This window comes from Loxodonta africana, chromosome 12, assembly GCF_030014295.1.
Source record: "Loxodonta africana isolate mLoxAfr1 chromosome 12, mLoxAfr1.hap2, whole genome shotgun sequence".
NCBI classification, from domain to species: domain Eukaryota; kingdom Metazoa; phylum Chordata; class Mammalia; order Proboscidea; family Elephantidae; genus Loxodonta; species Loxodonta africana.
This window is the reverse complement of record NC_087353.1, coordinates 63287476-63359564: the sequence shown is the minus strand read 5'-3', so window position 1 is coordinate 63359564 and position 72089 is coordinate 63287476. Positions and strand designations below refer to the sequence as shown.

The window sequence follows — 72089 nt, the reverse complement described above, 5'->3', positions numbered from 1 at the left end:
AGAAATTTAGAAGACAGCCAGCTGGCCAACCTGGAAGAGATCCATATTTGTGCCTATTCCAAAGAAAGGTGATCCAACTGAATTCGGAAATTACTGAATAATATCACATGCAAATAAAATTCTGCTGAAGATAATTCAAAAACGGTTGCAGCAGTACATCAACAAGGAACTGCCAGAAATTCAAGCCAGATTCAGAAGAAGATGTAGAATGAGGGATATCATTGCTGATGTCAGATGGATCCTGGCTGAAACCAAGCAATACCAGAAAGATGTTTGCCTGTGTTTTATTGACTATGCAAAGGCATTTGACTGTGTGGATCATAACAAATTATGGATAACATTGCAAAGAATGGGAATTCCTAAACACTTAATTGCCCTTATAAGGAACCTGTACACAGACTAAGAGGCAGTCATTCAAATAGAACAAGGGGATACTGCATGATTTAAAATCAGGAAAGGTGTGCATCAAGGTTGTATCCCTCCACCTTATTTATTCAACCTGTATGCTGAGCAAATAATCCCAGAACCTCGACCATATGAAGAAGAGCGCGGCATGAGGACTGGAGGAAGACTTATTAACAACCTGATTAGGCAGATGACACAACCTTGCTTGTTGAAAGTGAAGAGAATTTGAAACACTTTCTGATGAAGATCAAAGACCACAGTCTTCAGTATGAATTACCTCTCAACATAAAGAAAACAAAAATCTTCACAACTAGGCCAATAGGCAGCATCATGATAAACAGAGAAAACACTGAAGTTGTCAGGGCTTTTATTTTACTTGGATCCATAGTCAAGGCCCAAGGAAGCAGCAGTCAAGAAATCAAACAGTATGTTATACTGGGCAAATCTGCTGCAAAAGACTTCTTTAAAGTGTTAAAAAGCAAAAATGTCACCTTGAGAACTAAGGTGCGCCTGACACAAGCCATGGTATTTTCAATCACCCCTTATGCATCCAAAAGCTGGACAATGAATGAGGAAGGCCGAAAAAGAATGGATGCCTTTGAATTATGGTGTTGGCGAAGAATATTGAATATACCATGGACTTCCAGAAGAAAGAACAAGTCTGTCCTAAAAGAAGTATAGCCAAAGTGTTCGTTGGAACTAAGGATGGTGAGATTTTGCCTCACGTACTTTGGACGTGTTATCAGGAAGGACCAGTCCCTGGAAAAGAACATCATGCTTGGGAAAGTAGACAGTTGGTGAAATAGAGGAAGAACGTCAACAAAATGGATTGGAACAATGGCTGCAACAATGGGCTAAAACATAGCAATGATTGTGAGGATGGCACAGAACCGGGCAGTGTTTTGCTCTATCTTGCATAGGGTCACTACGAGTCAGAACCGACTCGATGGCACCTAACAACAATAAAACAAGTGAAATAAATCAGATAAAAGGACAAATATTGTATGACTCCACTTATATGAAATGTCTAGAGTAGACAAATGCATAGAGACAAAAGTAAATTAGAGTATACCAAAAGTTGAGGAGAATGGGAAATTATCACTTAATGGGTGCTGAGTTTCTGTTTAAGGTGATGGAAAAATTTTGGAAAATAGATAATGGTGATGGTTGCGCTACATCATGAATGTAGTTAATGTTACTGAACTATGTACATTTAAAAAAGTGGTTAAAATGCACATTTTATTGCATACATATTTTACAACTATAGAATTTTTTTAAAGAAAAAAAATTGAGCAATAGTGGTTGATACAGAAGACAGAAAACCAGGACATGTGGTCTTGGAAGCCTAGAGAAAAAAACTGTTTCCAGAAGGAAAGGGTGATCAACGGTGTCAAATGTTGCTGTCCTGGGAGAGGAAGACAAGAAATTGACCACTGTCTTCACCAAGGGGGAGGCCCATCTCAGGAAAGTCTGAAGAGGCTGGAGTGAGTGGAAGAGTGAAGAAAGCCAAACTACTGAAGAGCCATACTATATGAAGTTCAAGAGCAAGGTGGTGGTGATAGAAGTCAGAATGGTGGTTAGTCCTAAAGAAGAGAGTATTGGCTGGGAAGAAACTCAAGAGAGCTTTCTGGGGAGCTGGAAATATCCCCTATCTTGATCTGGGTGGTGATTAAACCGGTATATGGTGTTGTTGTTAGTTGCTGTCAAGTCGATTTCAACTCATGACAACCCCAGGTGTTACAGAGTAGAGCGGCTCCACTGGATTTTCTTGGCCATAATCTTTATGAAAGCAGATCACCAGGCACTTCTTCTGCAGTACTGCTGGGTGGATTCTAACCACCAATCTTTACGTTAGCAGTAGGGCACAAACCATTTGCTTCACCATATGTTAAAATTCATCAAGCTCCATGCTAAGATTTTCTCACTTTCCAACTTCACTGCATGTATACAAAAACCAAACCAAACCCAGTGCTGTCAAGTCGATTCCGACTCATAGCAACCTTATAGGACAGAGTAGAACTGCCTCACAGAGTTTCCAAGGAACGCCTGGCAGATTCAAACTGCATCCCTCAAATATACATGATGATGAGATGAGATGAGAGATGAGAAATACGTCCCAGGCAACAAGGTCAGAGAAAGGCTAAATGATGAGAAAGAGTCTAGTACATTCTTTCTTTGGAGTCATGTCCAGAAAAGTCATGTCATCACAGATCCAAATTCTGGATTTCTCTGTAGCTTTTACACAGAAAGTCCTGTAACAAACAAGTGTCCAGCCTCTGAGAGCTGCCAGCCAAAAAGGGCCATTGATGCTGTCCCCTGGAGATGTCTATCCATCAAAGCACAGAAGGAAATGATGTCAAGATGGAGGGTCAGATAAATAAATTACGGTATATTCACACAATGGAATACTAGGCAATGATAAAGAACAATGATGAATCTGGGAAACATCTCACAACATGGATGAATCTGGAAGGCATTATGCTGAGTGAGATTAGTCAGTTGCAAAAGGACGAAGATTGTTTCAGACCACTACTATAAGAACTCAAGAAAAGATTTAAACACTGAAGAAAACATTCTTTGATGGTTCCAGAGGCCGGGGGGAGGGAGTGTGGGAGATGGATATTCACTAATTAGATAGTAGATAAGAGCTACTTTAGGTGACGGGAAAGATAACACACAATACAGGTGAGGTCAGCACAACTGGACTAAACCAAAAGCAAAGAAGCTTCCGGAATAAACTGAATGCTTTGAAGGCCAGCGTAGCAGAGGCAGGGGTTGGGGACCATGGTTTCAGGGGACATCTAAGTCAATTGGCATAATAAAATCTATTAAGAAAACATTCTGCATCCCACCTTGGAGAGAGGCACCTGTGGTCTTAAATGCTAGCAAGCGGCCATCTAAGATGCAACAACTGGTCTCAGCCCACCTGGATCAAAGCAGAATGAAGAACACCAAAGACACAAGGTAATTATGAGCCCAAGAGACAGAAAGGACCACATAAGCCAGAGACTACATCAGCCTGAGACCAGAAGAGCTAGATGGTGCCCAGCTACAACTGATGACTGCCCTGACAGGAAACACAACAGAGAACCCCTGAGGGAGCAGGAGAGCAGTGGGATAAAAATAAAGTGGGATGCAGACCCTAAATTCTCGTAAAAAGACCAGACTTAATGGTCTGACTGAGACTAGAAGGACCCCGGTGGTCATTGTCCCCAGACCTTCTGTTGCCCCAGGACAAGAACCATTCCCAAAGCCAACTCTTCAGACAGGGATTGGACTGGACGATGGGTTGGAGAGGGATGCTGATGAGGAGTGAGCTTCTTGGATCAGGTGCACACTTGAGACTATGTTGGCATCTCCTCCCTGGAGGGGAGATGAGAGGGTAGAGGGGGTTAGAAGTGCCAAAATGGACACGAAAAGACAGAGTGGAGGCGGGGAGCGGGCTGTCTCATTAGGAGGAGAGCAATTGGGAGTATGTAGCAAAGTGTATATAAGTTTTTGTGTGAGAGGCTGATTTGATTTGTAAACTTTCCCTTAAAGCACAATAAAAATTTAAAAAAAATAAAAATAATTAAAAAAAAAAAAAAAGATGGAGGGTCAGTGGCTTGAAGAGAAAAAATTCTGGAGCCTGTGGGAATGGATGGATGAGACAAGGCATCTCCAACATGAGTGCACATTCTGAGCCAAGGGGGTGGGGAGGGAAGATGACCCCATGTGGGAAGGAAAAGGGAGGTCCCACTACACCAGAGCCCTTTTACACGGGGCATAAAACTCCAACTGGGGCCTCCTTGATGGTAACGCTTTCTGCTCAACCTGGCTCATCCTTCAAAACGTTGAAGTGGCAAAGTGGTGTTTTTAATTAACAAGTCATGTCTCTCTCCCAGCGTACATTTATTTAACTGTTCAGTGTACCAACCAGGTGCCTTCAGGGAAAGAGGAGAATTTTAAGAAGGCGGGAAGGGGGGCGAGGGGGAGCTGTTTGAGGGTGTCGAATGAGCAGGTGCAGGCTTGTTAGTCACCGAGAATGTATAAATCTTTGAAATTAATTTCACTGATTGTTCATATTTCATTATGTTTTCCTGGCCATAAATAAGTCATACTCTATGCCCCTGCGTTCCAGGGAACAAGAGCACATTCTCCATTGGAGAGAGGATTAGGCTTAGAGACTACATGTACATTCTCAAAGAAGGACCCCAGGTATTTCAGTTTGGGGCAGGACCCATTGACAAGAGAGGCTGCTGAAGAGCAGAGGAAGACACTGGGCCAGAAGCTGTTGTTGTTGTTGAGTGCTGTCAAGTTGATTCCAACTCATAGCGACCATATGTGACAGAGTAGAACTGCCCCCATAGGGTTTCCTAGGCTGTAATCTTTATGGAAGCAGATCACCAGGTCTTTCTCTCACAGAGCCACTGGGGGATTCAAATCACCAGCCTTTCAGTTTGCAGGAGAGCACTTAATTGTTGTGCCACCAGGGCTCCTGACCAGGAGGTAGGGGTACAGATTTGAGCCCCCATCAGGCCACCGTCTGGTTGAGGAACCAAGAGCAAGTCATGGGCCTGTCTGGTCCTGGGGTTCCTCCTTGTAAAGGAAGCTAAGCAGGGTTGGGTCTGATTAGTACTTGGATGAGAGACCACCTGGGAATACCAGGTGCTGTAGGCTTTTGGAGCCCTACAAAAGGAGCCCAAAAGGTCAGCAGTTCAAATCCAATAGCTCTACTCTCTTCTGTAGGGTTACCATGAGTGGGAGTCAACTTGATGGCAACAGGTTTGGTTGGTTTTTAGATCTGTCTTAGTTTTTTTTTTAGGTATCTAGTCTGCTATAACAAAAATGCCACAAGTGGATGGCTTTAACAAACAGAAATTTATTTTCTCACAGTTTAGGAGGCTAGAAGTCCGAATTCAGTGTGCTGGCTCTAGGAGAAGGCTTTCTCTTTCTGTTGGTTCTAGGGGAAGGTCCTTGTCTCTTCAGCTTGTTTCCTGGTTCCTTGGAGATCTCCCTGTGGCTTGGCATCTATCTTATCCCATCTCTGCTCACTTGCTTGCTTGTTTAATCTCTTTTAGATTGATTCCAGACACATCCTACACTAATCCTGCCTCATTAACATAACAGAGAGAACCCATTCCCAAATGGGATTATAACCACAGGCACCAAAAAACCCATTGTCGTAGAGTCGTTTCCCACTCATAGCAACCCTTAACACATAATTTTGGAGGACACGATTTAGTCCATAACATGATCTGTCCCACTTCACCAGCTTAGAGTACAAAATGAGGCCACAGTCCTTTTTAATATTCAAATTAAATTACTCTGGGAGCATAAACTGGTTCAGCCTTTTTGGAGGGCAATTTGATATTACCTACCAAATTTGAAATATACTTACCTTTCAACTTGGGAATTCCACTTTCAGGAATCTTTCCTATGGAAAACCTTGCACAGATACATAAAGATTTCAGGGTAAAATATGTTCATTGCAGTGTTGCATGGAAAACCCGAATAAGAAATGGGAACAATCTCATTGCCAATTAACAGAAGACCAGTTAGCAAGAGTGAAGTATGTTGTTGTCAGTGGCAGATGAGTTGCCTCTGACTCACGGTGACCCTTTGTATAACAGAATGAAACGTTGTGCAGTCCTCTGCCATCTTTATGATCATTGGTATGTTCGGGTCCATTGTCGTTACTGTGTAGTGCCTTCCAACTTAAGGGGCCAAAAAACAGGGACCAGAGAGAAACAAGAACATCTCAGTCTGGGAAGGTGGTAGTCCACACCCATGACTCCACCATTCCTCAGCTTGAACTCAGACCCAATTCCAGGGAAACAAGCAAACAGGTGATCCCTAGACTGAGGACTACTGCTCAACAGCCAATGGAATGAGGGTTCCGCACAGGCATGAGTTTTGGTGACAGAGACATAAAGTTACTTTTCCTGCACATGGGAGGCTGTGGACTGAGGTCTTCACACTACACAGGGGCATGCACAGACATGCACATGCACACATATTCGTGCACACAAGGCATATACACACATGCGTGCATGCACACACATGTCCGCACACACGCATACACACATGCACACACATATGCATACCAGTGATTAAGATTCGCCAGTGCCTCTGTCTCCAATTAGGTTCTGCCAAAGCAGACCCTGAGACAGAAACTTAAGTGCAAGATGTTAATCTGGGACGTGGTCCCAAGACACACAGGCAAGGGAGAAAGAAGTGAGGCAGGGCAGGCAGCCAGTGCAGGATGTGCCCATCAACAGGTCACCACTCTGGGCAGGTGGAGCCCAATCCTGCTGGGACCGTGGGAGACAATGTATCCCACCTGAAAGGCGAGGGGGAGCTGGGGCGTTGATCCCTCAGCTCCCACCAATCATTGCCGGAAGCCTGCTCTCTGGGGGTGGGAAGGAGTGCAAGTGTTAACCCTCCTCAGCACTCCCACCCATACACAGGCCAGCAGAGAAAGCCTTAGTGCAAAATTCCAGGTGTTCACATGTGTTCACAGCTGCTTCCAGATGCTCTCAGGTGTTCACAGGTACAACCAGGTGCTCACAGGTGTTCCCAGGTGCTGGGAGATGGAATCCCCTGGAACAAAGAGGACATGGGCAGGACACCACCAGCATCTGCTATGGCCTCCAAGCTCTTGAGACCATCTTCTCCTGGCTGCACTTGCCATGCAGAGCAAATCAGTTTCAAGCTGAAAAGGCCATTCACCCGACAAGCATGACTGAAAGATTAAGAGTCGTGCCTTTTACCTTCAAACCCAATGCTAAGTGCTCCCTGAACCACGGCTGTAGCCGCACAGCTGCCATGCGGTGATTGGTGAAGATGAGCTACCTAATACCGGGAAGTGCTCCTAATGGCCCCTCAAATCATTTCATTAAAAGTTGCAGTGATGTCTACAGCCTAAGCCGAGCCGTGCCGGGAAGGCCATTAGGTTAATCAAAAGACGAGGACAGCTCACCATCTACTCTTAATTAACAAATTAGGGCCCACTGCCGACCCAGCAAAATGGAGAGGCAGCCAAAGTCCCTTGGGGTAGTCAAAATGCACAGCCGGACAGCCAGTCTGACTCAGAGGAGGACCTCAGCGCCTGCTGGGAGGATAATTCTCTCTCTGAGCGAGTTGGAAGGCTTCCAGACAGCCCTTTTGCCACCAACATACCTGCCATGCTCCAATGTGTGTTTCTCATGTCCCCTCGGCTATAATGCAAGTACCACAGGGTGACCAACCACCCAGGCTTGCCCAGGGCCAAGAGGTTTTCCAGGACTCAGGACTTTCAGCTCTAAAACAGGAACCAAACCAAAAACCAAACCAGTTGCCATAGGGTCGACTTCAACTCATGGCAACCCCATGTGTGCCAGAGTAGAACTATGTTCCACAGGTTTTCAATGGCTGGTTTGTTGGAAGTAGATGGCCAGGCCTTTCTTCCGAGGTGCCTCTCCAACCTTTTTGGATAGCAGCTAAGTACGTTAACAATTTGCACCACACAGGGAATCCAAAACAGGAACAGCCCCAGGCAAACCAGGGCAACTGGTTATTCTAGGTCTGTGAAAGCAGGGATTTGGTCTGTTTTGTTCACTTCTGTATCCCCAAGACTAGAACGATGCCTGGTACATAGCCGTTACTGTTGTTAGTTGTCGAGTCAGCTCTGACTCATGGTGACCCCATGTACAACAAAACACTGTCCTGTCCTGTGCCATCTTCATGATTGTCAGCACATTTGAGTCCACTATTATGTGTTTTGAGTGTCTTCCAACCTAGGGGGCTCTCTTCCAGCAGTGTGAATCTGACAACATTCTGTTGTGCTCCATAGGGTTTTCATGGGCTGACTTTCAGAAGCAGAGCACTAGGCCTTTCTTCCCAGTCCATCTTAGTCTGGAAGTGCCACTGAAATCTGTCCACCATGAGTCACCCTGCTGCTATTTAAAATACCAGTGGCATATGTTTCAGCATCATGGCAATACATAAGCTACCACAGTACGACAAACTGACAAACAGGTGGTAGAGGCACATAACCCAAACAAAACCAAACCCTTTGCTACAGAGTCAGTTCCAACTCACAGCAACCCCATGTGAAAGAGTAGAACTGCCTTATAGAGTTTCCTAGGCTGCAATCTTTATGGGAGCAGGTTGCCACATCTTTCTCCTGTGGAGCAGTTGGGTGGGTTCGAACTGCTGACCTTTTGGTTAGCAGCTGAATGCTTAACCATTGCTCCACCAGGGCTCCTTAGTGGAGGCACATACCCATTGGCATAGAGTCAATTCCAACTCATAGCAACCCTATAGGGCAGAGTAGAACTGCCCCATAGGGTGTTCAAGGAATGGCTGGTGAATTTGAACCACCAACCTTTTGGTTAGCAGCCGAGTTCTTAACCACTGCATCACCAGGGCTCCAGTGGAGGCACACAGTAGACAATAAATGTTAATCAAATGAATACATGAACGAATAAATGACTAAATGAGTGAGTCCCCCATCTCGCCAATCCCACAGGTACACAATCAGCCTGGATTGTTTTCTTCCATGCTTTTCTTTTTGCCCATACAAACACATTCAAATGAATATACACATAATATAGGGCTCTTTTTACTCAAAAGGGGGGAAAAAAGGAATTATGTCACAGGCATAACTCAGCAATTTGCTTTTTCACTTAACAATATATAGTACACCTCTTTCCAGATGAATAGATACAGATTCATGATGTTCCATAACACTGATGTGCCCCAATTTATTCTATTACCCCCTGTTTCTTCCAGTGTGAACAATGTAGCATGAAATATCTTTGCACACATATCCTAACAGGTTGGCAATTTTGTCTGTATCAGGCAGGATACACCCCTGACGGTCAAGTGAACTGTACATTTTTTAATTTAAACCAAGGACTGGCCTTGGTTAAGACAAGGCAGAGAAAGGTCACTCTAACCCCACTCCAGTCATGCTGGAAGGTAAGAAATCCAGGAGCAAGGGGTTGCTTGTGGCCTGGGGATGCAAAGCAGAACATGACATGGTCCCTGTCCTGGAAAACCCCGCTGTCTAACAGAAAAAAGCAGGGAAAGGGAACTGTCATACTTCTATACATCACTTTCCATCTGCAAACAGCATTGCAAAGGAGGGAAGATTACTCAGAAACTACGGAAAAGGAGCAAAGTCACCCATGGTGGATAGGCTTCAGCAGAGCTTCCAGACTAAGACAGACTAAGAAGAAAGGCCTGACAATCTACTGCTAAAACCATCTAATGAAAACGCTGTGGATCACAACAGTCCAATCTACAATGATCATGGGGAAGGCGCAGGACTGGGCAGCGTTTTTTCCGTTGTGCATGGGGTTGCCGTGAGTCAGGGCCAGCTGCAGCTAACCAGACCCAGTGCTGTCAAGTCGATTCCGACTCATAGTGACCCTATAGGACAGAGTAGAACTGCCCCATAGAGTTTCCAAGGAACTAGCAACAACAGTTATTCTGTAAACGCACATGCGTAGACCAAAAGGAGTGGTACAGAGAATGCACTGAAACTCCAAGACGGCAGCTACCTGCCCGTTCTTGCATTTTCATTTCCTTCCATCTCTGGGCAAAGGGGGATGCTTGAAACACAGCGTTTGTCTGCTGCCAGCTAGCTCCAGGCAGCTTATCCACAAGCTATCCGCAAGCGTTCCCCTGAAAAAAAAAGAGCTGGGAGACAACAGGCAGAAAAGACACCCAGAGGTCATCTCTGGGCTATCTCCCAACATCTCCCATCTCCCACCCAGCTTACAGCTGACAGGCTCCTGGCTGCAGAGACCCCAGAGGAAAGCTATCACCCAGTGCCCCCTGCTGGCCAAGTTGGGAATGGCTGGGATGCCAACGCAGCCAGAAATACAGCAACTTGAAGGTCTTGGGCACTTGCAGCTTCCACCTCTCCTGTCACCACAAATAAGATGCGAATTCCCCTGGAAGGGGTATCAGCCTCCAGGAAACCACCTTGACTATCTACAATATGCCTGTCCATTCACACTGTTGTTGTTAGGCTCCGTCGACTCTATTCCAACTCCTGCCCCATAGGGTTTTCTAGGCTGTAATCTTTATGGGAGCAGACTGCCAGGTCTTTTCTCCCACAGCGTCCTTGGGTGAGTTCAAACCACCAACCTGTCAGTTAGCAGCTGAGCGCTTAACCATTGTGCCTCCGGGCTCTTTGCCCATTCACATAGATATTCTCAACTAATTCCCACAGACATCAGGAAGCTAGATACACGTACAGTCTCTGTCATTCACCAGATGTTCACTGGGGCCTACGAGGAGTTGCGTCTTCCGCAGGGCACTGAGGACCGTGGAAGCAATGCCTGCTTCGGAGACATTCACAGTCTAATGCGGAGGTCAGCCAACTACTGTCTCCAGGCCAAATCTAGTGGTTTTTACACTATAACATGGTTTTTTAAAAATCAAAAGAAGAACATCTTGTGACATATGAATAAATACGTGAAGTTTACCTTTCAGTGTCCATAAATAATGTTTTCTAGCTCACAGCCATGCTCATCATTTACATGCCATCTAGGGCTGCTTTCAACCTACAACGGCAGAGCTGAATACTGCTCCGACAGAGACCACATGGCCCGAAAAGACTAAAATGCTCACTGGCTGGCCCTTTAGAAAGTTTGCCGATTTCTGGCCGACCAGAAAGAAAGATGACAAGAGAGAAGAGACATTAGTTGAGCACTTGTTGGTGTCGTTGTCAGCTGCAGTGGAGGTGGCCCCAACTCATGGCGACCCCATGCACAATGGGACGAAACGCTGCCTGGACCTGCACCAGCCCCATGATGGGGTATGGATCAGACAGTTACGATCCATAGGATTTTCACTGGCTGATTTTCAGAAGTAGACAGCCAGGCTTTTCTTCTTAGTTCATCTCGGTCTAGAAGCTCTGCTGAAACCTGTTCGGCATCCTAGCAACATGCAAGCCTCCGATGACAGAGGGCTGGTGGCTGAGCAGAAGATGCCTTGGGCCATAATCGAACCTACCCTTCCCACGTGGAAGGTGAGAAGCCTACCACTGAGCCACCTAGTACAGCCAGGCCACCCAGTCACTGCTCCAGTCAATTCTATAACACCCCTGCTTTTCTCTGTTCTCTATGTTAAACCGTCAGATAAGGTTTCACTTACAGAAGAAGATTATGTGGCTAAGGAACAAATAAACCAGGTGCTGTCAAGTTGACTCCGACTCCTGTGTGTCAGACAGAACTGTGCTCCATAGGGTTTTCAATGGCTGCTTTTTCCGGAAGTAGATCGCCAGGCCCTTTTTCCAAGTCACCTCTGAGTGAACTCAAACCTCCAACCTTCCGGTGAGCAGACAAGCACACTAACCCTATGCACCACCAGGGACTCCATGGCTAAGGAAATAAAGTGAAAACTATCACCTGGACGGGTGCCAAGTCATTCTGGGCTGGCTCAAGGGCCCAGGAGCAGATTGGGACTGTTAGGATGAACGGCATCACCTGGTTCCTCTCTCTGATGAGGTCCATCTCTCCTACAGGGGTGGAGGAGAAACAGGCCCAGAGAGTTCACTCTGGGGAGGACTGATAACGGATGGGGCAGGGGCCAGCCGCGTCTGTGTCAGCTCCTCGCAGCCAGCCGGGCGCCCAGACTTCAGCGACCAGGATTTATCACGGCAGTAACCAGGGTAATTGGATAGAAGCAGGGAGTTAGGGACAGTTCACAAGGACAGTAATTCAGTAGTGACCCCCCTGCCCACGCCACCTCCATACTCCCACGAGTTATCATGCTGCACCCCAAGCACGCCTCCTGGGCTACGCAGAGGCAAGAATTTGTCTTTAGCAAGGGCTTTTCAAGGTTGCTTGTCTGAGCGGCCTACCCCGTCAGTCTGTCCCAGGCAAGGCCCCTTAGGGGTCAGGGGGAAGAGAAGTGAATAGTGGGCTACAGGGCATTCCTAGGGCCTTGTCATGGTGGACATATGACAGTAAGCATTTGTCAAAACCCACGGGAATCTGCAACACAAAGACTGAACCCCGATGTAAACTCTGGACTTTAAAAAAAAAAGGACTTTAGGTAACAATAATGTGAGGCAGTGGTGATTCAGTGGTAGAATTCTCGCCTTCCATGCGGGTGACCCAGGTTTGATTCCAGCCAAGGCACCCCATGCACAGCCACCATCCCTGTCATCGGAGGCTAGTGAGTTGCTAGGATGCTCAACAGTGTCAGTGGAGCTTTCAGACTAGGACAGACTAGGAAGAAAGGCCTGGCAATGTACTTCCACAAATCAGCCAATGAAAACCCTATGGATCATGACAGTCAGGGATGGCGCAGGACCAGGTGGCATTTTGTTTCATCGTGTATGGGGTCGCCATGAGTCTGGCCCAACTCAACAGCAGCTAACAACGACAACAATAAGGTATCAATATGGGCTTATCAAATGTATCACAGGAATGCAAGATGTTAATAGGAGAAACAGTGCGGGGGAGGGAATCAATGGAAACTCTCCACTTTCTGCACAATTTTCCTGTAAGCCTAAATCTGCTATAAAAGAGAAAGTCCATTTAAAAAATAAAAACAAAAAGTGAGCCTTCTACTGCCATTGAGCTGCTCAGCCCTTCTGTAAATGCCTGGCTGTTTGGTCTGTTACTGTCACTAGCCTGCAGACGCTGCGGCCGTGGAATTTACTTTGAGGATTTTAATAAAAAGAGGCTCTCACATGAGCTCCTTCTGATCTCCCCAAAGCAGGAGGCTGTGGGCAACCTGGGTTACCTCCTTCTCCAGCAAATGACATTTTTAAAATCTAGCATGAAGTTCAGTTGTTGAAAATTCCGTATTCCTGTCCTCTCGGAGAAGGGTTTCCAAGGGAACACAAGGATTTATGCTGGAATAAGGAGCGCACCAAGATGGTGGTTGTTGTGTGTTGTCGAGTCAGCTCCGGCTCACGGCAGCTTGTATGTGACAGAGTAGAGCTGCTCCACAGGGCTTTCTTGGATGTGAGAACTAGTATTAGGAGTCAAGTTGTGTAAAAAACCTCATTGACCATGATAATACAGGCATCAGTTATGCCTGAAGTTATGCCAAAAAGATATGTTGAGTGCTAATCCCTCACTCCCGGAAAACTGAGTTTGTGAATATTAATTCCACAAACACCGAGAGTCTCCTGAAGTCCCATGGTTTGTCTCTGGCCCATGCTTCCCCCCAGGGGGCTGATGTCCAAGTTCTAAGCAAGGAGGCTGACAGTGTTGTCCTAGAAGTCCACGCCCCACCTCTACCAGGTGTGGACACAGGACACAGAGCACTGTGAATTATTTTTACCCAAAGCTCAAAGCAATGGGTCTCATATGAGCCGCAGTATCTGGCGGAGGCCCAAGAACCCAAAGTTTGGTGCCCTGGAGCCTACCCTAGAGGGAAAACTGCCCTGCAAACATCTTGGCCTCCCTCCTCTCACCATCTCCTGGCTCCATCCCCCGTGCCCATCCCGGACCAGCAGAGGAGGCAGGCTACAGTGAGAAGAAGCCTTGTGGGTAACAAGAGGGAGCCTCGGGTTCCCAGCCCTGGGGACAGCTCAGTCCCTCCTTATGGGGTTGTTTGCCAGAGAGAAGGACAATGAGAGACGAGAGACACAGAGAGATGCAGAAGAGGACAGAGCTTGGGGGTGGGGGTGATTGTTACGGGGTAATGTGCCCCCAGGGGACAGTTTGCAATGTTGGCTTAACAACCTTAGCAACAGAGAGGGCTGCTACTGGCACACAGTGGGTGGAGGCTAGGGATGCCGCCGGATAGCCTACAAGGCACAGGGCCGCCCCCTACAACAAAGGGTTGTTGTTGTTAGTTGCTGTGGAATTGGCTCTGACGCCTGGTGACTTTATGTGTAAAAGAGAGTGCATAAGCGTTGCCCGGTCCTGCACCATCCTCGCCACCTTCGGGATGTTTGAGCCCATTGTGGCAGCCACCATGTCAATCCATCTCATGAAGGGTCTCCCTGGTTTTCACTGACCCTCTACTTTACCAAACCTGGTGTCCTTTTCTAGTGATTGGTCTTTCCTGATGACATGTCCAAAGTAGGTGAGATATTAATAGGATGAATGATAAAAATGTTTTATTTAACAATTTTCAAAAACCTTTATTGAATATAAATGCTGATTCGTAAAAGAAATTATCTGAATTGAGTTTAAAAAAAAACAAAGTAAGCGAGACAAAGTCTCGCCATCCTTGCTTCTAAGGAACATTCTGGCTGTACGTTGTACTTCCTCCAAGACAGATTTGTTCCTTCTTCTGGCAGTTCATGGTATGTTCAATATTCTTCACAACAAAGGATTATCTGGCCCCAAACGTAGTGTCAAAGTTGACACAGAGACGGAGATAAGGAGGCAGAGAGATCAAAGCAGAGAGACATGCAGGAACCACCCCCCTCCGCCCCCTGCCCCCCCGCCCCCCGCAGTAACTGGCCTCTGGAAGGAAAGTGGTGACAGGGAAGGAGGTGGAGAGAAAGAACAGGGTCCCACGGCCCCATCTGATTCAAGTTCCAAATTCAAAAGACTAATATTTTAAAGATTTGAATAACAATAAAAATGCCGGCACTTCAAAAGACACATATTATCCACAACCACCTGAAGGCTGGCAGAGTTCTGCCTGGAGGACCCCAGCCGACAAATAAACCAAATTCAGCTGCCAGGGGGGGACGGGAGACAAGAGACCCCAGTGGGCACATGTGGAAACTTCAGTCACTCCTAGGAAAAAAATAAATAAGCCACTGAGTGCTTAAAGGGTGTTTTTGTTCTGCTTCCAAAGGTTTCAGAACACTGCTCATCACGAAGTAGACCCCTATAAACGGCCCCAAAGGAAGCCCACTTGCAAACCCCCAAACTGAGTTGCCGTCAAGTTGATTCTGACTCATGGTGACCCCAGGTGTGTCAGAGCGGAACTGTGCTCCATGGGGTTTTCAATGGCTGATTTTCCAGAAGCAGATTGCCAGGCCTTTCTTCTGAGGTACCTCTGGGCGGACTCAAACCTCCGACCTTTCGGTTAGCAGCTGAGCACATGAACTATTTGTACCACCCAGTGACTCCATCTTTTAGGAAGGGACAGCTAAAACTTTGATGTAGATGAGCCTAAAGAAAAATAATCACGCCCTTCAGCCAAAAAAGTAAGATAAGACAGGCCCATAAAACAAAGCAAAAGGGGCACACCAGCCCAGAGGCAAGGACAAGAAGGCAGGAGGGGACAGGAAAGCTGGTAACGGGGAACCCAAGGCTGAGAAGGGGAGAGAGTTGACATGTCATGGGGGTGGCAACCAATGTCACAAAACAGTATGTGTATTAAATGTTTAATAAGAAACTAATTAGCTTGGTAACCCTTCATCTAAAGTAAAATTTAAAAAAAAAAAATTTTTTCAATATACCTCTAAAGAAAAATAATCAGGCATAAATCAAGAATAAGAGGGAAGAGAAATGGAAAAGTCACTTCACACAAGTTAATTTTAAGAAAAACATGGCTGTTTCAATAAGTGAAGCTAAAGTTTCTCCTGGATCCCAGAATTCAAACCATATTTATAAATGTATAATTCTGCAACTATTTCGTTTAAGAAGGCTTGTTGGGCTAGCCTGGGAAATGTTATTGTATTTACTATTCTGTACAGAGAAAATATTTTCCAATTCATGTATCAAATAACTCAATGGACTTTTAAAATACAACCCATTTTTATGTTGGAGCTATCTGTACATCAGTGTCTCTACAGCAACACATAAAATGAATTCGCTTTACTGTAAAGTTGAGTTAAAACCAAAACCAAACCAAACCCGTTGCCTTCAGGTCGATTCTGACTCACAGCAACCCTATACGACAGCGTAGAACTGCCCCGTAGGGTTTCTAAGCAGCGGCTGGTGGATTCAAACTGCTGACCTTTTTGGTTGGCAGCCGAGCTTTTAACCACTGGGCCACCAGGGCTCCAATAAAGATATTAGTACTCACTGTTTTTAGAAAATTATATTGATGTAATACTAGGAATTATTCCTCCCCCCGCTCAAAGTTCCATCTAATACTGTTAAATGTGTGTGGTTGTTTTTTAAATGTTAGAGATTAACATCTTGATCTTTATCTTCTCTTTCCTTTCATCTGTTGATAATGAACCTTGTGACAATTTTCTTTCTTCGATGCTGCTGTCCTTATTCTTTTTCTCCTGGGATTCCTTAGGAACCTAGGCTTGCCTTCTGAAGACAGGCAATATTTTTCAGAGTCAGAGAACTTGAGAGCTAGGGGGACTCTTAGACTGAAATCATTAACTCAGCAAACATTAATTGGACACAGTAGATATCACTGAATGTTTGATAAATAGACCATCCATGAATTACAAAGCACAAAGTTGAACTGGGGCCACCAAAGCCTGGAAAATACTCAGGCATGTTTTTGAGAACAGAGAAAGCTGAGGAAAAAGATGCAACTCAATTGTTTTGAAAGGCTGGGCTTCAACTGTGGAACAATTGAGCTCTGTGTTTGTAAACACAGCTATTTAAAAGAATGCGTGACTTTTCCTCCAATTAAAATGCCATGCAAATGTGTAAGGCTGAGCTTTGTCAGCTTAAACAGAAGTAGACGGGAGAAAATGAGGAACTTCAAATAAAATCATTTTTAGTTGACTTCGTTGTTTATGATTATAATATTTTCTTTTTTTGTAATTGTGGAAAATAGACTGTTTGGAACAACAACAACAAAAAGTTAACAAAATTTTGAAATTCTTTTCTTTCCAGAAGACTTCATCCGTAGAGTTCTCATTGGGGGTGAAGGGCAGTTGTCTTGGACAGGTGCTAGAGAAGCTAATGATAAAAGCTAACATTTACTGAGAGTATACAACATGCCAGCTCTTGTGATAGACAAGTTACACACACCTCATTTAATCTTCCTGAGAAATCTTTGACATACTACGTTTATCAGGATTAAGTTCAGCTACAGGTAACACACAGACACACACACAGACACACACACCCATTGCTGTCGAGTCAATTCCGACTCCTAGCAACCCTATAGGACAGAGTAGAACTGCCCCATACGGTTTCCAAGGAGCACGTGGTGAATTCAATCTGCTTACCTTTTGTTTAGTAGCCGTAGCTCTTAACCACTATGCCACCAGGATTTCTGCTACAGGTAACAGAGACCCAAAAAATCTGTGGCTCAAATAAAACAGGAAGGGCAGTGGTGAATTCACGCCTTCCATGCAGGAGACCCCGGTTCGATTCTCTGCCATGCACCTCATGTGCAGCCACCACTGTCTGTCAGTGGAAGCTTGTGTGTTGCTGTTGATGCTGAACAGGTTTCAGTGCAGCTTCCAGACTAAGATGGAGCAGGAAGAAAAGCCTGGCAATGTACTTCCAAAAATCAGCCAATGGAAACCCTATCAAACACAGTAGTTTGATCTCCACCCAATCCAATGGCAGCTAGCAACAACAAAATAAAACAGAAATTACTTTTGCTATAACAAAAAAAGCTGGAATTAGGTGGTCCAGGGCTGGTATGGCAGCTCCCAGGAAAGGATTACCCCATAAACAAGGTATGCATGGGCTTACTTGTGCTTACCTACTGATGTTAATAAGTGCATAATATCACCTGTTTTTGAACCATATGAAACTGTGCACTAAAGATTAATGAGTAAACACAATTGACCCCAGCATACCTTGCTTACTGGTTATTCTGCCCATGGCAGCTCCAGTGTTATGGACACAAGTTTCTTCTATTTTATTAGTCCACTACACACGCCCTTCATTCTCCATTCCTAAAACAACCTCGTGTTCAGGATGGTTGCTCCATCTCCAACCATTACGAATGCAATCCAGCACAGTGGAAGGAGGGTAGAGAAGAAGGGCGATACTCTGTAGGAGTTTCACACACTCTATTTGCTTACACCCCATCATTGGCCAGAACTTAGTCACATGGCTACACATATCTGCAAGGGAGGCTGGGAAATGTAGTCATTATTTTGAGTAGCCATATGGGTGGAATGGATCATGGAGGACAATGAGCAGTCTTTGTCACAGTTAGATACTATTGTTAACCTCTTTTATAGATACGAAAACTTACAAGTTACAGAAAAGGCATTCAACTAAGTCCAACGCCGCACTCCTGATAAAAACTCAATAAGATAGGTATAGAAGGGAAATTTCTCAACATAATAAAGGGCATCTATGCAAAACCAAGGGCCAACATCATTCTCAATGGAGAGAGGCTGAAAACATTCTCCTTGAGAACAGGAACAAGACAAGGATGCCCTTTATCACCACTCCTATTTAACATTGTGTTAGAAGTCTTAGCTAGAGCAATAAGGCAAGAAACAGAAATAAAGGGCATCCAAAATGGTAATGAAGAAGTTAAACTGTCCCTATTTGAAGATGATATGATGTTAAGAAAATCCAAAAGACTCCATGAGAAAACTACTGGAACTAATAGATTCAGCGCAGTGACAGGATACAAGATAAATATACAAAAATCAGTTGGATTCCTATACACCAATAAAGAGAATGATGAAAAAAAAAAAAAAAGAATGATGAAAAGGAAGTCCGAAAAACAATACCATTTATAATAGCCCTTACAAAAATAAAATACTTGGGAATAAATCTAACCAGGGATGTAAAAGACCTATACAAAGAAAACTACAAAACACTACTGCAAGAAACCAAAAGAGATCTATGTAAATGGAAAAACATATCACACTCAATAATAGGTAGACTCAACATTGTGAAAATGACAATTCTACCCAAAGCAATTTACAAATACAATGCAATCCCTATCCAAATACCAACAACATTCTTTAAAGAGATGGAAAAACTAATCATTAACTTTATATGGAAAGGGAAGAGGCCCCAGATAAGTAAAGCACTATTGAAGAAGAAGAATAAAGTAGGAGGACTCACACTACCTGACCTCAGAACCTACTATACAGCTACAGTAGTCAAAACAGCCTGGTACTGGTACAAGGACAGATACATGGACCAATGGAACAGAATTGAGAACCCAGATGTAAATCCACCCACTTATGGACACCTGATCTTTGACAAAGTCCCAATGTCCATCAAATGGGGAAAAGACAGTCTTTTTAATAAATGGTGCTGGCAAAATTGGATGTCCACCTGGAAAAAAAAAAAAACAGGACCCATACCTCACACCATATACAAAAACTTACTCAAAATGGATCAAAGACGTAAATATGAAGTCAAAAACTATGAAGTTCATAGAAGAAAAAATACGATCAATGCTAGAGGCCCTAATACACAGCATTATCAGGATACCGATCTCAACAACACACAAGCTCCAGAGGATAAGCTAGATAACTGGGATCTTCTAAAAATTAAACACTTATGCTCATCAGAAGACTTCTCCAAAAGAGTGAAAAGAGAACCTACGGACTGGGAAAAATTTTTTGGCAATTACGAATCAGACAAAGGTCTAATTTCTAAATCTACAAGAAAATCCAACACCCCTACAACAAAAAGACAAATAATCCAATTTAAAAATGGGCAAAGGAAATGAACAGACACTTCACCTAAGAAGACATTCAACCGGCCAACAGACATATGACGAAATGCTCACGATCTCTAGCCATCAGAGAAGTGCAAATCAAAACCACAATGAGATACCATCTCACCCCCAGCATACTGGCAAGAGAAAATAACAAATGTTGGAGAGACTGCAGGGAGATCAGAACTCTTATGTCCTGCTGGTGGGAATGCAAAATGATACAACCATTTTGGAAAACGATACGGCACTTCCTCAGAAAGCTAGAAATAGAAAAACCATATGATCCAGTAATCCCACTCCTAGGAATATATCCTAGAGAAATAAGAGTCATCACATGAATAGATATATGTACACCCACTTTCATTGCAGCATTGTTCACAGTAGCAAAAAGATGGAAACAACCTAGATGCCCATCAACAGATGAATGGATAAACAAACTGTGGTATCTACACACAACAGAGTATTACATGACAATAAAGAAGAACGATGCATCCGTGAAGCATCTCACAACATGGATGAATCTGGAGGGCATTATGCTGAGTGAAATCAGTCAATCACAAAAGGACAAATATTGTATGAGACCACTACTATAAAAACTCATGAAAAGGTTTGCATACAAAAAGAAACAATCTTTGATGGTTACAAGGGAGGGGTGGGGTGGGGATGGAAAAACACTTAATAGATAAGTGGAAATTTTGATGAAGGGTAAGACAGCCCACAATACTAGGAAAGCCAGCACAACCTATACAAGGCAAGACCATGGTAGCTCCACAGACACATCCAAACTCCCTGAGGGACAGAATTGCTGGGCTGAGGGCTGTGGGGACCATGGCCTGAGGGAACATCTAGCTCAATTTGCATAACAGAGTTTATAAAGAAAATGTTCTACATTCTACTTTGGTGAGTAGCATATGGGGTCTTAAAAGCATTTGAGCTGCCATCTAGGATACTCCCCTGGTCTCACCCGTTCAGGAGCAAGGAATAATTAAGAAAACTAAAGATACAAGAAAAAGATCACGACCTCCACCAGATTGAATCCAGTACAACTAGATGGTGCCCAGCTACTACCACTGACTGCTCTGACCGGGATCACAAAAGCGGGTCCTGGACAGAGCTGGAGAAAAACGTAGAACAAAATTCTTACTCAAAAGGAAAGACCAGACTTGCTGGCCTGACAGAGACTGGAGAAACCCTGAGGGTATGGCCCCCGGACACCCTTTCAGCCCAGTAATGAGGCCACTCCTAAGGCTCATCCTTCAGTCAAAGATTGAACAGGCCCGTGGAACAAAACAAGACTAAAGGGGCACACCAGCCCTGGGGCAGGGACTGCAAGGCAGGAGGGAACAGGAAGGCTGGTAATAGGGAGCCCAGGGTTGAGATGGGAAAGTGCTAACATGTCGTAGGGTTGTTAGCCAGTGTCGTAGAACAATGTGTATACTAATTGCTTGATGAAATACTAGTTTATTCTGTATACCTTCATCTAAAGTTCAGTTAAAAAATAAAACCTGAAGATGAGAAAAAAAAGAAAACTTACAAGTTAGTAACTCGGTAGGGGTAATAGATAACGGACAGAAAAAAAACCTGCTGCCGTCGAGTAGATTCCAACTCATACCGACCCTGTAGGACAGAGTAGAACTGCCCCATAGAGTGTCCAAGGAGCCCCTGGTGGATTTGAACTACTGACCTTTTGGTTAGCAGCCGTAGCCCTTAATCACTATGCCATGAGGGTTTCCAGATAATGGACTAGGAGTTGCTAAATTTACAAAATATTTTGTGATACTTTTTCTCAGGCAACTTGCATTAATACTGGATACACTAATATATAATAAACAGTATATATTAATAAATAGTTGTTAACTCCTCTACATTATTCAGAAGAGAGAAATTGTACAAAAACAATGCATTTAAAATTTTTGCTCTTTTGTAATTAAGACATTGCTTATTTTATCAAATGTTTTTGTTGTTCGGTACAGTAGAGTCGGTTCCAACTCATAGCGACCCTATGTACAACAGAACAAAATACCGCCTGGTCCTGCGCCATCCTCACAACCGTTACGCTTGAGCCCATTGTTGCCATCATGGGAATGGTGCAGGACTAGGCTACATTTCATTCCTTTGTGCACGGGGTTGCCATAAGTCAGGAGTGATTTGATGGTAACTAACAATAACAAAATCTTTGTAGCACGGAAGAATGTGTGAAATAACAAAAAGATGGGATTTCTTCCATCTCTGGGGGATGTGAGAGAAGAGGACAGCCCTGCCAACGCCCAGAGGGTTTGAGAAGTGCTGAGCAGCTGTTTCCCTCCACCCAGGGCCCTCAGTGCCCTTAGCTGCAGCACACTGCCCTCTGCTGTCCACCTGGAGCCCGGACACACGAAGAACACAGCTGTGTCTCCACTGGAGATAGGGGACAGCTGGATAGGGGAATGGCAAGATAGACAAGGGAAGATCACAACTGAGGGAGGAGGGAACAATTGGGGCAGGAGGTTACGGGAAACATAGGAGCCAGGGAGGACTGTGAGGGCTTTGGGGAGTCAGGTAGGGAGCTTACGGCAAAGCACTGTTCTTCTGTCCCCACACGCCAAGGAAATGAGAAGGCAGAAGCTCAGAGGACACTGCCTCCCATCGTCCCTCCTGCCCAGCCCGGCCTAACTGCTCCATGCACTGACCAACTCCAAGACAGCCCTCTTTAGTGTCAGGCATTTTGCCTCGTGTTGAACCTACAGTGGTGACAAGATAGAGCCCCCACCCACCCCCAAAAAGAAAACGGACAAAGAACCAATGCACCAAGAAACAAATGTCGTTAATTGCAATCGAGTCAGTTCCAACTCATGGTGACCCCATGTACAACAAAACCAAAGACTGCCCGGTCCTGTGCCATCTTCATGATTGTTGGTATGTTTGAGTCCATTGTTGTGGCCATTGTGTATTTTGACTGTCTCCCAACCTAGAGGGCTCATCTTCCAGCACTGGCTCATTTTCAGAAGTGGATTGCCAGGCCTTTCTTCCTAGTCTGTCTTAGGAAGCTTCGCTGAAACCTGTGCTCCATGGGTAAACCTGCTGGCATTTGAAATAATGGTGACATAGCTTCCAGCATCATAGCAACATGCAAGCCACCACAGTACAACACACTGACAGCCGAGTGGTGTAAGGAACAAATGAATGATTATAAATTGGAACAAGCATGACGAAGGAAGAGAACAGGGGGAAAGATGCAAAATATGTCAGGGCAAATGTAAAGCACCTGGTTCACAATAGAGGGTGAAGGAAGATGGCATTTCAGCCGCACCTGGAAGAATGAGGACCCGGCCATGGGAAGATGGGGTGGGAGAGGGACCATCAGTGCAAAGGCACTGAGGTGAGAAAGGCTTGGGGGACCATTCTCAGAGAGGAAGGGAGGCCAGTGTGGCTGGTGTGCAGCGGTCACCAGGGAGGGTGACATGAGATGGAGCTGAATAGGGGGACCAGGACCAGCCCATGAAGGGTTTTGGGCAGGGAGTGTCCCAATCAGATTAATATTTTAGTAGATCTATATGGTTTTGCCTCATGTAATTTGGACACTTTATCAGGAGGGACCAGTCCCCGGAGAAGGCTTAGTAAAGTAGGGGGTCAGCGAAAAAGAGGAAGACCCTCAGCAAGTTGGATTGACATAGTGGCTGCAACAATGGACTCAAGCATAACAATTATGAGGATGGTGCAGGACTGGGCAGTGTTTCGTTCTGTTGTACATAGGGCCGCTATGAGTCAGAACTGACTCAAGGACACCTGACAACAACAACAACCAGAGGGAGCATGGATTGGGAGTAGGTGAAACAAGAATGCCCCCAGCTGTCTGTCACCTGTCTGCCCGTTTGTCATGCTGTGGTGGCTTGTGTAAGCACCCTTCTGCTTGTTTCCAGCTCCAGACACACAGCCCTCTCTCAGTTCTTTGCCTTTTTTTTTTTTCTCTTAAATTTTGATTTAGGTGACAGTTTACATAGCAAACTAGTTTCACATTAAACAGTTAATACATAAATTGTTCTGTGACATTGGTTGCCAACCCCGTGATGTGTCAAAACTCTCCCACTCTCCACCTCAGTTTCCCTGCTTCTATTCGTCCAGTTTTCCTGTCCCTTCCTGCCTTCTCATTTTTGCTTTTGGGCTAGTGTGCCTGTTAGTCTTGTATACGTGGTTGGACTATGAAGCACATTCCTCATGTGTGTTGTTGTTGGCCCTGTAGACCTGTCTAATCTTTGGCTGAAGGGTGAACCTCAGGAATGACTTCAGTATTGAGTTAAAAGGGTGTCAGGAGGGCCTACTCTTGGAGCTTCTCCAGTCTCTGTCAGACCAGCAAGCCTGGTTTTTTTTTTTTTTTTTTAAATTTTATTCTACATTTGTCTTCCATTCTGTCCCGGACCCTCTATTTTGATCCCTGACCTCCTTGCCTCTTGACCTGCAGTCTTCGCGAAGGCTGTTCCTTCTGCCTGGATCTGACTATCCATCCACCCATTAGCCTATAAACTCCGTGCAGGCAGAAACCACATCGGTCTTACCTACCGCTGTGCCCCAGCGCCAAGCACAGTATCTGGCTCATAGTAAGAGTCAATAAATGTTTGATCCTTGGTGTCCTCACCTAACCGTTGGGGGAAAGCCAAGAAGAGACTCTTAATCTGGGTCCATGGATACATGGATGAGTCTCAAAGAGTCAAGAAACCTCCTAAAATACATCTATGAGATTTTTCTAGAGAGGGAGTCTGTGGCTTTCATCAGGTTCTCAAAGGGTCTATGCCAACCCTCTCCCCACTCAAAAAAAAATCACGAAGTATCACTGATGTAGGTCAATGGTTCTCATACATCAGTGTTCATCAGAATCACCTGGGGAGTGTGCTAATATTTTAGGTATTTAGCACACACACCACACACACACACACACACACACACCCCACAAGGTGTGAGTGAGGAAATTTGGGATGGGATCTTACTAACAGCCTCCCACCAGGCAATTCCAATGCAAGTGATCCAAGGACCTCGTTTTAGGAAACACTGTCCCACAGATTTCCTTGAGCCACATGAGGGTCTTTCTAGTGTTGATGCTCTCAAAGGTTTCCAGAAAACAAGCAATTCTTCCACAGGAGGCATGTGCAGTGTGCAGTGAGGAGGGGGTCTCCTCTGCCCCTGAGGCGGAAGCCCAGTCGGGGTGAGGGGCTGCAGCTGCACCAGACGTCCTGTGGTCCAGGAGCCTCTAGATGGCAGCGCCCAACCAGAAATAGAGCCAGGGAGCCCGCCAAAGAGCGGAGGATGCAGGAAGGAGGGCTTTTTCCAGTGAGCCCCTTCTCCCCCACCACCTGGTGCTGCTCTGTGGTTGGAAGGGAGAGGGGGAAGCCCAGTGAGCACTGCCAACCCCCGCCCCCAGCTTTTCAGAGGGACAGAGCCTGGTCCTTCCTAAGCACTCAGCTATTTATCAACTGAGAGTTTGTATTTTCAATAATAATGATAGTAGCTAACATTTATTGAAAACTTTGTCAGGCACTCTTCCAGCCAGATTAAGATCATGCTATATGTGCTTCTGGAGCCCTGGTAGTACAGCAGTTAAAAGCTGTGGCTGCTAACCCAAAGGCTGGCAGTTCAAATCCACCAGCCGCTGCTCCCAGGAAACCCTATGGGGCACTTCTACTCTGTCCTATAGGGTTGCTATGAGTTGAAATCAACTCGCAGGCAAGGGGTTTGGGCTTTTGTTTTGGTTGGTATATACTTCTCATTATGAGCATTTTCCCATTTAGTGAAATAGTCTTCAAGAGCACGCTTTATAAACACTTCATAATTTTCCATCTAATGAAACTAATAAGGTGTGTTTACTCAATCCTCTAACGTTAGACTTTTAGGTTATTCCTTTCTAAAAGCTTTAGGATATTGTTGTTGTAATGTTGCCCGGTAAGGATTTACAATCGTCAGCATGTTTGAGCCCATCTTTGCAGCTGTCGTGCCATTTCCATCTCACCGAGGGTCTCCTCACCCTCGCTGGCCCTCTATTTCACCAAACATGATGTCCTCCTCCAGTGATTGATCCCTTCAGATGATGCATCCAAAGTATAAAGTCGGACAATGTTGTGTTGTTGATTCATAGGTTTTCAGAAGTAGATCGACAGGCTTTTCTTCCTAGTCCGCCTTAGCCTGGAAGTTCCACTGAAGCCTGTGCACCATGGGTAACCTTGCTGGTATTTGAGATATCAGTGGCTTCCAGCATCATAGCAACACATAGCACTACCGTACAAAGAACTGACGGACGGGTGGCGGTGATTAAACTTTGATCAATTAATAAATCTTGTATAGCCAAACTGAAATACCAGCTGTAGGCAGATCTGCCGGTACAGAGAAGGAGGGCCTCGATTTAATGTTGAATAAAAAAAAAAAAAATTGCTAAATAAATACCTAGAGTGATGTTCCACTTACATTTTTTTTTAATTATAAATATTTATGAATGGATAGGAAATGTCTAGACCAGGCGTTAGCAAACCTTTCCTGTGAAGGGCTGGATAGCGACTATTTCAGGCTTTACCGGCCATAAGGTCTCTGTTGCAAATACTCATCTCTGCCATTGGAGTGCAAAAGTAGCCATAACCAAAAAACAAACCCATTCCTTTCAAGTCAATTCTGACTCATAGCAACCCCATCGGACAGAATAGAACTGCCCCATAGCATTTCTAAGGCTGTCATCTTTACAGAAGCAGACTGACACATCTTTCTCCCAAAGAGCAGCTGGTGAGTTTGAACTGCTGACCTCAGCTAACAGCCAGGGTGCTTAACCACGGTACCACCAGGCATCCTTAAAGCAGCCATAGACAATACATAAACAAGTGAGTCTATCTGTGTTCCTATAAAGCTTTATTTACAAAAACAGGCAGTGGGCTAGATTTCGTCCACAAGTTGTAGGCTCCTGGTCTAAAAAGACACATACCTAACTGATATCAAAGGTTGGCTCTGAGGAAAGAACCAGAATTGGGGGCGGGGGGTGCAGGAAAATATTAACTGTATCTGTTATATGTGGGGACCATCCCATACTGTATTTATATAGATAGCGCCGTGGGTGGGCCCAGCCATTCCCACAGCAACCACTATTCTAGGGACTTCATAAATATTAAGTCATTAAATTCATTTAAGCTTCGTCAACAATTTGAAATAGAAACTGTTGTAATCCCCGTTTTACAGATGGCAAACTGAGGCAGGGGCTGTTAAGTGGGTTTGCCCAAGGTCACACAGCTCAGAAGTGATGGTTCAAATCCAGTCAGCCCATCTCCAGAGATTGTATGTCAGCATTATTCCATTTAATCCTGCTGTGTTGTTGTTGTTCTTTAGTATTCTTAAACATTCTAAATTGGCCATTTTAATAAAGAATTTCACTTTTACAATAAAGAAAAAGCACAGTTCAGTGGGAAAACAAGCTACTGTTTCTCTTTACGCTTTAGGCCACAAAACACCACCGACCCGAAACAAATAAAAAGCAAACTGAAGGACATACAATGATCCCAAATGTCGCACTCCCCCTGGATCCCAAGCTCCAGGGAGACAAGGATTGTGCTTTGACTGTGTCAGGAATTGTCACAGAGGAGAGGTGAACTCCCAAGTGTGAGTCCATTCTGAGCATCAGCTTCTTCAGTGGCAGAATAGGCACCAGGCATTCCTTCCGGGTGGCAGTCACCACGAAACAGGACAATGAGACGTGCCTGTAAAGCACCAGGAGACAGTCAATGGGGTGCTCAGGATGACTGCTGGCAACTGTCCGGCTCATCTCATTGTGGGCATTACACACATTCTCCAAGTTCTGATGGGCTTACTGTTTGTTTCTTCCCCACCCTCCTGCCCACCTGGAAGCCAGAGCTGACTTTGCAGAGAGCCACGGGTTGTCTTCCACCAGCCGCTAACGGAAGGATCCCAGTTACAACTGGGCCCTATAGGCAGGGCCTTCTGTGAAAACACCCTTAAGGTCAAGCCCAGGGTGCCCCAGAACCTCATCTGGTTTAGTCCACTAATGGGAGGGTGGGGGATCGGGGTCTAAACCCAGAGAATAAACATTGGGGAGGTGTGGTTTGCTGACTCCTGATCATTCTAACCCAGAACCACAAATCCAGGACTGGCAAGAAGGCCCATTTTACAGGTGGACAAGGTAAGGTCAGAAAGCTGGACAGCTGTGTCTGAAGGAGGCTGGGAGGGCATCCATTCATTCTACCAGGCATCCTGCTCCAAGAGGAGCCAAAGCTTGCTGCATTCACGCCATGTTCAGTCAACAAGATACATTTTCAAACACACGAATTTGGGTGTGCACTCTGCAGCCCACTGACATCTGGGGTTGTCAGCCTCCCTCATCCTCCTGGCCCCGTCTGTCACCATCAGAGCATGCACCCCGGACACCAGAGTTCATGGAATGTTCACAACACGCCTGGGGGATTGTCACCCCGTTTGATGGAATAGGCAGGGGAGGCCCGAGTTAAACAAGGTAGGACAGTAAGATCCTTCCTGCCAAAATGGCCCAGCAACTGAATTGGGCTTTGGGAAAGGCAGTGGCTCCTTCAGGGCCCTGAAATTCAAGGAGGGGAAAAGAGGGTACATTTGGATGGCAGGATCTGGTGACACGCTCTGCTCCCTGGGTTCGAATCCTGCCTCTGGGATTTCTTGGTCTGTTCACTAACACCTCGCCCACCCCTAAGGTCCCCCAACACAAGTCCTGTCTAGGAAGTCTGTCCCTTTAAGGCTCCAGTGGGTGGGCCCAGCTGTTTCCATGGAGCTGCTTCTTGGTCTTCCAAATTCCAGTTTCCAGGTCCAAACAGGAAGTGAGTCGCCACAAGGGAATGCAGGGCTCCCAGCCCTGGGGTGTGCTCAAGGCCTGCCTGAGGTCCTCCTGTAGGGTAAAGCCTGGCCAAGCCTGTGTGGGTGCCCAGCTCTGTGGGTGGAAGACAAGATTTCAGCACTTACTTGCTTGGTAAACAAACGAATGTATTGCTGAATGGCTGCACTGAGGGGAAGATGTCTCTGAGTTCATCCAAGGTGACCAGGGTCAAGTAGGTCACAGGGGCATCTTCTGGTCACTGGCCGGGCCAGCCCCTAACAAGAGGTTGTTGAATGCACTCTAAGCGCCAGCACACTGAATGTTTTACCAGCTCACAACCCTAGAAGGTAGGTAACCTTTGTCATCCCCACTTTGCGATGAGAAAACTGAGGTTAAGTAACCTGCCCACGGAGTCCCAGCATGGTGCAGTTAATGTGATCAGCTGCTAACCGAAAGGTTGGAGGTTTGAGTACACCCAGAAGTGCCTTGGAAGAAATGCTTGGGGATCTACTTTTGGAAAACTAGCCACTGAAAACCTTATGCAGCAGTTCTATTCTGATACATGACTGACTCAGGGCAACTGGTTTGGTTTTGGTTTTAACCCGCCCAAGGTCTCACCACCCCATACTTCCCATTCCCATCCTGAATTTGAACCCCAGCTCCTTGGGGAATGTGCACGAGTAGCTCTTAGACTGGACTGGAAGCCAGACAGATCTGATCTTGCCATCCCCTTAGCCTTTCTGAGATTCCATATTCTCATCTGTAAAATGGGATTCCCTCACCAAAATGTTTTACAGGGCATCTACTCTGATGAGACATAAAACAATCAGTTCATATTGACCCTACAGGACAGAGCAGAACTGCCATAGTGTTTCCAGGCTGTAATCTTTACAGAAAGGAGCCCTGGTGGCCCATGGTTAAGCGCTTCTCTGCAAATAGAAAGGTCTGCGGTTTGAACCCACCAGTCACTCCACTGAAGGAGATGGCGGTCTGCTTCCCTTGTAAAGATTCCAGCCTTAGGAGCCCTATAGGGCAGTTCTATTCTGTCCTATCGGGTTGCTGTGAGTCGGGATTGACTCCAAGGCAACCGGTTTTTTTTTTTTTTTTTTTGGTTTACGGAAGCAGACATCTTTCTCCCGTAACCCCTCGACCTTCTGGTTAGCAGCCGAGCACTTCACCACTGCGCCACCAGGGCTCCTCCCTGCAGACCTCAGTCAGGAGAATTTCCTATTTGTAACACTCCTGACTGGAATACATACTAACAAGGAGAGGCCTCCAAAGAAAAGTTCCAGCTGGGCTGGACCTTGGAGCCTGGTTGGTCTTAACCCCGCTGCCCCAAGGGAACTCCAACTGCTGGCACCCCACTGCGAAGCCCAGTTGCGGTGACTGCACCTGCCCCCCAGGCCCTCCCCAACCTCAGAGAGGACCAGATCAGCCCCAGGGGCCTGGAAAAAACCTGTCCCCTCACAAGCTCCCACAGCCGGTGGGCTGCCCGGCCAGTTTCTCTGGCAGCCTTCGCGGACATGTGTCGGCAGCTGGACAGGAAGCCCAGCACTGGTGGACGCCACAGGCAGCCGAGCCTGCGATCCCGCCTGGCTGTTTTGATTTGGGGGATGTCAGGGCAGCGCTGCAAGAGCCCACCTGTCGCGCTTGCTGGACACTAAGGCTGAAGCAACGAATCATGGCCTGGAACAGACATTCCTCCACCATGGGTCACATAAGCAGAAAATCTTTCAAGCTGTTCACCTAAACTGTCCTGCCAAGTATCCTGCCGACCTTGAGGCATCCCAGTCTCCTCCCTGAGTAGAGCCCTCCTCTGCCGGGGGACCCTGATTCACCACTAAACCCCCTGCATGCAATCTGCTAACCTCAACTCACCACACACAGAAATGGAGACACCACCTCTGGTAGCCACCTTGCGAAGATGAGTAACTTAACACTTTGTGCCAGGCACCCTTCCACGTGTTTTACAAACAACCCTATCATCACCCCCTATTATTGATGGGGAAACTGAGGCAGGGTGGCTAAAGAACTTGTCAAAATGAAGTTGGTAGTGCAGCTCCACAACTCTCAGTTCATTCTAAGCAGTAGGCTCTACCACCTGGCAGCTGGGAGCCGCTCCGCTCAAGGCCTTCGGGGCACCAGAGCTCACTGGATGCCCAGGCTGGGATCAGAGGCTGGCCCGGTCCGGTGACCTAAGCCTGTCTCCCTAGCTGGGAAACGGAGATAACTGCCTGACGGGACAGGCTTGAGGACTAAGTGCTCAATAACCTTTAGCTTTTTCATTACAAGGATAACAAAAGAATGCAGATCTATGGACGCTGGTTAGCAGGTACAGCTCCAAGCTATTTTAACTTGGGAAGTAAAGAAAGTGCCATTCAGATTGTGTATTAGTACCCCCACTGCATGAACTGTTTTTCACGACTACCTGCATATATATATATATACACACACACACACACACACACAGACACACACACTGTGTAGCAACTTTTTAAAGGTACACCCTGTAACTCTTGACTGGGAAGGGAGATTTGGGTTTTTTTTTTTTGTAAACAGGAGCTGCTTCATGTAACAGGATCCCAAGGTGAGTCAATGCAATGGCTGACACGCTCGAGGACCACAGTTCTTTCCATTTTCTGCTGCATCCATTAGCCACGAGCCTGGCCCAGCTCCCCTCATGGCTGCAAGAGGGCTGCAGTGAGTCTGGGCTTATGTGCACATACAATGACATCCAGCAGCAGGAGCCAGTGAGGGAAAACTTTTCACCTTGTATGTTTCTGTACAATCAACCCCAAGCATATGTGCTACCAAGGTGAATTTTTAAAACGTAAACCAGGGTACCACAGTGGCAGGGCTTAGGATCCATTTTTTATTCTCTAAGAGATACCCTTTTCCTATCAGACCTCTGATTTGGTGTGTGCCAGGGGACGGGGAGGCCAGGAGTCTGTATTTTAAACCCACCTCTGAGATGATACAGCCCAACCAGGTCCAGGGTCACAGCTGCTGGGTAACGCCCAGTGAGGCACCATTCACTGAGCCCTGGGGCTTTGCCGGTGCAAACTTTCTCCTGCAGGTGAGAGGAACTGTTGCCAGGTCCAAACCTGCCCCAGAGGAACATGCTAAGCAAGTTCAGACTTCCTCAAAGCCTGAGAAGCTGACACAGGGTGGCAAGCTGCCCCAGCGGAAGGGCCGAGTCCCCTCAGTGCCAGCTGTCCTGAGCCTTGGGGCTGGCCCTGAAGAGCCCAATGCCACTGGCCACCTGCCCAGTTCACAGACAACCTAGAAAGACCACAGCAACATTCCCCTCTGCAGAAGGTACAAAAGGTCCTTTGGACAGCGGTTCTCTACTTGGGGAGCATGAAAAGTACTGGTGCCAAGCCCCAGCCCAAGAAGTCTCATCCCATTTGTCTGCAGTACAGCCTGACCATGACTGCTGCTAACATGCAGGCATGTTGAGAGCCACTGATTTTAAGGAGATATGGAGAAGCTGAGGCTGCAGGTTAGCACAGAACTCCAAGAAAGGAAATTTACCCCTCCAGGTGGACGACGGTAACATTTAATGGCTAACATCCAAGTGCTTACCATGTGTCAGGTATCATCCCAGGCATCTTCATCTTACCACAAACCCAAGGTATATGTCATGAATCCCATTTCACAGATGAGAAGTCTGAAGCTCAAGGGAGATGGGCCACTCATTAGTAAAGCTGGGATTCTCACCTATACCTCAGACCCCAAAGTCCTGTTTTCAACCACCATACTCTGGTTCATGACAGACTGTGAAGGCCCAGGAGGAAGAAAAACACTGGAGAAATGTGGACATTTCATGAAAGCCTAGAAAAGTTCCTTACCCAGTATTTTTTTTTTCAAGCCACCTTTTACCCATTCATTCATTCAAGAAACATCCTAAATACCTAATCTACGCCAGGAGCTTATGTCCAGAAGGGCCAGGTTTTCACACTGGTTGTGAAATCAGTGTAGCAGGTCACATGCAGCTTACTGTTTAATGAGACGGCAGAGCCTGTAAAGGGGAGCGCATCGAACACAGAAAGGTTAGAACTGCTTTCTGAAACTCGGTTCACTTGTCCTGTGTGTCCACACTAGGTCTTGATACAAGAGACACTTTTCTCACTGTGGATCATGGCCCAAAACGTTTGAGAAACCTGAGATGGGCCACTGCAAGCCTTAATACACCAAATCTGTGTAAAAAAAAAAAAACACATTTAAGTTTTGTGTTGAATACAAAAAACCCAAACCTGTTGCCATTGATTCTGGCTCATAGCCACCTTACAGGACAGAGAACTGCCCCATAGGGTTTCCAAGGCGGTAATCTTTATGGAAGCAGATTGCCAGGTCTTTCTTCCGTGGAGCAGTTGGTGGGTTTGAACCATCAACCTTGCGGTTAGCAACCAAGCACTTAACAACTGTGACACCAGGGATCCTTAAGTTAGCCTAAGGGTCCCAAAAAGCAAATCAGCATCTCTTGGTAGTTACGAATTTTTAGACCCATCTTGAAATCAATACTGCCACTGTGATCTTGAGTCACCAAGGGGACCAGAGATAGGGGAAAGTGATCAACCTCCTACTGCACTCCCCAACAGCTTGGCGGATGTGTCCCCCGCCAAGGAATTCCAGCTCCAGACACCACCACCCCTGAGGAGTCGGTATCAACATTCTGAGAATCTTCCCTCACAGCTCAACTCTTCAGTGGCACACATCTTGGGGGGTTCATCAGGAAGGACATCTGATGTATGAGGGTGGAAGTGAATACCTCCAAGGCCACTGGGTCCCAGGAGCTAAAGGGAGCCAATGGAAATCAGCAGTGGCTGGCTGCCCCAATCACCTCCCCAAGACCCTTCTTTCTAAAGTCAGGCTGCAAAAACTCTCTGCTCCCCGCCTGTGTGGCCCTCCCTGTTGCTGAAGCTGGCCAAACGTAGCTCTCCTGAAGCTCTCAAGGGCAGCTCCATAAATGATCCAAGCCCTAAACGCTTCCAGCCGCTCAGAGAACAGGTCTGCCAGATCTAAACCAAAGGAATGCCACGGCCCTCTCCAAAGCCGGCAGGGCAGGGCTCTCACCACGGACAGCACACCAGCACCCAACACCCTGCCAACTTGGCCTCAAAGGCATGACTCCCAGACCTGAGGGTAAGTGCTGAGGAGGCGAAGCAGACCAGGCTTGCCAACCTATGGCGTTCCTCGGTAGTCATCTGAGGTCTGAAAAAGATATGCTCTGAAAACTAACCACGTCACAGCATACACGCTTCACTGTATTGCTTGCTCCTCTGGTCTCAAACTAGCCCAGGGCACTGTGAAATCAGCCAATTTTTAAGACTGGAGCTGCCAAGTTCCAGTCTCCACAATGTTAACTAAAGTGCATTATCCCACTCTAATGACTGAAGAGTCACCATCCAGCCAACATTTCAATGGGTGCACATGAAGACCTGCCCATGCATAGAAAGCTGGCTGGAAGGTCACTCTCCAAAACTAGTTTACCTTTGAAGAGGGTGAAGGAGGACAAGTCAAAAAGGTCTTTACACTAATATCTGAACTTTAATTTTCTTCACAAAAGTACATTTATACAACCAGCCACATTCCAGAGTCCTGAGGGGCTCCACTGATGGGAGACAGATTTTAGGTGTAGAATTAAATGTATCCAACTTCCAAAGAATTCAAGTCACTAAGGTTTGCATCATTTTGTCTATTATACCTATTTTACAGATGATGAAACTGGGCCCAGGGAGGCGAGCTTGCCCAGGTTCCCACAAGTGGCGGAGTCGGCATTCAAATCTGTGTGATTTCAAGGAGATTCTTTTCTTCATATAAGAAAGGGGACAAAAAGCCCGTTACAATCCTAGGGTCACCTTTTCTGCCTGCAGGAAGTAGGTATCCCCAACACTGGCTAAGACACGGGGAAAGGCACTCTGGTCACCATGCCCACAGGAGCATAAACAGGTACCTTGCAAAAGGGACCTGGCAGGACCTGTCAAGATGTAAGGTTGAGTCCTTTGCATCAGCAGTTTCACCTGCAGAAAGCTACCCTACAGCAACATAAACCAAAATTTTCACTGCTGCACTAGTACTCAGTAGGAAGGGGTCCATCCACACAATGGAGTACTATTCAGTCACAAAGTTATCACCACGTATATAATCTGACCTAGAAAGAACTGCATACAAAATAAGCCACTGTTTTACAGGCACTTACTGGTTTTAGTGTTTTTTTTTTAAGTGCTAAATCAACACAAATGAAATGAAGGGCCATTAGAAACTTGGAACAGCATCAACGGCACTTTCCAGTTTTGCCGGGGGCCACAAAAATCTGTGTTGGCCCCTGAAAACACTCTTGCATCACAGGCTGCTGTCTATGGAGCTTTGTGCCAAGAGCATGCAGGCCCAGCCCAGGGGCGAAACACTGGGTTTTGCCACGACAGACACCTCAGGACAACACGCTGAGTGACAGCTCAGGCCTTCTCCCTCCTCAGACAAAGTCCCCATGAAAAGCCCACACGGCCTAGAAATATTCCAGCTGGGAGTCTGGAGGTCAGATCTAGGAGTGCAGGTCACCTGAACTGATCAAAGCTGTAAAGCTGTTCAAGAGGCAGCAGGCACCACCGCCTCATCAGAACCAGCTAACTAACTAAACTAACTAACCAACACAGGTGGGTGAATCTTACGTTTAATTTTAAAATACACAAGGGTTTCCTACAGCAAAATCACATCACCTCATTCCAAGGGTCCAGGGTACCTGAAGATTCCCAGCCTCATCATAACTAGATAGCCAAGTACAATGGCTACAGAGCCAGATTATGACAAAATATGTGAAATAAATACAACGAGAGGAAATCTGCTAACATATTCACCACACCTCTCAACAAATCCAGGTTAAGTCGTACCAAAAATGTAATGGTTCTAGTCATTATAATTTTCTAAAATTAACTATGCTGCCCGTGTCCCCAGTGAAAGGCCCCATTTCAAAATCATTCCTTGGCACTGTCCACCCTTCACCTCAGGTTGACTGGCCCTCTGGCCCAGACCTTCGCTGTCCTCTCTTACTGTAAAGGAAGCCAACCCCTGCTTTCACTGTCGCATGGAAATCATAAGGCCTAAAGCCCCAATTACTCGAGTTTAATGAGTCCCAATAGTCCTGAAAAAGACAAAAAAGAACTTAGAAGACTAGTTCTTTTTTAAACCTAAACTTCATTTGATTACATCAAAAAGTTATTCAAATATGACCAAAACAAACTGCAGACAACCCCCATAGGTTTTTGGGTTTTTAAAAATTATTTATTAGCTTTATGATTTAAGGTGTGTACTACTACTCCAGTTGAGTAAACCACATTGAAGAATCTGACTGCAGGTCTTTATCCAGCCAAATGTTTTCCATTACTTTTGCTCTATAAACATAATAATTAAGTTTTTAATACTTCAGCCATGCTCAGAAAGCTGCAGTCTAAGATGTACTGAACCCAATCATGCCAAGTCAGGTCAAAAAGAACAGAGCAAATGCGGTATGCTATTTTTTTTATGATGTTTATGAAGAGAGGTTCTGCCCCTCAAACTGTTAAGAAGTGTTAAAATTCAGCCTACTCTGTTCTCAAGACACTGAAAATGTCCAAGTTCTTTAAAAAGTACCACACAAATATGCAATCTTCCATGATTTGTTAAGCTGGCACAAGGAAGGCTTCAAAAGTCCACCTATCAGACCTAAGGCTTCATAAGAGAAGTCATTTCCTCTTCTGCTCGTGATTCTGTGCTTGAGGGGCACATGAGAGAGCAATGGGACAGAGAAGGGGGAGTAAGTTAAGGGTGGGAGAGAGGTGACAAATAGCATTTGAGAGTAAATGCAATGGAAAAAATTAACAAATGCTAAAGTTTTTTAAAAGTTTAATGGAGCCAATAAGGCATATAAACTGTGTTCTGGCAGACATTAAGACCGGCTTTCTCTTACCAAAGAAAATGGCACACGTTTTATCAAAATTTGACAATTGAGAGTAAAGGGTACTAAGAAGCTTCAGAGCACCAATTTAAACAAAAACAAAAAAATTGGTATTCAACTTGAACCAAAGCATAAAGGGGAGATTAAATGTGTTCTGGATTTCAACAGCCTTTATGAATAGGAACTCTGGCCACTCATAAGCAGTGCCTCAAACCACTAACCAGAATCTAATTTTACAGGAGAAAAACAAAGATAACTCCAAATGCATTTCTTGGTATATTCCAAAGGGAAGACTGAAAGTATTCACAGTACACAAACTTGCCCCTTTCAGGTCAAATATAACAGACTGCTGTAATTCTTCCTGCTATGATATTCACACAAACAAAATGACCCACTTTTGCAAAAATTTAGAAATACCTCACACCCCTAGTTTTAGTATGGAATTCACTTTTTTAAATAAGGGCTATATCTATAATGAATACAGAACTTCAATCCACACATTTCTAACATCCCATTCATATCCCACCCCAGTCAATGAACATTATGGTTAACTTAGCAAAGTTTCTTCACAGAAGGATACCAGTAAACAGTTGAAGATATCGCAAACTTTAACAAAGTGCTGTGAGTAATTACTGAAAAAACCCTTACACTGATTTGCAATGGTCTTTTAAAGATTAAAAATAGGAAATAACTGATACCAGACTACTAGTTTGCAAGGAAACATTTTCACTGTCCTACGTGATATATAATAGGATAGAATAAATTACAGTACCTGGCAGGCTGCCGTCAGTTCTTCGTCTACAGAAGACTATCATTCAGTTCAAGATATTAAAAATGAAGATGAAACATGCTCTAGAACATCGCAGCTACAAGAGGTCTTACATTTACTCAAAAGAGGAATCCACTGAGGAACTTTTACGTAGGTCTACCTAACATTTAGAGAACCTCCATGCGATGCCATCTCTTCCAGAATGAGATTCCACACTGTACTTTTAAGGAGAGGAACTGGAGGGATGAGGAGAATGGAGTTTTGCTATTTAAGTTGTGATCACGTTATTAGTAGATAAAACAGACCTTTATCTTCCGCCCATTCCAGTGGAAACTGCACAAAGTCGGGCATTCGTGAAAAAGATTAAACAGGACACAAAAGACTCTATGACTACCCCACACCATCATCCCCCTCTCACTAATACTGAACCCAAAAGGAAGCCCATTCTCAAAGTGCGTAAACGACCTCTCTAGGTCGCCTTGAATGCAGTCTACACGTTTACACTTACCATAACGATGGAAAGCAGTACTTGTCTTAAAACTGAGTATTTTAAGCCTACAGGGTTAATCAGGGGGCAGTTTAATAATATTGCTATTTTCAGAGCACTAACACACACAAAGTGAATCCAATAGAGTTCTGTGTATTGATTCAATATTAATTGCATGACCATCATAGCACCTCTTTACATCACACAATCACCAGAATTAGAAACTGCTTTGAAAACTAAAAACAGGGGAACAGTCCAATAATGAGAAGTCGCACGCTGTTATTCTATAGAAACCAGGTGCGTGGTACAGTGCTGTTGCAAAAATGGAAGCCTGCAGATTTGACAAGGAAGCCAAATCGTGTTTTTAGACAATTTTAGGAGACTGGCAATACTGTTGAAGCAAAATACTCAACACAGCAGGAAATGAAGGACAAAAAAAAAAAAAGCATTCTATAACCAAATAAACATCTGATATTTCCTTTCCCTTTGAGAATAAATACAGTTAAGGTCACTTTTAGCCTTGGAACGGATATATGTTTGCCTATGATGATCTTGCTAACGACTACACAATATCTGATGTCCTCTGCTAGGATTATAGTTTTAAGAAAGCCATAGTTACAAGAGGCATCTACCGTAAATACCTAGAACTTCCTTTTATGGCAACCACTATAGAATTCACTTGTCTTAAACAGTGAACAAGGGAAGATGGCCTCATGTTTCCTTTGCAATAATAGTATATGTTGAGGATCAAGTGGCTTTCAAGCAGCATGGTGGGTGTGAAAATGTTTGCAGTTTAGATCATTCTGTTGCGTTTATGGGTTGGTGAGTCTGTAATGACATCGCCACACTGGGCTGAGGTACGCTTTCTAGTTCCACCATTGTCCAAGTGGAGTGCCATTTCTTCTGATATGAAAGTGTTCAAATCGACATCATGGAGTCCATTTCTCCTTCGACTAGCATTCGATCCACTGCTTACATGTGTAGGAGAGCCTGGGGTACTCGAACGCACGCTTATACTAGCCATTGCACCACTAAGACCTAGGAAGAAGAAAAAAGGTTTTAGAGTTGCTCGATTATTTAACCCTTTTGAAAGCAACCCACTTTACTTTCCATGTCGTTAATAGTGTCGGAAGATGTCTGCCTATTCTCCTTATAAGGGGTCACCAGGGAGCAGTCAAGTTTTATTCTGTAAAACCGATCATCTGGTCTTGACATAGGAGATATTCTATTGGCAATATTACCAATATTTACCATAACGGTAACTACAATAAAATTCTCCCTTCTACTCTATTTGGTAGGGACTGTATGCAATTTATGAAGACATGAAGTGCTTGCTTTAAACAGAACATTTTGGTCATCCAGTCACCATTCTAGGAGTTCCCTCTGTGTATGTGTGTGTACGTGTGTGTAGGGGGGCAAGCAATCATTTCCAGGCTTGATTAGGCTTATCCCGATGATCCTTCTAGATAAGGTGACCATATAATTTCATCAACCAAAATGGTACACTACTGAGCCCAAAAAGGGGATGGTTAAAAATTATGCCAGGACACAGTTAGCCCCCAGGACTGTGAGAAAATAAATACCTGTATTTAAAAGTCACCCACCCACCCCCCCAAAAAAATATGCTAGGACAACAGGTGCAAAGTGGGCCTGCCCTTGACAAACTGGGCTATATGATCACAGGTCTGGACTGGATGTCCTTGGTAGGCAAGTCCGAGCACAACCTAACTCAAAGTTGTCTATATATAATCCTTGAGAGAAGGGGAGAGGGCAAGAGTAGTATAAAAAATACTGTTGCTTCACTTTCAGGGTTTAAAAATCATTAAATCCAGCGCATATCCAGCACTCATTCCTCGGACTCTTCAACAGTTAAAGAAAGTGTCCAACCTAAGCTCCACTCCTGTGTATTCAGGATTACCTTAAACCTGTGAAAGGTATGAGTCAGGCTGGAAAATACAAAGCTATAGCATTAAAAGACCTAACTTCACTGACAGGGGATTTCTCTCCTTATCAATTTTCCCTGACAACACTTTAACCTCACACAGGATTTCTGTTAGTGCTTGAATAAATTTATATAACATGATCTAGTATAATCAATGTTTCTGAAGAACAGGATTTATGTCTTAGATTTTAAAGTTTAGAAGCTTGATTTGGTAGGGGCCCATTTGTTTAAAATGCTCTAATTTTGTACCCTGCAAATATGTGGTTTAAATATTAACCAGAAAAAGGACTGTGCTTCCTACCACATCAAACCTACGTAAATTTCCTTTGACGATGTTCTCATTCTACAAATACTCTGTGGACAACATTCTCAAACCCCTGGCCTCAGCCACCTCCTACATGCTCATGATGCTCTCTAGCTCACACCTCTCTTCTAAACTGCACTCTGAACTCCAGATTCCAGGTACTCGTTAATCTTCTAAATTAATCCAGTCAACCTTTTACTGCTCTCCCTGCAGGGGACACACACATCCTCCTCCCTTCTACTGGTGGCCAGAGGAAACTAATACAATCTGATCTTGCCCATTGTTACCTCTAAACCTTTGCAAGCTAGCACCTATACAAAATAACAATAAAAGCACCAACACTGGAGTACTCTGTGTCAGGCACTACAGGAAGTACTTTTTAATCTTCAAAACAAACCTGTGACACTCCATTTTGCAGACGAGAAATCAAACTTAAAAGGTTAACAGTCTACCCAAGGTCACACAACTAGTCAACTAGGTGGGACTGAAACTCAAGTAGAATCTATATCCTTACTCAGTTTGTTATGCGGCTCCCTCTTAAGACCTAAATTATTTTAGCAAGAAGTAACTTCAGGGTCAATGGCTCTTGACTGGCTGCCCTCCTCTCCTGCCCTCTTGACTCACACCAGTAACACATGCGTCAGGTGCATCAGGCACTACCAACATCAAATGACTGTAGCTCCTTCCTGCTGGCAGGCCCTTCGCTCCTCCCTTCCTTCGGCCCACTATCTCCTCCAGCACCAGTCCTCTAACATTTCTACCTCCTTCTCAGTCTCTTAGAGCTGCCTTCTCTCATGGCCTGCTTGAAACTCTCTGCGCGTTCCTGCTCCTCAGCCTGCCAGCTCCATTCTCAGTCGCCTTTGTGGGCTTCTCTTCTGGCCCTGACAGGATGGTGTCCCCCAAAGTGATCTCCTCGACTCCTTATCTTACTCCTAAGCATCAGTATTTCCCAATTCTGTACCACAGGGGCAGACAGCTCTCCTGAGCTCAGGGACCCATCCGCATTTCAAGCTGCCAATTCAACTCTGTTCAAACTTAACACTTTCAAAAGGGAACCTAGCTGCTTCTTCCCCAGCCCACACAGGTTTGGAAACCAGGATGGAGAATTATCATCTCGGGCCAATTTTATAATAGCGTGTTACAATCATCTGTCTCTTCCTATAAACAGTGTCTTTACATCTCTATCTAACGAACTGAACACAGTGCCTGGCATGTAACATTCATTGAATTCTCCGGGTAAAAATGCTCCCAAGTCCTACCTCCCATTTTGAAATCCAAAGCTTAGCTGCTGCTGCTGCTGCTTAGGCACTCTCCAACTCCTTGAAATAAACCCAGGCAGCTCACTTCACTTCAATCATTACCATCAAGCTTAAAATTTTATTATTCCCAAATAGTTTTCTTTTTTAAGTTCTCCAGGATTCCAAGGACACTTTTAGCCATGCCTTCCTTTTTTCCTAATCTTGAAACCCATGACATACTAAAAGGTGTCCACATACTTTAATCAGAACCTTTGGTACTTGATTCATACAGTGGGAGGCTCTGAAAGAATTATACTGCAAAACTCTGGCATTCAGCAATAAACTGGCCTACTTCAGTAAATAAGTTCAGGACCCCCTTATCGCTTGAGATCACAACGAGAACTCAAACAATGCCCTTCGTGGTAAGGCGGAAATTCCGTGGCACTATGCACACCACCTAAGACAAATACCCACGGATCATAAAACACTCCAAGTGGTCTAGGCACTTCAAAGGTTTCTTACTATTCCAATTAACTCTTTGCCATGAAAAAGAAGATAGTGAACATTCATGTAGTCAACTGCAAAATCCAGCATTAAGTTCTGAAAAATCATAACCTTTTCTGTTGGGTATATGACTTGGGGTTTAATTTGACAGCTAAATTAAGATCTCAATGTGCAACATTACCTATTTATCTGCTCTCATAGCAATGAACTCTTTTCAAAGCTTGCTATCTTCCCCAAAGTCTTTGCAAAAAATGTCAAAAAATTAACATTAACAACCAAAATATATATATATTTTGAACAGCCCAAATTTTATTTCATAAACCAATTAACAGCTTACTAGAAGATGCTTTAGGAAACCTTAGCTACACCACATGAACATGACTATACAAGTACAGAAAATCTAAGCATGCTTCAGAACGAAAAAACTAAGTCATACGTGTAAAGAGCATACAACTTAGTTTCTACCAAAACACACTTTTTTGAAAGGGCTATGGGAGTTTCAATTGACAAAGGCAGTAGAACAAGTAGTATTAGACAGAAAAGTCTCCATTGCTTAATACAAGATAAACTTATCAGCTTTAAAGTTTCCGCATCCATTTAAATGATTCTTAGTGTAGCAGTGGGAGGAGAAAAAAAAAAAAAAAGATTAGGATGATTTAATCAAACTTGCAAAGAAAACTCCCACTGGAGCTAAAACAAATTTACAGTCCAGGTTAAAGGAATCCAAGTTACATGGTAATGAAATTGTCAAAAGGAGCACATAGCTATCACCAAGTTCATGCTTAGGGTAGAAAGCAAATCCTGTTTTCAGAATTAATTACATTTAATTCCAGTTTCCCAACACATAGGTCACACACAGGCACAGGAAGAACAAATTCAGAGCCAGTCCATCTTACTTCCTCAGCTCAGCAGCCAGGTGCCCAGAGGCTGCACCCAAGCTCTTACTTGTTCCCATCCCTTAAGCCCCAGCAGAGAAGAGGGCTAGCCCCGGGAAAAGGCACTGTTGGTCCTCTGCAGATCTGCTCCACCAGTTTTCTCGCCTCCTCCGTAGATAGGGGATTTGAAATCCCCACCACTTCAACGAAGTGATTAACAGCCTGACCAGAGCCCTAGGAAACTGGCATTTGTGGCATCTGAAATGAATTGCACTATTTATATGTATGGCACTCCCTGTGCACAAAGCTGTTTGGATGTGATAAGCCAAGCATTCGTGTGTAAATGTAGTGCTTTAAATGTAGTGTTTTAAATGTACCGGGAACTCATTCTGAAGAAATTCTACTAGGAAGACTGTGGTCTTTTGAAGTAGATACCACTCCCCACCCCGATCTGTAAATTGTAATACTGAATTTTTATTGAAGTAAAAGCACACTAAATCAAACCAATTACAAAGATACATGTCATCAAACCAAGAAAACATTTTCAGTTATGCTGACAGCCCAAAATGCTTTGTTTTTCAAAGACAGTTTTTAATGCCATGGGAAAAATGCTCACGACGTCAAAATAAAAAGAAAAAAAAAGAAGGCAAGATACAGTACCATATATATGTAGTATGATCTCAACTATGAAATAACTTTGTATTTATACATTGAAAAAAAGACTGGAAGAAAATGCACCAAACATTTAACTGTGATTATCGCTGTGTAGTGGGATAACAAGATGCTGATTTTCTTGCTCTTCTGAAATATTTCAAGAAATTAGTATTTATAAATCAGAAAACTAGTGAAAAAAATCAAACCCAGATATAAAACTGATTCATAACTGACAATGAATTACTAAATAGGTGCTAGGTGAGTAAGCTGGCTTTGAGGCAGGGCTGCATGACCCCTATATTTTCACCTCAGTGAAGAAAAAAGTCCAAGACGACAGTATTCTAGGTTCAAGACAATTTTGTATCATTGACGCTGGCAGCTTTAGTTAAGTCCTACCCTCCAAAAATGTCAGTAGCTAATACCTACGTCTCGACGGCACTGGGTATTATACAGAAAGTGCCAACTTTTCATCTAAGTTTTTAATGCTATCTTAGTTGCCTTATGGTTCTAGTTTCGTAAAGGCTGGTTTGAACACAGGGCAAAATTTGGAAATTCCAACCTTCCGAGGAAATTTATTAAAGATGACTCTTTGGAATAATCAATTTTAAGCAATTAAGAAAGAGACTGCTTTGGTGCATTAATCTCTTACATCTTAATTTTCAAATAAGTTTTTTAAATACATTTTACTGTTAAACACTATCACAGTTGTGTTCTTTCAGGAAGATGCAGACTGCAATATTTAACAAGCATTTTTTAAGAATCTACTATTTTCCAGACACCGTGCTAGTGTGGATTTCCTCAAGAGGCGAAAAGGGAGTTTGAAGGTGAATGGACATAAATCACCCATAGGTCAGTTCTAATTAGCCCTCCGCAACAGAAAACTTTAAGGAATTTCTTTTATATTATACCATCAGTTTAATTTAAAAATGCTTAAGAACCTAACCATCCTTCAGGGTTTATGCTTCTAAATATTTAGCTACATTGATAGAAGGGGTAGAAGACTGGTAGGAAAGGGGAGAGAGAACCAAGCACAAATATTTCATTTATTCTTAAATTTACTAAATCTCAACTGCCTAGGGTCAAACTAGTAAAGATTCCTTCTCCCTGAAGTCTACTAACTTCCCTTCCCTATCACCCTGGCACACTCAGGCCATAGAATGCTTTGACAGAAGAAAAACAAAGCTACAAAAACCTATATTCTGAGGAGAAAGAAAATCCTACAGGTTCAGGATGCCTAGAATCACAGCTTTCCATAAATTCTACGAGGAAGGTACCAGGTTTTATGCTTTGGGTATGACAAATTATGAATATGTCTTACCTTTTATTCAGGTAAAAATTCTTATTGCATGCCCCTGAATCTGATTTCAATTGACTTTATTTTTTTTTTAAGGACCTACACCCGTTTTCTCCAAATCTAAGAAATCTGTCAAGCAACTTAATGATTTAAGAGAATAAAAGTCCCCATGTAGCCCACAGAAAGATTTTGTTGGGCAACAAAAGAAGCCACACACAGAACCTATTAACTCCTAATGCAATGGCACTGTGCCCCAACCCGAATGCCTGGGTTTATTATACTTGAAACTGTTATACGATATTACTAGGCTAGACACTCCTTAAGACTACTTTATCCATCTTTGAATCACCTACCCTAAAAAACTGCCTTGGTATTCACTGTGTTCAGTAAAAGCTGAGTGAAAGGAATGACAATATACACTTTGTTTTAATATGACCACCTCTTCTGATTTTAACTGTAGAAATGAGAACTCATAACACCACATCTACAAACAAAACACAGGGTTTTCAAACCAAAAAGACTCTGGGCTTCAACAGTCTAATAAGAAGCCGCTGTTTTTTTCTTTTTAACTCAAAGTACTTCCTTTAAGAAAAAAAACTTGTATTTGTTTCTTTACTTTTGTTTTAAAATTTCTCCAGTGTCATATTAAAGGCTGGAGTGCCTATGTTTGCCTAAGTCCCCCTGAGCACTTAGGCTAGTGAATGCAGTACCCCACCATCTTTTAAACTTGTTCTAAATATAAGAAGTTACAATCAGGGAAGGTGATCTCTTAAAGCCAAAAACTATGGAAATGGTTCCCCATCACTGCCTAGTATGATGACAGTGCACGTTAGAGATGTACAACTAACTACACGATGATAACCCATTCCCAGTGGGGTGAGTTCTAAGAATGCCATCACATATGGTGGTGGCTGCCCCACACGATTAATGTAATGGACAGCACTGAACTTTACACCTGAAAAACGTCGAATTGACAAATGTGTTATGTATATTTTAACAACAATAAACGTCACCACGTCATTTCTGGAACTAAAACCAAGTGTCTCTGATTTTTATGGGACAGTCTGAATCAGAGCCAGCAACCTACACAAAGACCACCCTATATGAGATGATTTAAATGAAAGAGCGTGACTTTGAATAAAGTTAACCAAGAATGAGGTCTGATTTAGCATCCTGCTTCCTCACCCATCCAGGTCTCTATCCTCCCCCTCTCTGAAGCAACCATTCTGTCTCTGGATCCTTTTTCTCCTAACCCCCAGGATGACAAACAAAACTCAGAATAAGGAAACCCAATTTCAATCTAAGGCTTTCCAGACAGCACTAAGCTTGAGAAAGTCAGCCTCTTAGAATCTCTCTCTCCAGCCAGTAGGAAGAAAACCAACTTCACTGGTTTGTCAACATGCAACGAGCTCTAGATCTTAGCAAGTAACTTATGTAGGTAGTTAATAATTCAGGTTTCAAACATCCCTCGTACCAGTGATTGAAAAGGCTATCATTACTGAAGAGGGAGTGGACAAAGTATCCTTTGGCCACTGGACCTCAGGATCCTGGGCTCCAGGTCTATTGGTACAGTAATGCTGTCAAGAGCCAAAGATGCCACTCATAGCACCTAGAACTAACTAGAAGTCCTTCCTTCTTTTCTCAAGGCAAACAATACTTACACAGTGTTGTGACAAGGAAGAAATTTGCGTAGGTTCTCATTTTAATACATCACCTTATAAACTAAACATACTGCTTTGCAAAAAGACTGACTCAAGAGGTTAAGCACCTTACCCAAGGTCATACAGGGAATGAATGGCAAGGCTTGGATAGAAACCAAGGTCTTAAATTCCAAAGGCTATATAGTCTTCCCACTACAGTGAACCTAAACTACAGCAGGTTACACACCGTTAATCTCCAAGTCTATTCATCCAGATTCACTTACAGACAAAAGGCCAAGAAAGAGATACACAATAAGCCTAGAGACATTTCCCACCCTACCCTTGACCAGAAACCCGATACAGAGACACAATGGTTAAAGTGTGCATTTGGGAGCCAGACAGAACTGCAATGTCTACTCCACTACTCACAAGGCTGTTTCATCTTGGCCTTTCATCATCAGTAAAAGGGCAATAACCCAGGGTAGGTTAGTAAGAACTTTCCTTAGCATGGTGCTGACACAAAGTAGCATTAGAAGAGCAGCACTAATAGATATGGTCCTCCGGTCTCACAAAAGGAGTCTGAAGGTACACATGTTACATTCTACCCTTACTGTGGTCATTAGTCCTCGGCTGTCCCCACTGCCTTATATTCATTCACTCATCACACTTCTAAGCTAAGCTGAAAACACACCTAGACCAGGCTCCTTGCGTGGTTCTGGAAAAGCCAGCAGGAATAAGACAAGGCCTCTGCCCTAATGCAGCCCTCGTCTATTGAAATGGACAGCCACAGAAACAAATCCAAGTGGGAGAATAGATGCCCAATTCAAGAACGGCTTAGAGAATGGGAAGAACCAGAAGAAAGGTTCATCACAGAAGTGGTATTTGATCAGTCTTAAAAGACGATCAAAGGGAAAAGCATGTAAGAGTGTGTGAAGCTATTCATTTAAACAGCATGGCTAGGATACCTAACCCAATGATGCAGCCAGATCATAAAGACTTGCAGTGTCATGCTGACTTCTGAACTCCCCTTGCAGGTCTGAGTTTTTTTAATCAATGAAATGACAAGATCAGAAAGATTCCTCCACCAGTGGTCCCCCAAAATACAGATTGGGGATTGGGCCAGTTCACAACTGGAAAGTAAGTGAAGGAAAGAGATTGTCCCAACACCCAAGCCCAGCTCTTCCAGACAGCCTTCCCTGAACCTGTAGCCAGACTGCATTGTAAAATGTCCCTTTCTGCCCCAGAAAATCTTCCACATACCATGCTCTTACATTAGAATAAATCATCCAAGTATATCTGTTTGCCTAACAGAAGAAAGCACCCTTTTTTCATTTATGTATTCCCAGAGACTGCATAGAGTCTGCCACATACACATCTGCTGAATGTCTAATTAGCGGGGGAAACTGTGTTGTTTAATTCAGTTTGGACCTGGTCTTTGAGACAAATGGACAGCCTAGTGGAGATGTCTGCCAGAGAACACTGGGACATACATGTTTAACCATCAAGGAAGGTCTAAGCTAGAGGTGCAGATTTCGAAGTAATCAGCTTACACAGGGGAACATTTAAGAGTGAGGTGGCCCTAGAAAAACATGCAGAAGTAGACAGCTAGGCTGGGATCAAGGGGAATGTAAATTAATTTACATCAGCGAGAGAACATGAGGAAAAGTTACCAAAGCTGAAGCTGCATAAGATAAGAAGCCAACAAGAGGAAAAGTTCTACAAGAGGAAGAATGACTAGAGGAGGAATAATCAGAAAGGCCGACAGAGAACCACACAACTGTCCATCTGAAATATCCTGCCTACGTAACCTAGGTGCCAATTATTAACTCTCAATAGATGTTGAATAATGCTCTTATCTTAGACAAGGATAACATCTTGGGGCAGAAATCAATTTAGCACATGCTATGTATTTCTTTGATTTCTGAGTCTCATACCCAAATGAACAGCTTCAGTAGTACACAGAAAATAAGACAAAGGGGCCAAGACAAGGCACTGGGTTATATTCTTTCAGCCTCAATAACCATTTGTCGATGTGTGAGAACCATTAACTGAGACAGCTTTGACTGACACTGTTTTATCTAAGTCCCTCCCACTAAACTTGGCTCCAGAGGTATCTTACCCATTTTGTCACAAGAGTCTGTCAGTTTTCTTTAAAAAAAAACTTATTTTTAGATGTCTGCAGATGCATTTATTAGATGTAGTATTGGAGGTGGGTGCTTAGTAGGCAAAAAAAAAAAGAAAAAATCTATGGGGTGAAAATTGCCCTCTCTTATAAAAACGGTAGGATATGAGAAGGACTATGAAAGAAAATCAATTTGACTTTCTACACTCAAATAAGTTGGCCTCCATATGTCCCCTCACACTCCAAAAAAGTCATTAACTCAGACTCTCCCTCCAGTTTAGAAACCTCACATATACTTCAGAGATTTGGCTAAGGAAATGGGTGTGCAAAACTGAATTCTAGCATAATATTTACCGTAAGTGAGAAGGTTTTATATATAATTTTAAAAAATCATTTTAACAGTTTTCACTTCAATCTACAAACTACTCAAGAAAAAAAATCAAGAACGCTTGGTTACATAGTTGTTGCTATTTAGTTAACAATGACTATTACTAGAAATTATTTAAATTACTTTCCTTAAATACGCAAATCAGACTAGCATTCTCTCCAATACAATGATGTTCTCTCAACTCCCTAGAGCATGAAATTCCCGGAATAATGTTTCTGACAGCTCTCTCCAGGGGTCCTATTACTTCACCACAACGCTGTTCTAACCACATCAATTCGATGTACGAACCCTAATAACAGTACATTAAGTATCCAACATATTCTGGATTAGTACTACTTTATAAATACACTGAAAGATTATTTTTCTACACAAAGCTTTATACTTAAACCTTCCAAAACCCTCAGTTAAACATAAGTCAAAACTATAAATAGTGCCTTCCCTACAACTATGTCATCACTAAAACTGCAAAGTTCAGAAAATAATCATAGGTTGAAGAGATTCGATTTAAGAAAATGCAACAGCGGCTGGGAGGTAAGAGATAGTTATGGGGGGGAGGTGCTTGCCCTTTTACTATGTACACTACTTCAGTAAGATCTTGTAACAAACATGACTTTCATATTTCTTAAAACTATCTTCTAAAGTATAACACAGAAAAAGATACTTTAAGAGAAGTACGGAATGAATCATAAATCCAACAGATGATAAAGGAAGAAAATCACGATGCTTCAGGAGAGACAACCACACATCAAACACTACCATGAACTAAAATTAATCTGTCAAACTATGTACACTGCTAAGAATTGCTAAGGGGAGATGGTGAAATGTTGTAATCCAATGGGAATACATCAACCTCTTCTTTTGCCTGAGTTTCAAAAACTCTGATGGCGTAAGTATTTCACTGTATTAGAAACAGCATCCATACACCATAGACAATTTTCTTGTGGTAAGTTTTTTATCTATTTTTAACTGTCATAAATAAGCTAATAAATTGGGGCGGGGTGGGGAGATAAAGAATCAAAGTTTGCTCAAGAGAGTAAGAATTTTATAAGCATTAAAGCTTCAATGATACAGAAGCCCTTTGTACACATCCCACTATTTTCATTAACAGCCTATTCTGTGCTAATGATCTACACACTATGCTCCAGAAACAACCGAATAGGACTCTTGACCTAACTCAGAGAGTTACTTCTACCTGCTTAGTCACTCAGAGATTCATGTTTTCTTCTTGGTTTCAACCATGTCTTCTTTTGCTGTTGTTTTATGTATACATCCGTGCTACATGTAGTCACACAGAAGGTAACGCTCCCAATGCTTTCTGGAAGTCTGTGTTAGACAGCAGCAAGTGACAACAGACTTGTCTGACTTCAATGCCCACACTGCTCCAGTTTTATTTACACCCCCTTTAGCCTAGAATGCCTTTTTAGGACAGGTCTGACCTGGAGAAATGATGACAGGCCTGTCTACTGGCTATACCTCTGACAGTCCAGACTATCAAAGCAAGAAGAACCTAAGGGACGATGGCCCAAGGGAAGTTGATAATTCTGACTTCTACCCACTCCTACTTGGGTCATCAACGCTCACCCAGGCACACTAGATAACTAAGGGTGACAGAGGGAGCTCCCATGAGAACTAGCCTTCCTTGCCTGGTCACTGACCAGGCTCTCCTAGCAATTATATATGTAACAGAATTCTTAAGACACAAGAACTTCCGTTTTAACTCAAAAAAGAAAACATGTACAATATATTGTACAATATATAAATGCAAAGCAATAAATTCTAATCAATGTCGCAGAAAGATTCTGTTATTTTAACACCAATAAGCTCAAACTAACTTTCTGAGAACATAATATTTATGATGGGCTAGCTGACAGTCCAAAAAAGTACCCATATAAGTTCTTTGCTTACATTCTATTTAAACATTTCTAGAGTGAGTGTTTACTGTAATAGACAAAAAACAGACAATTTGTCTGGACCTAACCCTCAATGTGAAAATGGGTCCACAGGCACACTCTTAACCATTTTTCCAAAGAAATATGTTTAAACGGCTTTACCATGCAGAGCTATGGCTTCCCGGAAGGGTTGCAAATCAGTCTCTACAGATGAGCTAGTTTCCGTTGAAGTAGCTCGGTTAGGGGACACTACAGTCAGTCTTGGGGGAGCTCTAGAGTTTCGTGGTGGAGGAACTTTCCCACACAGGAAGCTGATCAAATCTTCTCTACGTATAGTTCTTCTGCGTTTTTTAACCCAAGCCAACACATCCTTATTGCGTCGCTGATAGCCAATCTGAATGCCAATATCAAAACTTCGCTGATGGGTATCCACGCTCTCTGTGAAAAGAAAGAAAAAGAAAAAACATACATGATGATCAGTAGCACCATACTGTAACCTCTTTTAAAGAACACCATATAACAAGTTAATCAAAATGAATAATCACTTATCAAAATGAAGTATGCGGTTCTTTAAGTCTATCAGTAACCTATTAAACTGAACTGTATTTCACAGTCACGTTGGAAATGTCATACACATAACACTTAATGCTCTGAAGTCAGGGTTTACACATCGCGTAGTTCTGGAGCTTCTGCCCTCTCCTTCCAAAAGTAATCTTTGAACAGACACAAGTAGAGGGACTACTTAGCTTTAGCCAACCTATCAATTTAAAATGCTATTTTTTTTATTTCCTAAAATAACTTGCTTTAACAACAAGAACAGAAATATAAATAATCCTCAAATGATACAAACAAAACTTCAAGTTTTTTTCTAATTCAGTTAAACAGTAGTAGTAACAATGGCTAAATTACTAAGTGTTTAGAAGCCCTGGTTGCATATTGGTTAAGCACTCAGCTGACCAAGAGGCTCGCAGTTCCAACCCACCAGCTGCTCCACAGCAGAAAGATGTGGCAGTCTGCTTCCATAAAGATTACAGCCTTGGAAACCCTGCAGGGCAGTTCTACTCCGACTTACAGGGTCACTATGAGTTGGAATCTGATCGACAGCAGTGGATTTGGCTTCCTGTCACATGAGTAGACTACCACCTTAAGACAGGTACTTGCGGATGAGGAATCGAGGTAACTACCCCAACGTCACTAAATACAGCAAGAGCTGGAATTTTACTTCAAAGCCCATGACTCTTAGCTACTAAGCTATATTCATCTCCTTCAGAAATAGGGTGAATTTTCAGGATGACACCAGCCAAGCAGGACCACCATTATCATTCAACAGCTAACTAACACTGCACACCACTCAGAGCACACCAGCCTCAAGTGCCATGTCATCTTGGAGATGCACTCCTACTGACAGGTTCAGCACCAAGATGCAGGAGCACCTGTAATGCGGCAGCAAACATTTTAGAGATCACAGAGGGAAATGAATTCTGACTGACTGCTAAACCCTGACACCAAAAGGCGGCGTGGGAACTGAGAGGGCGTCAGTTGTTTCCCTGGGTATTTTTTTCTTTCTGCTTTGTTCTGTCTTCAATAACTCATAACCATTCCCAGCAGACCTCGCCTTCAAGTCTCCCAGCATGGCCTCCCAGTCTTCAAAGCTGCCAGTTTGTGCGCTAAACCTGAGTTTTCAGTGAAATGATCCCCGTCCCTTAGAGGTTTTAATTAGTTCCAAAAAAAAAATTTGAAAATTCAAGTCACGGCAATTTTTTTTAACTGAACTGCGATGCCAGCAGCAAATCAGCAGTACCACCTCTAATGATACTAAAGAACAGTTCCTTTATCCCTAGGACCTTTTGTAAAAGCAACAATCCTGGAGCACAAAGAATCACTCCATTCTTACTTTTCCTGGCTTTGATTTTTTAATTTCTTGTCTGCTTGAGAAGAGAGCAACAGTCAAACAAAAAATGCAGAGTTGTGTCCCAGAAAGAAATCAAGACAGCGGAAGATCCCCCAAACTGAATTAATTTGCATCTTTACAAAAGGAAGCGGGCAAGAGGGCTGCCCAAGCTGAACTTCAACACCAGGCCTACTCCTTCGCAGATGGTCAGCCCTTATCTCTAAAGATTAGAAAGCAACACTGAAGAACTTATCCATGGAGCAGATCTTTTCACTTAAAAATACTTTAACACAAAAAGGACCAGGACTAGAACTCAACACACATTTGGAACCGGTGATAGCCATACACTCTTGAGTGCATTCACATCTCAGTTAAACTCTATTGCCTCTTTGAGAAAGTGGGCTCTTCTCATTTTACACACAAAAAGCAGCTCAGAATTGAAGTAATTCTCCAGTGTCTCACTACTAGAATAATGGCAAAGTCACTGAGCGACTGGTAGGTTTGAACTGTCAACCTTTCAGTTAGCAGCCAAGCTCTTAACTGCTGTGCCACCAGAGCTCCTAAGCCAACCTTAAGGGGGTGGATAGGATAGATGTTGACCTTGTAAAACTGTATCTAGACTTTCAATGATTCTGAAAGAGCTGGAGACACTTTAAGAAAAGCCCTCAGTCTACCCCATGGAGTACCTTTTCGTATCAAGTAAGAGAAGCAGTAAACGTATGACCCTAGAATCAACTAGGTTTTTACAAACGTACTCTACCTAAGGAAACCCTGGTGATGTGGTGGTTAAGAGCTATGATTGCTAACCAAAACGTCAGCAAGTATGAATCCACTAGGCGCTCCTTGGAAACTCTATGGGGCAGTTCTAACTCTGTCCTATAGGGTCGCCATGAGTCGGAATCAACTCAACAGCAACAGGTTTGTTTTTTTTTTGCTTTACTCTATCTAAAAGAACTTTTAATCAAGCTCATAACTGTAAGGTTTCTCTTTCCAAACAGTTTGAAGAAATTTTAGTTTTCACAAGTCAAATGAAGGTAGGCCCAGAATTAGAAGTATGGAGGGAAAAAAAAGCATGAAAGGGATACAGAAAGCAAGTCTGAAGCAGGCCAGGTGAGTGCAAAGTAAGATGAAGCAGGCATGGAATGTACACCTGCAAACCATAGGCAGTAAAAAAGAGAAGCTAAATTTGATACAGAACTGAAGAGTCAAAGGGAAGGGGTCACTTAAGGTGGTTAATAAAAAAATGACAATCCTGTCAAATATTGAGAGGAAAGAGCATGGCTAAGCTTAATTTCGTTTTGATTGAGGACACAAGGCAGGAGGAGCTGATGCTTGCTTTAATCACAGATCTGAACAATTACTGGAAAACTCAATATTCACTAGTGGCCTGGTTTAGATGGAAGACCATTATGTAATTAGTTGTGAATCCCGTATGCAGCTGACCAGTCATTTCACCTCAAAAACTCTGACCTAGTCAATAGTCAACATCAGGACGGACTAAGAGCACACACTAAAAATTAGGCATGTTGTGAACAATGTAGACTCTTACAGAGACAAGAGCAAAGGTGGAGGAAAGCAGATACGTTTAAGGTCTTCAGGTACATGCCTCTGCACTGCCTGGACAGAGCACGGTTTTGTACCATTAACTTCATATTCCAAATCTGAAAGCCAAGTCCAATTATTTTAACACCCAAGTAAATGCAACCTCAGGTATTTCCCTAAATAGAAAGTCTCCTGTTCGTGCTAATGCACTTAAAACACAGTCCTTAGGTTTGCAAACTTTAAACAGTTACTCGGTTGAAATAAAACCCCAACGTACTAAATAGGAAAGACCTGCACTCTTATTGGGGAATCTCAGACGTGACTGGGTTACAGTTTATTGTAACCCCAGGATAATTTAGTGTCCGGTAGGATAGTAATCCCCTTACAAAGGCGGCCTCCTGAAAGTTCTCAGCCAAAGGCTGCTTTTGAACACATCTGAACCTTGATACCAAAATTCTCTAAGTGTGAGCTTTGGGCCTCTGGCCCAGAAAAACAGCACATAAATTTTGGGCCAGTCTTATGTCCAACACTATTTTACTCACACCAAAGCCACTGGGGAAAAGGGCCATAAGCTTGAAGGTGCGACAAACCCCAAGGGCATCAAAATGTCAATCTAACCTTTAATCACACACACATTCATTTCCTTATTCAAAAAACGAGCTGATTCATAACGGCAGTCACAGTTTTTTTTTTTTTTAATGTACGTAGCTGAAATTAAATGACAGCTTTTAGAAGGCTGAAGATTTATCCAGAAAGCACTGCTTTTGCCATTTCTCCCACACAGAGGGGGCAATACTCATTTCTGGGTTGAAGAACTTCCTTATATGACACACACAATCAAAATTTTTTTTGATATACACAAACCCCTTACTGAGTCAGCCAAAGCAGATATCCCTATTTCGTAAAACAAGGAATAGAGGCTCAAAGGGCCTTACCCAAAGTGTTGAGAGTTTCTTCTACAACATGTTTCCTCCTCAACAATAAAGAAGCCATCTCCTTAGTGGATCTACAAACCTTAAGTTCACGCTACTAGATCAAGTCAAAACTCCTAAGGAATATACTAAGGACGACAAAATATTTTAACTTAAGAATTAAAGTCTGCCACTGGGGAAAAACACTAATGTTTCATTAGAAACAAAGATCTGAGCCTTTAGCCCAATTATTTTGAGAAATAAGAAAGTAGTACCCAAAATAAGCATTTATTTCTATTTATTTATATATTTATTTAATCTTCACCTAGCACACAAAACAAAGACCAGGAAACAGGGAGAATCATAGTGGTCACTGTTGCCTGACTGGCATCCAATCCTTGTCCGCCTTCTAAAGGGATTCCCAAGTTTTTGTTCGGAGAGCCCAACCATGCGCTCTGGGGGAAGCCCCCTCCACATCTGCTCCCACATCTGGGTGGGAGATGGGGCTTAGTCCTAAACAAATCTCCATAATCACATAACCTGGCTAGGTAGGTACTAGGCTTCAGGGTACATGACCCAATTTTGGCCAAGAGACTATAGAAGCCATTTGCTGGGAGCTCCTGGAAAAGCAGCTTCTGGTCTCTTCTAAACAGCAGAAGACCCTCAGGTGTAAGCTAAAAGCCTTTCTGGGAACCTAACGAAACAAGCCTGAGGACCAAGCATGTGTATACACGCACACAAGCTAAGAGTGGAGAGAAGTGCAGAGCCAGAGAACCTGAGTCACTGAAGCCAATTCGAGCCTGCCCTGCCCACTGGAGCCAATACACGTCCACATCACTGAAGCCAACCCGACTCAGGTTTTCTGATATTTGCAGCCAAAACATCCTTTTGTACAAAAGTTATACCTAAGAAAATGGATGCCTTCTATAAAAACTTACAGACTGGATCTACAAACTGCAACCACTGAGGCTACTGTTCCTCACGATGTGGTACGTAAAAGAATAAAACTTAGGCTTTAGAATTTCTAACTCTAATCCATACTAAAGTATTTCAAACAAAGGCTGAAAGGTCACCAATAGGTTCTTGTGGCAAAAAGTCACAAACCAGCTCTGGAAATCCAAATTAAAAGGAATTGAAAATTCCAATATTCTCTATCTAGTCCCCAGGTAAAATATACTTTTTCTGACCATTTATTTAAAAATCAGCCACCTGCCCCGTGGCCCACAAATTTTCAGAATGTTCAGGTGACCTGCAGTTTACATACAGATCTAAAACGGCCACACTTAAGAGAGACAACGTATTACATGGAGGGGATCTGGCGTGAAGTGTCTCAAAAATAAGGATTTAAAGGGCACCATGCTAATTTTCTCACCTGTCAACTCTAATTACATTTACCCTTTTGAAAGGAAAGAGGATGAGAAGGAACGTACACACGCCACAGAGCTTATTCCAATACCAAAAAAAATTTGAAGCCGAAAAATAAACTAGAATTACTTCCTTTCGTCTTAGCCCATCTTCTGGCCCATAGCCAGAAACATCTGAAAAACTTAAAATTTGACCACCAACACAATCAATATTTAAGCAAATACTCACTGCATGCTAGACACTATACTAAGAGCTTCCTCTGTTATTTGTGGGTACTTATCCCCATCCACATTTGAGAAAGCCAAGGAGCACAACGGTTACAATACCTTGCTCAGGACCTACACTACAAGTGACAGACCCAAGACACGCACTCAAACAATCTGCAGCAGGCTCCAGGACTGTGGACCATTACTATGTTAGCCCTTTGCTAACATGTCATGCCAGAGTACAGACGCCTTGGGGCAAATGCTGTTCAAGGATACAACCAGAAACATCCTTAATGCAAACATTATCAAGAGAAGCTCTCACCATGACTACAAGTAAAGCCTCAAACGAAGTTTTAACATATGGAGGCAAGGAGACAGAGCTTATCATAAAGAAAACTCAAAGAAAAGAAGCACTCCAACTGAGAAAGAACTATTAGAAAAGTGATGGGAAGTGACTAGGAAGCACTGGCACACAAGGTGCTGCTCAAGAGCTAGGGCGCCAGCACACACCTTGAGCTGACAGCTGAGGCTGCCTAGTAAGGCAACAGCCCGTTACTCCACCTCGCTACTGAGCGACTAGCTCCAAGGAATAAAGAAATTTTGCATGAGATAAGGAGAACACTTTCCAAATTAGGTATAAGGAAAGAGATTGAAATTGGTCACCCAAGGAAATTGTGGGGGAGGGGGTGGTTAAGAAGCAAACATTAATAGGTTTGGTCAAGTATTTCCCAAATAAGCATCACCTCCGGCTAAATTAAACCAATCTCAGTAACTTTTCACCCTTCTTTAAGTACAGTACAAAAACATACTGAGCCAGGGACACACCACCACTCAACACTGAACAAATATCACCCTCTTTGGAATATCAAAGCGAGGTAGAAGCAATGACCAGCAATCAAGATTTTCTTCCCCTTTTCAAAAAAGAATCCCAAAGCCTGACCCTACTGTCTGGAGAAGAAATTGTGCACTCCATCTTACTGAATTCTGTCTTCAATGAGAAAGCCCGGTCATGCCCAAGGGGCAGAAGAATGGGGCCCACAGGGGCCAGGCAGGGTCGCCACTCAAATGGGCTAGGAGAATGGGGCCGGGCTAGCCAAGGGAGCAGAGTTGCCATCCCAGAGGGCCTGGAAGGCCAAGCTGAAGCCCAGGACCAAGGGGCCACCACCCAGAATCCACAGGGCATGACCACTGCCCATGAGGTCTCAGAAAACAGAAGACTATTTTCAAGCCTTGAGAGCTAATATAAATTGTTCTGCAGAGTTTTGGACTTGCTTGGTGCCTGTTATCCCTTCCTTCCCTCCAATTTCTCCCATCTGCAATGGAAATGTCTACCTTGTGCCTGTTCCACCACAGTACTTTAGAAACAGATAACCTGTAGTCTAGATTTCACAGGTTCACAGATGAAGATGAATTTTGCCCCAGGATGGAAAGCACCTAAAGTCTCACCCGTATTTGATTTAGATAATTCACAAGATGAGATTTTTAACTTGGAGTTGATTTAAGACTTTTGGGATGATGTGGATGTGCTTTGCATATGACAAGGACATGAGTTTGGGGGGCAGGGGGGGCCAAAGGGTAGAATACTGTGGACTGAACTGTGTCTCCAAAAATTTGTGTTGTAAAGCCTAACCTCAATGCCTGTGGTTATGATACCATATTAGAATGGGTTCTTCGTTCTGTTAACAAGACAAAATTAGTTTGGAGTGTTTTCAGTCAATCTGTTTTGAAATACAAGCGAGATTAAACAAGCAAGGGATAGGAGAAAGGAGAAGAGACATGCCAAGCTACACGAAGACTGCCCATAAGCAGAAGCTCAAAAGAGACAAGGACTTTCCTCCAGCCCTTCCCCTAGAGCCAGTACCCTGAATTCAGAGTTCCAGCACCCTAAACTTGAGTAAATTTGTTTGCCAAAGCCACCCACTTGTGGTATTTTGTTATAGCAGCACTAGATAACTAAGACAATGTGGTGACTCCAAATCCTTCCAGCCACATTCCAATCAAACCAGCTAAAGTGAATGTTCAACCAAAAGCAATCAAAAGGGGCTGGACAGGGCCCTCTACTAGGTGGCAAGTTTTGGGAAGAGCTGGTAAGAGCCCTAACATTCCACAGGCAGCAAAACAAGCCGTTTTTTACTTGCAGATAAGAGCTTAATTACACAAAACAGAGGAATATTACCCACTTAAAGGGATCTCCCAAATATTTCTCAACTCCATAAATTAAATATTTAAACAGAACTATATTCAACCTGACTTAAGTTACAATTAACCTCTATTTAACGCTCACGCACCTGTGACAGTACGTTGGCCAAGTTTACTGGTTCTACTGAAGGTCACGGAAACCCTGGTGGCATAGCGGTTAAGTGCTTCGCCTGCTAACCAAAAGTTTGGCAGTTCGAATCCACCAGGTGGTTCCTTGGCAACTCTATGGGGGCAGTTCTACTCTGTCCTATAGGGTCGCTATGAGTCCGAATCAACTTGATGGACCACACCCAGAAAAAGAAGTGCATGAGGATCTACAGACCGTTATTTACTCTTCTGAACACTGGTATCAGATAAAAACAGTAAGTTCCATGTCACAGGAATACAAAATGCAACTAGTTTAGACTAACAATTCAGCAGTTCCAATAATCCCAGGACAGGTGTTTTTTTTTTTTTTTTTTTTATTTCAGCGTCTATCCTTAAGTTTTTGGAATTTCAAAGATGAAGACTAATAAGATATAAAAACTTTCAAACTTAGTATCAAATTAAGGATGATTTCAAAGTTTGACTTCTGAATTCATCTTCTCATAAAGAAAAGTACCAGCTTTATTCCTAAGAGAATAAACACAACATAAGCACAACAGCACCAGTTTTGTTTTCAGTAAAAAGGTCTTCTAATTTGTATATGGCCTCAGCAAAGAACTTGGAAGGCACTAAAAATACATGCCCTCACCTTTACACAAAAAATTGTTCCATTAAGTGACAAACTACGATACCCCATACAGCAAAATACTACTCAACAATGAAAAGGTACTGCACTACTACTGTGGGAAATGTGAATTCAATGGATCAAGCTCAAAAGCACTGTAAGTGGAAGAAGCCAGACAGGAAAGGCTACGTACCATATGGTTCTGTTTATACAGTATTATAAGAAAAGGAAACCTGAATATAAAGAACTCAGATCATTAGTTGCTGGGGGCTGGGGCAAAGGAGGGTGGGGGAATTGGCTACAAAGGCACAGGAGAAAATTTTTTAAGAAGATTACAATCTATTACCTTAACAGTCAAAACTCAACTATATACCTTAAAAGGGTGGTTTTCACTATATGTAAAATCATACTTCAAAAAACATTTTAAAAAAGCTGAATCGCGTATTATTTCAAAACTCCCTTTCTTGTCAAAACCAAAAGCAACTCCAAAGAGAATGCTCAAGACCCTCCAGACTGACAAACGTTAAAGCAACTTACTCAGTAGTCAAAATTTAAGAAATACTGCTAGCTACGTTAAAATCAAAGTTGACCACTGGGACCCCATTCAATTGTTTCCTTTTTCTCAGTAAGGCTTGGATTATTAGTTCCTCGTTCTCTAAAATTAACTCATATTCACCAGTTTCAGTTTATGGTTTTCAAATTATCTTCCCCAAAACCTACAAAGTCCATTCAAGAAATCTCACAATAAGGAATATTTTTCCTACAGAATACTGCCATCATTTGCATTCTTATGCAAAAATACAAATGTGAGAACCAAACAGACTCTCCACAGCCAGTGTTTCACCTACTTTGGTATTTCTGAAGTACACAAAATTCCATTGCTGTCAACCAGCAGCTTTTAAAAATTAGAAAGCACCTAATTTAATTACATTTTTATTAAGATTAACAGTCCAATTCAAATCCTTTTTCCACAAACCCTACCCGTCCCCCGAAAAAAACGAAACCCCAATTTCTGAATCTTCAAAATCATAACGCACAAAATCTAAACCCATTGTTACTAAAAAGCAACATTAGAGACGAAAGAAAATTAACTCCAAAAAACAACCATAAAACACAAACCCATCAACTCAAACTCTGGTCACAAATTTCCTGCCAGCAATTTACAATCAGATACAAGGCAGCTTTGAAAGGATACATTCAATGAAGTTGCTAGAAGAGCAGCACGTGAATACAGCCACACACTACTCCAATTAGGCGGCTGTGAAAGCACTTAAATGCTACTGAACTGTCCCCCCTTGAAGTTGCCTATACTCGAGAAATCTATCGATAAGGTGCTTACGAGTGCCCTCCGCCCCCTCGAGACCATAAGCTGCTGTTCCCTGGCCCTGGTAACTTTCGACTTGAAGCAAATCTTCCAGCTTAGAGTTTCTACTGGGCGGTACTAACATTTGGGATTGGACTCTTGTTTGGGGGAAGGGGCTGTCCTGAGCACTGCAGGATATTTAGCAGGAGCCCTGACCTCTGCCACTAGATGCGAACAGTAGCTCTCTCCCAGTTGTGACAACCAAAAAACGGTCCCCAGACATTGCCGAATATCCGGGGGGAGAGGGTGCAAAACCGCCCCCAGCTGAGAACCACCCGATCTAGCTAGAACTAGGGTTCGTGGCTAGATTTAAGAGCACAAAACACTCCGGGGTAGGCTGAGGCAGTTAAGGGTTGCCCTTACACACAGAACCCAGGACACCACCCCTGACGCAGGCTGCCCTTCCCCTTGATCGGCACTGCAGCAAGGTTGTCTTTACCTTTGTAGAGGTTGGTGACGGCGGTGGCTGCGTTTTGGAAGGGGACCCAGAGAGAAAGTCCTGGCTGCTGACACACTCGGTCTGTAAAGAAAAACGAGAAACCAAAACAAAAAGAGAAAGAGAGAAAAGTGTTACTTGGGCGTCAGTCACTCCGGAACGGCCATATTAGGTTTCGCCATTTTGTTCAAGGTTTCGGGTCCCCCAGTGGCGGTGCAGGCCGGAGGAAGGGGTAGGGGCGGCGGGGACGGCGGGCTGCGGGGCTCGGAGGCGCAGCCCGAGGCCGAGCTGGGGGGCGGGGAGGCGCCCCCGCCTCAGTCCCCGCCCCGAGGCCGCCAAAGGGGCACAATAGAGCCGGCCCCGCCACCTCCCTTCGCCATTTTGTGACTGGGGGCTCCTCCCCTCCCAGCCGAGGGCACCCGCAGCGCGGCCTGAGGAGCCGGCGGCCTCCCCCCGGGGCCGCTCATCGGAGCCCCCCGCGACCGACCGTGGGGCCCGGGCCGCCCCCGCCCTGTCCCCGAGGGCCTCTCCGCCCACGTCGCCATCTTGTGGGGAAGGGGCGGCGGGGCGGCGGCGCAGGCGGTGGGACCCCGGGCCGGCCGCAAAGGGTCCGGGCCGGGCCGGGCCGGCGGGGGCGGCGGGCGGGCGGCGCCAAGATGGCGGCGCGGCCTCACCTTTGTAAAGCTGGGCCACGGCGGTGGCCGAGTTCTGGAAAAGGTGCCACAGCTTCTGCTGCTTGTGCTCGGGCTGCGCGGCGGCCGCCGCCTCCTCCTGCAACTCGGGGGGCAGCTGCTCGTCCTGCTCGGCCTCGGCCAGGCACTGCCGCTCCCACTTGGAGAACCAGTGCTCGGGCCCGTGCTCCTGGATCTCGGCCTCGCCCTCCTCCTTCCGCTCCTCCATCCTCCGCGGCCTCCCGCGGCCTCGCCGCCGCCGCCGCCGCGTCCTCCTCAGGCGGGGCCCCCGCGGGAGCGTCGTCGTCAAGCGGCCCGGCGGCGGGGCCCAGCGGCCGGCGGTGGTTCCTCGCGGCGACCCGGGCCAGCTGCACCCCGAGGGCCTGTGAGCCCCGCCCCACGGCCCCGCGCAGCCCGGGACGACCCCCGCCCCGGAGCTCCCCACCCCCGGACCCCGCCGAAGGTCGCCGCGGGCAGGACGACCGCCGCCCCTCGCCTGGCTGGCCGGCGCCCCTCTACCGTGCCCCCATGGCGCTGCGGCCTCGCTAGGGCCGCCGCCGCTGACCGCCGAGCTCTCCGCGCAGCCCGGCCTGCGCAACCGAGCCCACCCCGAAGACTGAAGAACGTCGTCGTCGCCACCACCGTCGACGCCTCTGCGGCTGCTGGTCCCCGCCCTCCCCCGCCCACATGCTGACTGGAGAAGCACCGCCCCCTCGGACCCAGCTCCCCTGCCCCGCTGGGGCGCGCCCGATCCAAGGGCTCCCATTGGTCTGATCCGATTGGTTCCGCGAGCGGACTCTGGACACAGCGCGGCGATTGGCTCACGGGTCTGTCTGCCTGACGTAACCAGTGGGCGGGAGGACTAAAGTGAGCGTCAAAAAGGATCAAGAGGGTGCAGGGGGAGGAGCTGACAGTGGTTGCGTCCGAGCCGACCAAGAAAAAAAAAAAAAAAAAAAAAAAATCTATGTATAAAGGAATGCGCATGCCCGTTTGCTCTCTGCCCCTGAGCCGGGGGCCTGAGGGGGTCACGTGACCCTGCCAGCGACCGCAACCGCGGGGGCCTTTCTGGCGCTTCCAGGCCCCGGGGTACGCGGTATGCGGTCCTGCGACCGTGCTGTGGGTACAAGTGGAGGTGGGGCCGGCTGCTTACTCCAGAGGGAGCAGAGACGAGGGGAAAGTGAACGAAAACCCTAACTTGTATCCAAGTTTGCAAAGCGCTTCCCCATCTGTTTATTTCAGTCCCATTTCTTATATGAACAAATCGAGCCCCAGAGCTCAAAAAACACGTCCTCCAAGGGGCGCGGCAAGCGAGTTCTTCCGCTCTGCGCGCCAGCACGCCCCGGGCTCGCCGCCGGGGAGCGCCTCGATGCGCCAAGCCCGCGCCCACTCCTGGGGGCTCCCCGGCACCCTACGCCCACGAGCTTGCCGTCCCTGACCCTTGACCAGACCTACACCGCTCGGGTGGCCCAGGAAATCAGCCCGAGAGGGAACGGGGTGCCGGACGCCCAGGCGAGAACGCGGCGGCCCCCGCACCTGTCCCGAAAAGCACACTCCCGGGCCACGTGCGCCCGCCGAGTCCTGCGCCAGCCTCTGCGGAGCTGGAGGCCCGGCTTCCAGGGGGAAGCCCCGCACGGGCTTCTCCACGGCGGCTCTGCGCAATCACCGTGCTCCCTCCGCGCCTGACCTTGGCTGTGTGCCCAGGGAGTCGGGAGAGGGGCTGCCTGCAGGGTTACCCGGCCCGGGGCTTCCCTTGTGTCCAGGGTCTGGAGAGGAGGCAGCCACGTAAACGGACGATGACGGCACAGAGGCTGAGCCCGCCCTGTAACTTACACGCTGGTGTGGGTGCCTAAGCCAGCCTGGGGGCTCGTAGAAGGCCTGCGGAGGCACAGTCTCCCACCAGCTACCAGAGTGCACGTAAAAACACGTGCGCACAGCAATTCGGCTTAAAAATCCCAATAGTTTCCCGTCACCCTTGAAATTACATCTGAACTCCTCACCGAGGAAAATCTGGCCACCTCTTTTGTTTTCATCTCACGTCGCCCACCTTTGTCTCGCGCTGCCCAACCACTCTGGCCTTTTTTCCGTTTCTCCGGGACGCCAGGCTCTTTTCTGGCGCAGGGCCTTTGCTCTTTTTCTCTCTGGAAGCTCCTACCCCTCATTCCTCAGGGCCCAGTCCAGATGGCGCCTAGGCGGACAGGGCTTGTCAGGCCAGGCTAGTTGAAATAATGCCCTCCACATGTTCTCTACTACACCTTGTTTTATCTTTCATAACCTGTCACAATCTCAAATGATCCACGTATTGAGTGCTTACTTGTTTATTATGAGTCTCCTCCCATCAAAAAATAAGTTCTAAGGGGACCTGGTTGTGCAGTAGCTAAAGCGCTCAGCTGCTAAGGAAACGTAGGTGGTTCAAAGTCACCAACTGCTCCTTGGGAGAAAGATGTGGCAGTTCTCAGCTTCTGTAAAGATTACAACCTTAGAAACACTATGGGGCAGTTCTACTGTGTCCTTAAGGGTCCTTATGAGTAGGAATCAACTGGCAGCAGTGGGTTTATTGTTTAAGAGGGCGGGAACTTTGTCAGTCTTCTTCCTGATTCAATCCTAAAAGACAAGTAGGATTTAGCAAGGAGTGGGGATGAAATCCAGGGCAGGAAGGACATGCCAGGCAAAAGGAGCAGAAACGCAAAGGCAAAGGAATATTTTGGACCAAGTTCTTTCCCCAGTTCAGAAGGCTGACCAGGGAGCAGCAATCGGAGTACACTGTCAACTTAGCATTACAGGTAAAAAAAAAAAAAAAAAAAGTAGGGGCCCTAAAAACCAAAAAACCAAACCCAGTGTCATTGAGCCATTCCTACTCAAGGCAACCCCACGTGTGTCAGAGTAGAACTATGCTCCATAGGGTTCACAATGACTGTGATCTTACGGAGGAGCTGGGTGGTGTAAATGGTTAAGCACTCGATTACGAACTGAAAGGTTAGTGGTTCAAACCCACCTAGGGGCACCTCAGAAGAAAGGCCTGGCAATCTGCTTCTGAAAGATCACAACCTTGAAAACCCCATGGAGCACAGTTCTGCTCTGCAACACATGAAGTCGCCATGAGTCAACTCGAGGCCAGGTTTGGTTTGAGGTTAAACTTAGGTAAGTAGATCACCAAGAACAGACCTTTCTTCTGAGGTGCCTTTCCATTAGTAGCCAAGCACAAACCATTTGCACTATCCAGGGATCTGGTATCTCTACCTGTTTTGTACATGCCCTAAAAAAAACCCAATTTCTTGATTCTATGTTGCTGTTAGTTGCTGTCATGAATTGAATCGTGTCACCCAAAAAATATGCGTCAACTTGGTTAGATCATGATTCCCAGTATTGTGTGGTTGTCCTCCATTTTGTGATTGTAATTTTATGTTGGGAGGATTAGGGTGGGATCGTAACACCACCCTTACTCAGGTCAACCCCCTGATCCAAGGTAAAGGGAGTTTCCCTGGGGTGTGGCCTGCACCATCTTTTATCTCTCAAGAGAGAAAAGGAAAAGAAAGCAAGCAGAAAGTTGGGGACCTCATACCGCCAAGAAAGCAACTCCGGGAGCAGAGCAAGTCCTTTGGACCCAGGGTCCCTGCTCCTGAGAAGCTTCTCAGCCAGGGGAAGATTGAGGACAAGGACCTTCTTCCAGAGCTGATAGAGAGAGAAGCCTTCCCCTGGAGCTAACGCCTTGAATTTGGACTTTCAGCCTACTTTACTGTGAGGAAATAAATTTCTCTTTGTTAAAGCCATCCACTTGCGGTATTTCTGTTATGGCAGCACTAGATGACTAAAAGAGTTGCATTGGAGTCGATTGACAGAAATGATATCTTTGAACTACGGTGTTGGTAAAGAATATTGAATTTACCATGGACTGCCAGAAGAACAAACAAAAAAACTGTCTTGAAGGAAGTACAGCCAGAACGCTCCTTAGAAGGAAGGATGTCGAGACTTCATCTCCCTCACTTTGATCATGTTATCAGGAGGGACCAGTCCCTGAAGAAGGACATTATGCTTAGTAGAGTAGATGTACGGTCCAAGAAAAAGAGGAAGACCCTTAACAAAATGGGTTGGCACAGTGGCTCCAGCACGGCTTCAAATGTTGTAAAGATTGTGAGGATGGCACAGGACCAGGCAACATTTCACTCTGTTATACTTGGGATTACTATGAATCAAAGCAGATGCAACAGCACCTAACAACAACAACAACTTTGTCTATTAAATAAATTAGCCCAATTTCCTAGTTGATCATTCTTTTTTTGTTTGTTTGCTTATACTTTTCTATTTTTCTTGGCTTATAATATTTTCAAAATAAGCAAGTATTTTATTATATAGCTTGTGAGTTTTGTGTCAGGCTTAGAGAGGTTTCCACACTCCAAGATTATTTTTTAATGCGATCGAATTAAAAAATAAAATGGCAGTCCACGTTTTTCCTAACCTTTTTACTGATAGAGTAGAAATGTCAAGAGAACAGCAAATACCGATAGCTTCCTGTGGCCTATGATAAATGCTTTAATCACTGTAGGCAGCAAAAATGGTCTCACAGACTAATTACTACCAGAAAAGGTCAAAGTTAGACTCAAAAGACATGAGAAAGATCAAATGATATTTTAAACACAAAAAAATAAATAAATAAAACATCTTTTATTTAGCATTTAACAAAATACAAATCAGCAAACGCATTTAAATAAGAGTAGTGTTTTTGTGTCTTGTAATATGTTAAGTGTTCAAGTTTATGACCAATGATGTTGAGTTGGATACATATACTAAGTGGACCCTCAAGTCCGCAGCTGTATCTCCCTTCTGTTGCAGTGAAATATGGGAAGCCCAGCTCCGTACAGCTTGTCCAGTTTGCTGCCTTCGGGCACTACTTCAAAAGTCACACATAGCTTCATCTCTGACAGCCCAGCACAGATTTGCAGTTTTTTAGAGAACGAAGGCTACTCTTGTTCTTCACTTAATTCAGACACAGTTTGAGAACGTTCTGAGTCTACCCTTTTGTAAGAACATAACATTTTCAGCCATAGATCCAAATTGCATAATGCCGCATCTACAATGAACACTGACAAACATTACCTCTATACTGTACTTAAGGGTCCCAGAATCGATTCCAAGGCAATGGGTTAACCAAAATGTGGAAGCAAAATGTTAAGCATTCGGCTGCTAACCAAAACTTCAGCAGTTCTACCCTGTCCTGTAGGGTTGACCATGAGTCCGAACTGACTCACTGGCAACAGGTTTGGTTTGGTTTTTTAACCAAAAGGTAAGGAGCCCTGGTGGCGCAGTGATTAAGCGTTCAGCTGCTAACTGAGAGGTTGGTGGGTCAAACTCACCAGCCGTTCTGGGGGAGAAAGATGGCAGTCAGCTTCCGTAAAGATTATAGCATTAGAAACCCTGTGGGGCAGTTCCACTCAGTTCTATAAGGTCGCTATGAGTCAGAATCAACTCGACAGTGGGTTTGGTTTTTCGGTTTAACCAAAAGGTAGGAGCTCTGGAGGTGCACTGGTTAAAGTGCTTGGCTGCTAACCAAAAGGTGGGTGGTTAGAGAGAATGATGTGACAGTTGGCTTCCGTAAAGATTTATACCCTTGGAAGCCCTATGGGGCAGTTCTATTCTGTCCTATAGTGTTGCTATGAGTCGGAATTGACTCAACGGCAAGTTTTTGTTTTTCTTTTTGTTAACCGAAAGGTGAAAAAATCTGTTCCCCTCAAGTCAATTCCGACTCATAGTGACCCTGTAGGACAAAGTAGAGCTGCCCCACAGTTTCCAATGAGCACCTGGTGGATTTGAACTGCTGACCTTTTGGTTAGCAGCCGTAGCTCTTAACCACTACGCCCCCAGGGTTAATCAAGAAGTAGGTGGTTCTAATCTACCCAGTGGCTCTGCAGAAGAAAGGTGTGGTGAAGTGCTTCAGTAAAGATTACAGCCAAGAAAACCCTGTAGAGCAGTTCTGCGCAGTAACATGTGGGGTCATCCTGAGTGGGAGTTGATTCAATGGCAATGGGTCTGGGTTTTTTGGTTTGGCAGTCCTTATGCTATTACTCTATAATTTCCATATTCGGTTGGATCACCTTTCTTGGGAATAGGCATAAATATGGATCTCTTCCAGTCAGTTGGCCAGGAAGCTGTCTTCCATATTTCTTGGCATAGACGAGTGAGCACCTCCAGCACTGCATCTGTTTGTTGAAACATCTCAACTGATATTCCATTAATTCCTGGAGCCTTGTTTTTCACCAATGCCTTCAGAGCAGCTTAGACTTCTTCCTTCAGTACCTTCGGTTCCTGATCATATGCCACCTCTTGAAATGGTTGAATATCGACTAATTCTTTTTGGTATAATGACTCTGTGTATTCCTTCCATCTTCTTTTGATGCTTCCTGCAACATTTAATATTTTCCCCATGGAACCCTTCACTATTGCAACTCGAGGCTTGAATTTTTTCTTCAGTTCTTTCAGCTTGAGAAATGCCGAGCCTGTTCTTCCCTTTTGGTTTTCCATCTCCAGCTCTTTCCACATGTCGTTATAATACTTTGTCTTCTCGAGAGGTCTTATGAAATCCTCTGTTCAGTCCTTTTACTTCAAGAGTCCTTCCTTTTGCTTTAGCTGCTCGACGCTCAAGAGCAAGTTTCAGAGTCTCCTCTGACATCCATCTTGGTCTTTCCTTTCTTTTCAGTGACCTCTTGCTTTCTTCATGGATGATGTCCTTGATGTCATTCCACAACTCGTCTGGTCTTCGGTCACTAGTGTTCAATGCGTCAAATCTGTTCTTGAGATGGTCTCTAAATTCAGGTGGGATATACTCAAGGTCATATTTTGGCTCTTGTGGACTTGCTCTGATTTTCTTCAGTTTCAGCTTGAACTTGCACATGAGCAATTGATGGTCTGTTCCACAGTTGGCCCCTGGCCTTGTTCTGACTGATGACATTGAGCTTTTCCATCGTCTCTTTCCACAGGTGTAGTCAATTTGATTTCTGTGTGTTCCATTTGGCAAGGTCCATGTATATAGTCGTCGTTTATGTTGATGAAAGAAGGTATTTGCAATGAAGAAGTCGTTGGTCTTGCAAAATTCTATCATTTGATCTCCGGCATTGTTTCTATCACCAAGGCCATATTTTCCAACTACTGATCCTTCTTCTTTGTTTCCAACTTTCACGTTCCAATCACCAGTAATTATCAATGCATCTTGATTGCATGTTCGATCAATTTCAGACTGCAGCAGCTGATAAAAATCTTCTATTTCTTCATCTTTGACTGTAGTGGTTGGTGCTTAAATTTGAATAATAGTCATATTAACTGGTCTTCCTTGTAGGCGTATGGATATCATCCTATCACTGGCAGCGTACTTCAGGATAGATCTTGAAATGTTCTTTTTGACAGTGAATGCAACACCATTCCTCTTCAAGTTGTCATTCCCAGCATAGTAGACTATATTATTGTCTGATTCAAAATGGCCAATACCAGTCCATTTCGGCTCACTAATGCCTAGGATATCGATGTTTATGTGTTCCATTTCATTTTTGACGATTTCCAATTTTTCTAGATTCATACTTCGTACATTCCATTTTGCTGAAGATCATTCAAAAACAGCTGCAGCAGTATATTGACAGGGAACTGCCAGAAATTCAGGCCAGTTTCAGAAGAGGACGTGGAACCAGGGATATCATTGCTGGTGTCAGATGGATCCTGGCTGAAAGCAGAGAATACCAGAAGGATGTTTACCTGTGTTTTATTGACTATGCAAAGGCATTCGATTGTGTAGATCATAACAAAGTATGGATAACACTTCGAAGAATGGGAATTCCCCCTTTTTTTTTTTTTAATTGTGCTCACGAGGAACCTTTACATAGATCAGGAGGCAGTTGTTCGGAGAGAACAAGGGGATACTGATTGGTTTAAAGTAAGGAAAGGTGTGCGTCAGGGTTGTATTCTTTCATCATGCCTATTTAATCTGTATGCTGAGCAAATAATACGAGAAGCTGGACTATATGAAGAAGAACGGGGCATCAGGATTGGAGGAAGACTCATTAACAACCTGCGTTATGCAGATGACACAACCTTGCTTGCTGAAAGTGAAGAGGACCTGAAGCACTTACTAATGAAGATCAAAGACCACAGCCTTCATTGTGGATTACACCTCAACATAAAGAAAACAAAAATCCTCACAACTGGACCAATGAGCAACATCATGATAAATGGAGACAAGACTGAAGTTGTCAAGGATTTCATTTTACTTGGATCCACAATCAACAGCCATGGAAGCAGCAGTCAAGAAATCAAAAGACGCATTGCATTGGGCAAATCTGCTGCAAAGGACCTCTTCAAAGTGTTGAAGAGCAAAGATGTCACCCTGAAGACTAAGGTGCACCTTACCCAAGCCATGGTATTTTCAATCACATCATATGTATGTGAAAGCTGGACAATGAATAAGGAAGACCGAACAAGAGTTGACACTTTTCAGTTGTGGTGTTGGTGAAGAACATTGAATATACCATGGACTGCCAAAAGAATGAACAGATCTGTCTTGGAAGAAGTGCAGCCAGAATGCTCCTTAGAGGCAAGGATGGCGAAACTGCGTCTTACGTACTTTGGACGTGTTGTCAGGAGGGATCAGTCCCTGGAGAAGGACATCATGCTTGGCAGAGTACAGGGTCAGTGGAAAAGAGGAAGACCCTCAACGAGGTGGATTGACACAGTGGCTGCAACAACGAGCTTAAGCATAACAACGATTGTAAGGACGGTGCAGGACCGGGCAGTGTTTCCTTCTGTTGTGCATAGGGTCGCTATGAGTCGGAACTGACTCGACGGCACCTAACAACAACAACAACATGCTATTACTCAATATTCTCTTATCTCGTTATCAATCTGTATCTATCAGTTTGTCCATCTGTCAATGTGTCTACTGTGGTGGCATGCCTTATTTGGCACACTGAAGGGATATGTTTCTCCTGAACTCTTGCTTTAAATAGAAGCACAGACAGTAAGGTTATTCAAGTTTAATGAAGAGAGATTTTTAACAATTAAGGCTTGTATGTTGTCCCCTCTTGTCACAAAATGCAGCTATTCTTGACCACCGACCTTTCCTTTAGCAGCTGAGCGCTTAACCACTGTGCCACCAGGGCTACTCACCTTGGGTGAGGAAACTGTAAAATAAAAACCCAAACCAGCTGCCATCTAGTCCATTCTGGCTCATGGTGACCCCATGTGCTGCAGAGTAGAACTGGGCTCTTTAGGGTTTTCAAGGCTGACTTTTTGGAAGCTGGTTGCCAGGCCTTTCTTCCTAAGAGCCTCTGGATGGGTTCAGTTAGCAGTAGAGCACTTAACCATTTGTGCCACCCAGGGTCTCCTAAGTAAATTCTATTTGCCTTCAAAAACAATAGAAAATACTTCTAATCTGTTACCTGTGAGACTGAAAAGCTTACCCAGAAGTGTCAGTTTCCGATCATGTGGGGAAGGGGTGGGTTCTCCCAAGTGTCTCAGAACTGAGAATATAATGGAATCATACATACATCACAGAATTAGCAAGCTCTCTGCCCAATATTCACTCCACGATTGTTATTAGTTAACACAGTCTACATTTTATTCCAGTAGGCGATGTGCCAGGCTGAAAGACTACATTTCCCAGACTCCCTTGCGGCTAGGGGAGGGTGATGGAATAATAAGAGGAAGTCATTGGGTGGGGCTTCCAGGGAAGCTTTTTAAAAAGACCTGACTTAGCTTGCCCTCCTGTTCTTGCTACTTCCTTCTTCTTGAAACACAACGTGGCTAGGGCTGCAGCAGCCATCTTTGGCCATGAGGTAACCTTAAGGAAGGAAGCTGTGTGTTAAGGATACTAGAACAGAAAGGAGGAAGTCCCTGATAAATTTGTGGAGATGCCTGATCTGCCTACCTCTAGACTTCCTTTTAAAATAAACCTCTTTTTATATTTGCAAACATGCCAACTATCATGAAGATGGTGCAGGACCTGGCAATGTTTCCTTCTGTTATACACAAGGTCTCCATGTGTCAGAACCACCTCGGTGGCAACTAACAACAGTTTATATAAGCAGCTGTGGCCAGTTCTCTGTACCAAAAGC

The 72089-nt window shown here is 44.4% G+C and overlaps 1 protein-coding gene across 1 annotated transcript; it reads right to left on the bottom strand.

Annotated features, from left to right (window-relative positions):
• Positions 1 to 36533: 36533 nt before the first annotated feature.
• On the bottom strand, positions 36534 to 62276 carry HAPSTR1 (HUWE1 associated protein modifying stress responses). The gene is made up of 4 exons (XM_064295571.1): positions 62005 to 62276; positions 61334 to 61414; positions 50871 to 51146; positions 36534 to 38896 (listed from the first exon to the last, which is right to left on the bottom strand). Exons 1-4 carry the CDS (start codon positions 62228 to 62230, stop codon positions 38652 to 38654), a joined length of 828 nt encoding a protein of 275 aa, XP_064151641.1. The 5' UTR covers positions 62231 to 62276; the 3' UTR covers positions 36534 to 38651.
• Between the last annotated feature and the right edge of the window lie 9813 nt (positions 62277 to 72089).

What these genes read in the sequence shown, in the direction of transcription:
- HAPSTR1 (XM_064295571.1), bottom strand. Translation starts at nt 62,230, where the DNA reads ATGGAGGAGCGGAAGGAGGAGGGCGAGGCCGAGATCCAGGAGCACGGG. An exon ending in CGTGGCCCAGCTTTACAAAG is followed by an intron (nt 61,415 to 62,004) that starts GTGAGGCCGCGC and finishes TTTTCTTTACAG; the next exon opens with ACCGAGTGTGTCAGCAGCCA. An exon ending in GGAAGCCATAGCTCTGCATG is followed by an intron (nt 38,897 to 50,870) that starts GTAAAGCCGTTT and finishes TCTTCTTCCTAG; the next exon opens with GTCTTAGTGGTGCAATGGCT.